Here is a 60,948-nt window from a genome sequence, read left to right as displayed (position 1 = left end):
CTATAGGAACCTGATAAGGTGTGCACGAGGGCGGAGATCCAAGGACCAAGCTCTGAAGGCTCCTGAAAATAAACAATGATAGGAGCACCTCTTCAGGTGAAAAATGTAGTGAGAAACAAGCTATTATTTACCAAATTGAAGACCACACTGAAGAATACTTATAAATCCTTCAACACATAGCCAGTTGGGTAGAGTGAGCAATTCTCTGGCACCGAAGACAATTATTTCTAAAAGATTTTCCTCCCCAAGAGTTTGAAGAAAGCATCTAATTTTCATCTAAAATAAAAGTTCATTTTTATTCGACTCAACAATACCCAGCTCTCCTGCACACTCTTCCATAGCATACAACGTAACATAAGGACCAAGAAAGCACATGGTACAGTCCTGGGAAGGGCATTTTGTTCCGGCATATACAAGAAAACGAACCAATGGAACTGTTATTTCTAGAGAACATGGAAGTTATATTAGACAAGGAGAGTTTAGGGAGCTTATATTTATATTATCCCTATCTATATGACTTGAAGTTTACCACCAATAAACAAATACATTAGCAGATGCTGCTATCATTTTACATTCAATAAACTCCTGCATATGCATTTGTAGATGTTACTCTGTGAAAAAGGCACATTTATTTCTTTACACATGTCTTTGCTAGTGTTCTAAATTTAGGTTCCAGATAATCTAGAAACTGAAGCCCTTCTTCTTCCTGCCGGTCACTGCAGCAGCCTACAGAGCCAGCCATGGACCCCTTTCCTTCATAGTTGTATGAATGAACGTAGTCTTCAGAATGTTTACGCTCCTCATCTTGTCCACACAGATACACTTTCTGTATTAAAAAAGAACACATTTTATTATTTTTTAAAAACACCTAAACATATTAGCATAAAAGTAATATCTTTGATTTACCTTTTACTGTTTAATTTTTTATCAGACTGTGTCCTCTAATGGATTCCTACATATAAAAAATGCACATGATTGGTCTGTATTATAAACATTCTTAAAATATAGCAAATACATAAGTGCTCCCTGTGAAAACATTTATGAAAACTAAAGCTACAAATATATCATACAACCAACTTACTATTTCCCATTTGAAAATGAGATTTGTAGAGTTGAAATGGGTCTCTGTAGCTTCACATGTTTTGGGGGAAACCAATATGGGCTGTGATTCATGATTCTTATTGTACAACACTATTAAATAGCTATAATAATATAATATATTAAACTGGATAATATTAACTTATATTGATTAATCTGAACATAAAACAAAGAACTAAAACCCAAAATAAAAGCTTAACAGTTTATCTAATTGATATTGACAGCCAGGATTTTATAACCACACAAAAGATTTAACATACTAGAAAATGTTTATAATTTATGATCTGTGTATTACTCTCTAACAAATATTTCACTCTAGGTGATTTTCCTTGTAATTTTTAGGGAAGAAGCTATCAGTCTTTTTATACTTCCTAAACATGTCTTCATATGCCACTCCTAGATTAAGTTTTGTAAACCTTATTTTAAACATTGAACTTTACAAAATCATTTTTCCCTTTGGGTTTGGACTTGACATCCATAGCTATAATAATTCAACATTAAGAAAGTGAGAAATTCCAGGTGTATGAGAAATAAAACTTTTGGTCAATCCTGATTTCCCAAAAGTTTAACTTTCATGGAATATGAACTCAAAGACATTGGCACTTACTTCACCAAGCCGAGGCTGGGTAAAGCTGTGCCAGTCGGTGTATGCGTATCTGCCAATATCTGTTACTCCCTGTCCTGCTCCTCTGACAGATTCCATGGTCTGATGTCCACCTCCTTTGCCGGAATCCAAAGCATAGCCTCCTTTGACCAACTCAAAGCTTTGCTGTTTTTGGACTCCCTGGCCACCAAGAGTGCCAACAGCCACGCTCGGGTCACAGATGTTGGATGTCTGTGTGGGAAGTCTAATATTTGCTTCCTAAAAATAAAGTTAGAGTTATAAAAGGAATGAACCAAATTGAAGCTAACCATTTGTTTTTATGTCTTTCTCACCATAGGCAAACCACTTACTTGCTGTGCCTCTCAGTTCCCCATATCTAAAATCAGAATAATAATAGTACCCATATGGTAGGTGTTAGGGATCGAATTGTGTCCCCCACCCCCAAATTTGTGTGCTGAAGTCTTAACTCTTAGTGCCTCAGAATGTGATCCTATTTGAACATAAGGTCGTTATAGATATAATTAATTAAATTAAGATGAGGTCATCAATTAGGGAGGGGCACTAATCCAAAAGATGAAATTTGGACCCAGCCATGCACACAAGGAGAATGCCATTTGAAGACTTGATCTATACTGCCATAAGCTAAGGAACTACCTACCGGGTGCTAGGAGAGACGCCTGAGACAGGCTCTTCTCAAGCACCTTCAGAGGAACATGTCCCTTCCAACACCTTGGTTTAATTTCTAACCCTCAGAACTGTGAGACCATAAACTTCTACTGTTTAAGTCATTCATTTTACGGTATTTTATTATGGCAGCCCTAAGAAATGAATACAATAGAATTATGAATAAAATATTAATTTTAAATTAATTAACACATGCTGGGCACCTTGAGCTCTGCATGTCATAGTGACTGCTCAATAAACAATAGATGTATTATTACTATTATTATGTAATAATCAACTGTCATCATTGCATCACCATACAAGAAGGTGAAATATGATTTACCATTACTTCTTCTCCAGGTCCTTCAGTATTTGATACAATTAAATTTTGCTGGGCTACATCATCTGGAAAACATTTCTTTACTGTTCTCTTAACAGTAACACAGAAACATGTAAACAGAACACCTAAAAAAATAAAATTATTTAGGTAAAGTAAAATTGTTTTTTCATGCTGATACACATTAAATTATTTGAATCACTTGATTGCTTACAAGGTTCTTTACAGAACTTAAAATTTTTTATTTTATATATTGAGATACCCTTGGGTCATATAATTTAAAACAGAATATTAACAAATGCATTAGTATACATCTCTGTCTTCATGAGATTATGTTATTAGACTAAATAAGGAACAAATCAATTTAAAAAAAAAAAGGAGGATGAAGTGATTCTCTTATTTCCTCCACACTGAAATAGTAACTTCATTTGATTGAAATTTAAGCTAGTGTTATTGGTATTTAAAATCCATACAGAGCACATTTAAAGGGCTTAGAACCATAAAACATAGTGCATTAGGCATAAATACAAGCAGAAAAAGCAATTACATAAAATCAGTGACTGATTTTGAAAGTGTCCATCACTAACATAATGCTAAGAGGAATATCCAGTTTAACCTGAAACTCAAATCAATGAATTAGGGAACAGCAAAGACTACGGCAACAGTTTACAAATGCAAATAGGATGTGTGCTGTCAAATAGATTGTTAATAAAGAAAGAAAAGAGGGAGGGATAATGGGAGAAGGGGAGGAAAATGTGGACAATGATTCCCATCACTTTTGCATCTCTAAAAAACAGTTTGCAGAATGAAAAATCTTAGCATTCTTTGCATGTATTACTTTTCTTCAGTGGCTCACCATATGACTATCTTCCATTCACTCCATTCAATGGAGTTTTCTTAACATGTATGCTATATCACTTCATTAATAACATTGAGTATAAACATATAAGTAAATTTTGGAGCTACTCTTTTCACTAATTCTTTTTGTGCATTCAATATTAATATTTTGCATGAGAGGGAAGCTTTATATTAATTTTACCCAACCTCTTCATTTTACATATGGAAAGAAGAGCTTAAGAAGAGGAAGTGATTTACCCAGTGTTTCACAGATAATTATTGGAAGAACTAAGGCTACACCTCTGAAAACTACTTTATTCTGCTCTTAATGATATGCTTCTTCTTCTATGACTCAGAATCCTAAGTCATCTAGTATATGCATGATTTTAAAAAGGGCATGCTGATATAAAGAATTGTCATATGTTTTTTTAAATATTGGAAAAATTTTTAGCTAACATGTTCGAGATAATTATACTTACATAATAACAATGCAGAACCCAACACCATGGCAAGAATTGCCCATTTTCCAAGTATAACTTTTGCTACCTTAACATCACGGTCTGTTTTCATACTCATTCTACAGTCAGATGGAGTTGTACAGTCACATACTCTAACTGACAATATGTGTTTTGCAGCAAGACCATGTTTATCTCTTATTTCAATAGGCACATCATAAAAATTATAATCAAGTTGTTGCTTTGCACGAAGAAATGCAGACTTATCTAGGGGAAAAATAAAAGAGAATATATATTGATATAATCTTTCAATAGCAATTTTATTCTGATATTCTTGGGATGAGAAAGGGAGATAGGAGGTACAGAATTTATCTTAGTAGAAAAATTCTAGTGGTTCATTTTTCTTTCTTAAAAATAATTTTGAATTCTTGATAAATAAGGAAGACTAATTGATATTGCTCTATGGTTATATTAGACTGATCTATACTTAACGTGTTATTCAAATATTATATTAAGGAAAATTTATATGTTTTCTTAAAATATATTCAAAACAAGAATCTAAACTTCATAAATAGATTACTTATTACTTTAACAAAGCAAGGTATTATTCTTATGGGGATCAATAAAATAATTTCCCAAAATGAATACTTATTTATTATAAAGTTAGGTGAAAGTCAAGACCATCAGCCATCTTAAGTTCCTATTGATTACAAGATTTAGTATAATACATACCATCTTTCTTTTCTAAGGTCCAAAGTCTGTTGACAGAATTATCCAGATGGAATTCAAAAGGTGGGCCATTCTCAGGTCCATCTGGATCCATAGGTGTGAGAACAGCAAAATCCTGACTATGCTGACAAATTGTCACATCTTTGTCAACTTGTGGTGGGTGATCATTATAATCTTCCAAAAGAACGACTAATGTGCCAGTGCAAGATCTACCATCTAAGAAAAATTAAAAATAAGACATATCTTCACTTAAAATTTTGTTTCCCACCACTCTATGATACACTTGACTGCTTTCTACTAGCTGTCTAAATTTGAATTTCACATTTTCCAGATCATATTACTACAAGTACAAAACCATGACAGGTGTTCTTTAAAACTAAAAGGTATGAGATTGTGAATAATGTCACTAACAAATAATTAGTTGAAAGTAAAATTGATTTCTTCCATATATCTTTATGAAGAGCTATACTCATGCTCAAAATACAAAGACTTTACATTTGGTCATCAGTCACTTCCTCGACCTCTTCTTCTGGCCTTTTGCTTCCTATACTCGTTGCTCAAACTGTAAAATTTGTCATCAAATCTACTACATGTGGTCCTTCCCAGATCTTTGATACATTCTGTTGCCACTGCTGGGAATGCTTCTCCCTTCCTCCTTGCCTGAAAAAAGTTTATTATCTTTCAAGAATCCACTCAAATATCGCTTCCTCATGAAACTTGCTGTGACTTCTATGGATAATGGTAGCCATGTTTGCCTTTCATTTCTCACAACACTTGGCTTATCATTGGCCCACACATTGAACTATGAACATTGCTTATCCCCAGAGCTCAGTCAGATTCATTTTGAGATCCTAGTGAAATGCCTAGTATGTCTTGGCTAACTTTTAACTTAATACTAACATAATGAACAGAATGCACATACTATTTCTATACTTTGTAAAACAAAAACTTAATCAAATAAACCATAAACACAAGTTTGTACTCTCCACCCTAATTCAATTAATTTGTTCTTGAGAATAGGAACTCTTACACATCACTAGATGACCATTATTGTTGTCCTAATGCATCACACAAATCTCAATAAATATTTTTAAGTAAAATAGTTCCTATTAGTTGTGTGCAGTAGATAATGAAGTTCAGAAAACAAATTCAAATTTTACAATTTCTGATAAGATAATAAGCTACAAGAAATGGTAGACTTTAAAAATTAAAATAAAACAACAATTGATGAAGTTGCTCAGGTTTTTGCTTTAATGCTGGTTTAAATTTTGGAGCTTTTATGTCGAATTTATATGAAGTATACTGCAAATCATATGCATATAAAATCTGTTTTTTTCTTTTTAGTGTGAAATATCACTTAAGCCATATAATGTAGTTTATTTCAGTGATTTTTTTCTGTTGAATAACTACAAAATTAATTTATTAAAAGTGATTTTTAAATGAATTACTTACCAAAGATAACTATTGTATATATCTATTTTAAGACCAATCTATCTAAACAAGTTTTAAAATACCTATATATAAAAGAAAGATAAAGCTCTTGCAAGAATTAATCTACAATAGAATATAAACACTTTAGACTGCCAGAAATTTGTAAATAAATCTGAATACAAGTAACAACTTTAAAATCGGCAAACTAACAAAGTGAGTTATGGGAAAAGAAGCTATTTTTAAAGTAAAAAAGAAATGTAGTTATAGATACTACAACCTAAGTCAACATGTGTGCTATGACTTTATTTTTAAAATTTTAAACAAAGAGCCATTTCTCTTAATAAAAAAATAGAGAGAAACCACACTTTACAAATATAATAAAGTAGGGCAACCACCCAAAAGCAAGTCAAGACTCATTTAATCCTATATTCAACCAACATTTATTACATAAATTATTTTCCATCTCAGTCTCTATTTTAAGTATGTTGTTAAAATGAATACTTGAAAAAATAGAAAGACTCAGACAGAAAGCAGGCTGACAGCCCTGTGAGTGGGGGTGGCAAGAGAGTGGAAGGATCAAGCAAAAAGGGAAAAGGACTCATGGACATGGATTACAATGTGGTGATGGCAGAGTGGGGTATAAAAGGCATAAATAGTAATGAAAAAAATACAATTAAAAAAATAAATAAAAATGCTTGAAATTCTTAAAATGGATAGTAGTCAAAGATAGGGGTGAAATAAAGTCCTAGAAATCTTCTGTAACCTCAAAAGGCTGGTGGTAAGTTTTCAGCTTACTTCTGAAACAATAGAGCCAAAAAGATGTAAATACTGATAATGACTAAAGGTTGTGATTATGTGGGTATATTTGTCTGCTTCTAAACCTTACTTTAAGCATACAAGTAAATGGCAAGTCTCAGGGCTAGAAAGTACATCTTGGGTTAACTAACATCTAGTTTACTATATGTCTACAATAGAGGCTCTGAAAAGCATTGTCTCCTCATTACCACTTAACTATTTTCAGGAACCAAAAGTTCCTTCATATGAATTAGCCTTCTCCATGCACAGAGCTCTTTAATTATTAGACAGTTTTAGGTTCTTTCTTATTGAGCTGCACTATGCTTCCTAATCATTTCCAGTATTTTGTTCCTGTATTTTTAGACTATACACACAAAATGTTTACCTCTTCCACATGACAACCCTTAAATATGTGTTATTTTAAGGAAACTGTTTTTACAGACAGATATAACAAAATATATTGTAAACTCTTAAACTCAATTTTCTATATTAAAGCTAATTGTTGCAAGTGCCAATTATGTACCTAGAATTGCAAAGCTCTTGATACTGAAACTTACAGTCTGGACCTAGAGATTCATGGGACTCACAACAGAAGAATGACAAAGATCAGTATGTCATTAGGCAAATGCTGAAATCTGCACAAGATGCTTGGGAAAAGAATGGCATAGCAAATAAAAGGGGCCCTTATAAAGCATCAACAAAAGGAAAAGAAAACCCACTGTATGGGAGAACATATTTGCCAATGATACATCTGATAGGGGTTTAACTTTCAAAATATATGAAGAACTTAAACAACTCAACACCAGGAAGACAAACAATCCAATTAAAAAATGGACAAGGGACGTGAATACCCAGTTCTCCAAAGAAGACATATAGATGGCCAGTAGACATATGAAAAAATGCTCAATGTCACTAATTAAAACCACAATGGGATACCACCTCACACCTGTCAGAATGGCCATCATCAATAAGTCAACAAACAGCAAGTTCTAGAGAGGCTATGGAGAAAAGGGAACCCTTGTGCACTGTTGGTGGGAATGCAGATTGATGTAGCCACTGTGGAAAGTATGGATACACCTCAAAAAAATTAAAACTGCAACAGCCTTTTGATCCTGTGACCCGACTTCTGGAAATATATCCTAAGAATTTTGAAACACCAGTTCAAAAGAATATATGCACCCTTATGCTCATAGCAGCATTATTTGCAATAGCCAAGATCTGGAAACAGCCCAAGTGGCCATCAGTAAATGAGTGGATAAAAAAGTTACAGTACATTTACACAATGGAATACTACATGGAAGTAAAAAATAAGGAACTTTTTCCTTTTGCTGGACCTGGAGAGAATTATGCTAAATGAAATAAGCCAGTCAGTGAAAGACAAATATCTTATGATCTCACTTATATGTGGAATCTAATGAACAAAAGAAACTGATGAACAGAATAGAAACAGAGGCATAGACTCATGGAACAGACTGACAGCTGTTGGAGGGGGGAGGGGAAGGAGAGACTAGAAGAAAGAAGGTGAAGGGATTAGCCAAAATCATATGTACATAACCCATTGGCACAGTCAATGTGTGGTGATGAACTGAAATGGGGGAACAGGGGCTAGGTGGAGGTGGGGAAAGGAGGAAAAAGTGGGGACAACTATAATAGCATAAACAATAAAAATAAAGAAAAAAAAAAGAAAGAAATTGATCTTATTATCAATCAAGTTAGAGGAACAGAATATCCACCCTTTTATAGAGAAGGCACATCACCTGTGTAACTGTGCAGAAACTTCATTTTTTTAATCTGATCCTTTTTTCCCCTTCTTTACTTTTGATTCAAACTGGCCTCATCCAGCACCCTGACTCACCTGCCTCTTTCTCCCTTGCATGTCCAAAGACCAGGAAATAAAATGTTTTGTTTTTTTTTTTAAAGCTAGAAGGATATTTAGGTCATCATCCTGAAGTGTTTGTGAGCACCAAAACTAAATGTTCATGTGGAAATATAAAAAAATTATTTACATACTTGCCCCTTGGAAATATATATTAATGATTAAAGTTCAAATAAAACTCTTCATGTCACCATATGGTTTTCCATTAAAATTTATAGCATCCTTATTTTTACTTCTTAGCATACCCAGGTTACCCAAAGCTTGGGACATATATTCCTACATTTTAGATTTGGCATTTCATTTCTTTGAGATATGATCACTGTGTTTGCAGATAGTATCTTTTAGCATTAAAGACAAACTTAATATCATATTTCTTTGCTTCATATTTTCCATCTCTCCAAATAGTCCTTCATTCACCAAGCCTCTGTATTTCTGTGAGATCTCCTACTTTTATCCTTTAATCTGGGCAGCTCTTAGCTGATTTCTACTTCTTATGATATTCATACTTTCTTTTATGGGGAAAGTTTTCATACCATAGAAACTTATGAGACTATAATAATCCTTTAATTGATGTCATATGAGATTTTGACTCTGTCTTATGAATTCTAATTTCCATGGTAACTTGCCTAGAAAATCAACATTTGTGGAATAAATGAGTAAATATAAATTATTATTTGACAGCATAATTGTGGTTATGAACCATTCAGATTTTACTCTTATTTATACAGGAGCAGCAAATCACCCAAGATTATAGAGTAATGGTAATATTAATTCTGTTTCTCAGTTAATGTTGTCCCCATTCTTTAGTAGTTTTTTGTTTAACCTATATTGAAAGAAATACATTAAAAGGTCTCAGCCTATTGATGACCAATGTTGTGGCTAGACTGGCTACTTTTCAAAGGAAACTTTGAAAAAACAAGTTTAGAAATTCCAGCCAAGTTGGAGGTTTAGATAAATACTCTGCATCTCCCTCCACAACTAAGAAGAAATACAACTACCTTAAAATTAGAGACAATAGAAGTTCCAGAAAATTGAGCTGCATGGAAGACCAACAAACAAAGATACAAAGAAGAAATATCATCCAGACAGGTAGGAGGGGTGGAGCCGTGCCAGAGAGGATGTGGTGTGGTAGTGGCAGCAGCAGCAGGCTGGCAGAAAGTGCAGTCACATGTTTTAAAAAGTCAGAGGGACACCTGAAGAACACTCCCAGCACCAGGCCAGACAGTGCAGCTCACGGTCCCAGCGCCAGTAAAAATAAAGCCTCATTGCTTCTGACTGTGCAAACCAGTGCGTGTTGGGGTGGTTGAAGAAACTGCTGGTCTCTCAGCAGAGTCCACTTGTTTAAAGGGCCCCCATGGTCCTTGAAAGTCTACATACCCACCCACTCTGGGAATGACAACCAGAGCAACAGCTAGAGAAGCACCAGTCTCATACGAAAGTGGGAGAAGTGCCTGGAAAAGGGGAGAGTGCTGAGCAAGCAGCATTGTTCCCTCTCAGACCTCTCCCCCCCACACAGAGCGCCAAAATGTGGTGAAACAGGTTGCCCCATACTGATGAATACCTAAGGCTCTTCCCCTTACAACATAACAGGTGCAACAGCCCTACCTAAGACACAGAGGCAAACAAACACAGGAGCCTGTCAAGATGAGGAGACAAAGTGGTGTGGCCCAAAAGAGGGAACAGATCAAGGTTCGAGTGGGAGAACTAAGTGACGAGGAGATAGCCAACTTAACAAACAAGGAGACAGCCAACCTAACAGATGCAGAATTCAAAACACTGGTGATAAAAATGCTCACAAACTTGACAGATATGCGTAAGTATGGCAAATGCATAAGGGAAGAAGTGAAGGCTATGCTAAATGAAATGAAGGAAAATCCACACAAAATAAATGGTGAAGAAAAGGAAACCAGGGTTCAAATAAATGATTTGGAACATAAGAAAGAAAAAAACAGTCAACCAGTACACAATGAGGAAACAAGAATTGAAAAAAATGAGGAGAGGCTTGGGAACCTCGGGGACAACTTTAAAAGTGCAACATCCGAATCATAGTGGTGCCGGAAGGAGAAGAGGAAGAGCAAGAAATCGAAAGCTTATGTGAAAAAATAATGAAGGAAAACTTCCCAAATTTAGTTAAGGAAGCAGACATACAAGTTCAGGAAGCACAGAGAGTCCCAAACAAGCTAGACCCAAAGAGGACCACACCAAGACACATCATAATTCAAATACCAGAGGTTCAAGATAAAGAGAGAATCTTAAAAGCAGCAAGAGAAAAGCAGAGAGTTACTTGCAAAGGGGTGCCTATAAGACTCTCAGCTGATTTCTCAAAAGGAACTTGGCAGGCAAGAAGGGACTGGCAAGAAATATTCAATGTGATGAAAAGCAAGGACCTACAACCAAGATTACTCTATCCAGCAAAGCTATCATTTAGAATGGAAGGGCAGACTAAGGGCTTTCCAAAGGTAAAGCTAAAGGAATTCATCATCACCAAGCCATTATTATATGAAATGTAAAAGGGACTTATTTAAGAAAAGGAAGATCAAAACTATGAACACTAAAATAACAACAAACTCACAACTACCAATAACTGAATCTAAAAAATAAAAACAAAGGGAAACTAGGCAAACAACCAGAACAGGAACAGAATCATAGGTGTGGAGATCATCTGGAGATTATTGGCTGGGAGGGGAAAGGGGGAGAAATGGGGAAATGGTGCAGGAACTAAGAGGCATAATTGATTGGTACAAAACAGACAGGGACAAGTTAAGAATAATATAGGAAAGTGTGAAGCCACAAGACTATATTCTCAACCCATGGACTGAACTAAGAGGGGCAGGATTGCTGGAGGGAAGGGGAGTACTGGGTAGAGGGGAGCAAAGGGAAAAGAAATTAGGACAACTGTAACAACATAATCAATAAAATATACCTTTTTAAAAATAAAGAGAAAAAAATAGAAAAAAAATGTTTATTGTCTGTTTTTAAAAAAACAGCATGTTCACAGGTTGGGATGGGTTGGGTTGGGGTTGAGTTGGAGGGAGGAAAGTTCTCTCTTATGGGCCTTGAAGTTAGGATGGGAGAACCTAGGGTTTCACAGACTTGCTCTTTATTGGTGAATTTAAAACATAAGAGCAGGAATTTAAAGAAAAGGTGTGGGGAAAGCAGCCTGGCTCTTTTTCTAGTCCTGTGGCTGGCAACATATTTGTTCAAAGTAGCCACCTTTGAAGTGGATGCCTCAGCAACCATACCTTAAGGCAGGCACTCGCATTACGAAAAGAAAAAACAATGGTCAGTAAATACACTAATTACACAACCATGTTACATGTTCAAAATGGTTAATTGCCTGGAGTGGAGTTCACAAGGGTTTTGAGAGACGGCTTTATGACATTTGAAAAACATTTCTTCACAAGATAGATTCTAGAATTAACCTTGGAAAAGGATTGCAAAGTACAGCAAAAGACTTGTTCAAGAGTCATTGTTGGAGAATTTCTTTAGGAAATAGGATAAAATTTTGTTCCCCATTAAGAGAGGATGAAAACAAGCCTACCTTGAACCCAATTGTTTTAGGCAGTTTGAACCCTTTCAGCCTGTTCAAATCATAGTAATCTAAATCTATATTCCTGAATAAAAGTGGAGATCCTTGAGGATGCCACCATATCTAAGGCAGATATCAAGTAATGAGGATCTTGAAATTTGGACTCCCACTTCTTCGTTTTGTGTTCTTGATGTACCGGGGGCTAAATTGGTGTGGTCTCCAAAACACTAAGAAATCATAATGCAAACATTTTTTGTATAAAATTTTGATCTGGAAATAAACAAATTTCACCCCAAGAATTTCTTTAAAGTATATCGTATATTTATATTTTATTTTTAGAAAATTGCACTCACTTGCATCTGTTGCAACCACTGAAACATTGTATTGGCCGTCTTTAACAAATTTTGATTCTCTGTCTAGTACTTTTATAGTTCTCAAGTCACCAGTTTCTTCATTAATTTCAAACCAGTTGTCTTCATCCCCTAACTTCTTATACCTAATTTTAAGAAATCAATGTAAATGATCAAACCAAAAAGTGGACATAATCTCAAATTTGTCATTTAAAAAAACATAGATCTTTCCTAAATTTGAAATCAATTTACATCACAATTAAAAATAAGGAACTTTTCAAAAAATACATTACCTTAAACCTTCACCACTGCGTGTGTCTGGATCCATTGCTTTGTATCCAAGGAGTTCTTGGCCAGCTGGGAGGCCATCTTTACTCTGAATAACTTTTACTGGTGGCTGGCATTCAGGGCCTTCATCACTGTCTTTAACTCTAACAGTGACAGTTGTAGTGCACATAGTAGGAGGTTGTGTGTTTGGTGCATTAGAGAATTGTGCTTTGTTAACTACACCGATTTTCAAAATAATTTGGCGATTGACTTCATAGTTCAATGGCTGTTAAATAAATACTTTAATTAGTCAATGTGTAACAGTCTGTATAGAATACTTGTAATCATAATTCCAAGTTTTAGCACAAAAGGGAATATCATTTGTATGTATAAAGTGTTACCAAAAGAAGGTGCTAATGTCACCTCAATATATTTTTTAAAAGAAAGAAAAGGGATATCTGTTGATAAACTAGGAAATCTGAAGAGTCTGTGGTTTGCTTAATAGTACTATATACCAATGTTAAATTCTTTGGGCAAGTGTACCATGGTTATGTAAGATGTTAACACTAGAGAGGAAACTGAGCAAATGGTCTATGGGAATTAGCTCTGTACTTTTTTTGTAACTTTTCTGTTAATCTAAAATTATTGCAAAATAAAAGTTTAGTTTAAAAAGCAAAAATGGAAAAAAAAATGAAAAGAAAATTCAATCGATTTTCTTCTCGCTTTTCTTTGAGAGGTTCCCGCCTTCACTTTTCGCATTACTACTTTAAAAATATTAATAAGAATACAGAATTAAGGTTTGACATTCAAATTTAACTAGATTACTATATACTTACCAAACGGTATAACAGTGATAACCAAAACAGCAGAAGCCCCTTCCAAGCTATCATTAGATAGAACCCTAACATACAATATTTGGCTATAATGGAGCAGTTATCTGAGCACATGAGTCAAAAGATATAATGATATAGTTTAGCAGCACCTTTGAAAGCACATTATATTTGGTTTGCTTTGTTTCTAATCAAAATGCTCAGTCCTGAACTGAATAATCAGGAAGAATCCTAAACAATAGTTAGATAATTAAAGACTGAAATCTATCAAGAAAACAAAAGGAGAACAAAAGAAAGAAATCTAGAAGCAAAGGAAAAGTAGGAGAAAGAGAAAGGGGAGGGGAGGAAAAGGAGAGGGGGAGGGGAACTAGAAAGGGTGGGGAGGGGAAGGGAAAGGGAGAAGGAGAAAAAAAGAAAGAATAGGCGATATAATCATTAAAAATCCATTTTCTATAAAACTTATAAGGGAAGCAAAATTTGTACATGAAGTTTCTATGAAAATAGAGTCTATAAAAAATTAATGATGGAAGTATGTAACAGGTTAGTGATGGCTATGGGAGAAGAAGTTAGAACAGAGCCAGGTTCAGTTAAAGTAATCATTTTAGGTGCCAGTAATAGCAAATTGAACTTTTAAAACCCTAAGACACTGGCTACCTAAAAATATAGAGTGGTTAATAGTCATAGCTGCTTAATATTTAGTAAATTGTCTTATAAAATAGACTACAGAAAAGCAAAAGTATAATATGAGCATGACAGGAATCAAAAAGTCAAAGGTTTGATTTCGAATAGTGATTCTTTAATTTTTCTCTATCTTCTGTTCTATAAAATAGGGGTTTTGGCCCTCACCACATATGGCTCAGTTGACCTTTAGGTCTGGCAAACTTAGAGCTCGTGGGTTCAATTCCTGGTCAAAGCACACACCTGGGTTGCATGTGCCAGGTCAGGGCACAAATCAGAGGCAACCTATCAATGTTTCTCTATCTCATCAAGGTTAATCTCTCTCTCTCTCTCCCTCTTTTCCTCTCTCTCTAAAATCAATGATCATGTCCTTGGGTAAGGATAAAAATATAAGTAAATATAAAATGAAATGAAATGAAATGAAATAAAAAAGCGTTTTGGATAAGTGGGTGTCTAAGAATGCCTCTAAAGCTAATACCTGAATACTAATTCAATATTTTCTAAGGCTAATATCTGATTACTAATCAGTTTTTCCCCCGCTTGGTTTCCCACATCAATAGAACAATGAGTTTTGCACCTGTCATGCCTTTCCTCTAAGAGAGAAAATGAAGATAAAATAATAATAACAATAAATCTTTTAAACCATAATCATTTCAGCATTGCATTGTAATTCTTTAGTCATGTACACACAGAAATTTATATGTACATTCATGTACATATATAAATGCCTATGTATCAATTAAGTTAGAAGTTTTAAAGTATTGCTTAATTTCATTGTTGTTGTTGTTACTGTTGCTGTTTACCTTGACAACACACAAAACTGCTTCATTTGTATTTGGGTCTGTGCTAATTTTAAAGTTTCCATTTTCATTTCCTTGTAGGATTGTGTATACAGCCATAGACTGAGGAGTATTTGGCAAATCTAGGTCATGTACAGCCATTCGCAAGACTTCAACATCAATTCTGTTTTCTTCTACTTCTGCAAAATACTTTTAAAAATTGTTTGTCATTATTATAAATTTATAGCTTCAACAATACAACTTTCTCCTCTAAAACCTAAAGTAAAAGAAAACAAAGTAATATAGAAATGTACAATCATATATTTGGAAGAATTTATAAATATAATGCAAAGTTTACTTCTTTCCTCACTTTTTCAAATTTTATCCAGCCTTGAAAAACCAACTTACGTCTTAACTTTGCAACTTCTCTAGGGTGATTTTTCTACTCATTCAAGCCTTCACATTTGTCTCTACTCTGAATCTATAATATTTATAGTCTATCACCCCTTTTTAGACATAGCAAGCACTTATATTAACATATTAATATTCATAGATAATTATAACATGCATTGATTTTTTTATTATTACTGGATGACCTGTTATTATACCAGTTTTTTTAAAATTTACTTTTGATTTTCTAGCAAACACTTTAAAGAAAAAGTTTTTTCTTTTTCTGAGAACTTAAACCATAGTTTCCCCGCATCCCCCCAAAATAAATAAGGTAATGGAAGCATGTGATATTAAAAGAAAAAAAAGTAGTAAATCAAAATCTTCTGGAGATACAAGAAGAATTCACAGAAGGATGGCAGCCTGATAGCCATTGGAGCATAACAGAGCTTGAATCTAATCCCAGTTTTTCCTCTTACATGGTTTATATGTATGGGATCATAAGCAAGTCACTTAACTGACCTTCCATTTTCTCATATAAAATATGGAATAAAACCCATCATTACACATTATAGCAATTACTGTAAAAATTGTATGGCTGGATCTATTACTACCAGTTTTCCCTTCTTTCACTTGTACTATGGTATAGATAAATGAAAAAACTGAAGATTACTTACTAAAAGGTCAAGAAAGAAGAACTAGTTCCTGGAATTTCCTGCTGTCTATAGTTCTTGTATTGTGTAGTTTCCAAGGGAAAATTTGCTTACACACAACACTGGAAGAGCCTGCATATTGATGGCAGTGGGCAACCTGTACTACTGACTCCCCAGCAGAGCTAGTCTTTTTCATCTTAAGATGTTGAAGTATAAATGGCACCAGAGACAGAGCCTCTTCTCTTTCATCCTATCAAAGGCTTTTAAATCCAGGGAATCTGATACCATAACGTGGCATCCAAGAACATACTAAATACCTGAACGTCTTCAAGGGCTACAAAGCTTTTATATAGCCAAGAGAGTGGTTATGTCCCTAGCATCCAGAAATAAGTGTCACTTCAATGATTTTTATAGAAATTATATTATTTTTGTCTATGTTATTTGCAAGTGGTAGTTTTTAAAACCAAAATGTATAATCTCACAGACCTACCAAATTTCAGGTTTGTTTTTAGAAAAAGTAAACGAACTTAGCTAAATGAATAGAGAAATATACTTACAGCAGTTTCTGTAAAATATGGTGCATTGTCATTTTCATCTTCAAGTGAAATAGTAATTGTTCCTGTACTAAACAAACCAAAATGTTGGCCCCCCATGTCTCGTACTTCCATGATTAACTGGTATGTATCACATTTCTGAATAAAAGAAAAAAGGGACATTTGATGAACCCCCCCCCAAAAAAAACATAAATAAAAATAGAGCAAGAGATTGGTCAGTCAGTCAGGACCATGAAAGCTAACATGTCTAATATAACATTTCAAAATTTAAGGCTATTGTTTTCTGTTTGAGCATCCACACATCAAACCAAATTAATGATCTCAAGTGAGACCACATCTAATACCTTGTACCTTCCCAAATTCTCTGTGCAAACAAGCAAGTTTCCAGCCCTACCCAAGCCTATATGGAAGCATTCTTGGAGAGGAGCCCATGAGGATCCTACTGCAATTTCTCTGGAGTTCATTATCAGTTTAAATATAGTTGAGGGACTGGGAAGTTAGTGAATCAATTTATTACTTCTCTATCCAGTAAAAGTGACGTTGTGGTGATGACGCCAGTGTCTGGGTGTATGGAGAAATGCTTTGGATGATCTGGAATTTGTTGTAAGATTTTAAATTTCAGACGAGTATGTAGAGTATCGGGTTCATCGAGGTCTATGGCAGTCACTTTTCCCACTGAAGTTCCTGTTTAAATAAATCCAATATTGTCAACAATTTAAAGTAATCATATTACAAAAAAAAAAAAAAAAAAAAAAAAAAAAAAAAACAAGTAAGGAATTGATGTAGCATATTCTCCTCAAAACCACAGCTCTATTAAGTGGAAGAGTATAAATGCTCTCCAAAACTCTAAGCTTCCCCTCCTTAGAAACTTCAATTAACTGATTCTGTGAATAACATGATTTGTATTCTGTATGTATGAGGACATTCACCACACCCATGGTAACAGTGGTTCTAAAATTCTTCCCCCAACCCACTACCTCAGTTCATGGGCCATTTTTGGGTGGGACCTTCTCTCTATATCTTGTTTCTTTTATAGTTCAACTTGATAAAGATTTTATGTTTTTATATTTTAATAAATGTGCTGAATTATTAACATACACAAGTAATTATTAATAACTGTTAGACACAAACATTATGCATCAGTCTGAGTATCACTGGTCAAGCTTTATGACCCAGAAATCAGTGTATTGAATGTTGCTTTAACAAACCAGTCATTGTGGGAAAACAATAAATATACATGTGTAATGGCAACAGACTAGAGCAGTGGTTCTCAACCTGTGGGTTGTGACCCCTTTGAGGGTCGAATGACCCTTTCACAGGGGTCGCCTAAGACCATCGGAAAACACATATATAATTACACATTGTTTTTGTGATTAATCACTATGCTTTAATTATGTTCAATTTGTAACAATAAAAATGCATCCTGCATATCAGATATTTACATTACGATTTATAACAGTAGTAAAATTACAGTTATGAAGTAGCAACGAAAATAATTTTATGGTTGGGGGGTCACCACAACATGAGGAACTGTATTCAAGGGTCGCAGCATTAGGAAGGTTGAGAACCATTGTACTAAAGGATCAAAGAACTAACATTTCTTGCAGAGTTTCTTAAAAGCTAGGCAGTCTTGTTATGCCCCTGGGTATACCAAGAACACAATTTTGGCTGCCCATGACATCAAACAAGCTTAAATTATTTTTTCAGTTTGTCTGGAAACTATGCCACATAAAGCAACATGTATGTTGTTATAAATCAGATTAGCGTTTTCATGCTGTGATATATTTTTGAGTCCTTAAGAATGTGTTGAGATTTCATACATATTCAGATTACTCATTGCTTTATAAATACATCTGTGACACATGTACAAATGAGAAAATATAAACATCATTTGTCATATATTCATATTCATTGTGGATTAATCTAACAAAGTTCGTAACTTCATGTATTAGCAGCCTTCTATATATGCCTAGCAAAATGAGCGCAAAAAGGTTTACATTTGAAGAGTATATGATCTTATAAAACTACAAAGTTTAATGTATAGTATTCTTGAAAGTCAGCATTTAAACATGTTTAGCATAACTGTGTTTAAAACATTAATGAGTAATTCAACTGAAGCAAAAAATCTAGTGTTTTGTTTGTTTTTTAATGCAAACTTACCAATTCGGCAATTTTCAGGCAAGTTAAAGATAGTCACTTTACTTTCAAAATAGGGGGCATTATCATTATCATCTTCAACTTTGAATAATAAGGGGAGTGGGTACTCTGGTGCATAACCATCTGCTGTTGTTGCATAGGCATATATCTGAAAGGTAAACAAACTCCATCAGCTTGTTTTTAAATAACAAGTTGTACGCAAAATTAAACCTGGGGATTGGGCAAAGACTTAATGTTTAAAAGGCACATATATGTAACTAAGAGCTTATGCAGTGGGTAGACAGCACACTGGCACAGTCTCTGCCTGCCATAGGGCTTCAATCTTCTTCTGGGTGATTCAATTATGTTCTTTTTCTCTATTTACCTTCATTTTCTCATTTTTTACCATAATCGTGCATTTCTCATGTAATAAAAATGCTAATAAATATATATACATATTCCAAATTCCATTTTTAAATGATGTATTTTGGCCACAAATGAAACTACTTAATGTCCTTTCCCTTTAAACACCGTCAAATTATTTCTGCACTCTTCTTATGTGGTTTATACATGGTTAAGTGTTTAATGAATGGCTGTTGAGATAAACAGATTTTCTTCACTGACAGGACCAACTAAACCTGCCCAAAGTAAAATCTGTATTAACTCAATTCTTCACCACACAACTAGCTCTTCCTGATTTCCCTGCTGTAACCATCTTCTAAAATGAACCAGAATTAAAATTTCAGGTATCTAACTCCTCCCTCTCTTTAATTAGCCTTTTTAATCTGTTGCCAAATTCTAGGAATTATGGCATTTTTATGTCTCATCATCTATCTTTTCTCTTCTGTTCCCAATGCCATCATCCTCGTGTGACTCTAGATGTATCTTACCAACTTTCATGTTGTACTCTACCAACTTAACTGCAATTGTTCTAAGTGACCTTCTCCAATCTTTGTGCAACTCAGGAGTCAGCCTCATTTTCACAAAGCACAACTTCAGTTAGAACGTTCTATAATCACACTCCTCAGTGATGCCTACCTTCTACCAAAGTAACAACAAAACCCTCACTATTGTGTTAAAAAGCACTGTTCATGATGACATGGAGAAGGAATTTCCAGTCTAAGCTCTAGGATGGGAAGTTTTGAAATAACCATCCACGTGCTCTCTGTTGCCTTCTTCACTTTTTCCCAAACAACCTCCAGGTGGGCTTTTATGAGTAATAAAATTTATACTTTGATTTCCATCACTCTGATCCCTATATCTTATTTCTTAATAATTTCTGAACTCAGGAGTGTAATATAGGAGTGCATTATCATCACTTCACTGCCTCTACCATCACCACTGTCATCGTCATGATCATCATCATCATCACATTCTACTGATTCAAAATAAACCAAAATTAAAATATTTATTGTAAAGAGGATAATTTAAACTATAAATGTAGCTAAACTTTAAAGCACAGCCTAGCTTCTTCCTAGGAGAATTCCCTGTGTTCATATAATAGATAAACAAAAGATAAATATTTTTTGAAATTTAGTCATGAAAGCAACAGTTTCAAGAAACTTAAAAGTAATGATTTCATAGTTTATTCTTACAAATATAATAGAGAAACAATAAAAATAAAATTTAAATAAATTTAAAAGTAGTATATTCCTATTATTCTATATTAAAAGCAATAATAATACATCTACTTAAATATTGCTATAATAAGTATTAAAAGAATATTATACTTTAGAATGTTGTAGTTTTAGCTGAGTTAGAAGAGTATCGTTTAAATTTCATGTGTGTATTACTATGATATCATTTTCCCCTTGAATTCTTCTGTAGCTTAAAGAACTTCATCTCAGCCCTTTAGCTCTTATCTTTGAAGTTGCTCTCATCTTTGGGAGTATGCAAAAAATTGGTAACAGGAGTTGAGACTTGACTGTCACCTTGTAGAGAGAGGCATTCAGTATCCAGTGTACATTTACAGTTGTAATGCAAGTAAATAATACAGTAATTAATAAACACAGTACAAGAGTAAACCCAGTTTCACATACTCACTGCTGCATTTTATGCCAACTATGCTTTAGTTAAAAAAATTATAAAAAGGAGAGCGTTTGCAGTTGCTTTCTTTCATTGAATGGGTTGAAATTGTTGAAGAACATTTTTTTGGTATACAGCTCCTTTTTTGAAAACTTGAACAAAAGTGGCCTTATATGAATCCCTAAAAGACTGATGAGTTGAGCAGCTTAAGCCATCTCTTGCAATTGCAGAAATGGTGTGACTCATCTAGAAAAATCTTCACAAGACTAACTTAAACAATACAACGTGGGGCAACAGAGAGAACAGGAGTACAGTAATAATATGGATTCAATTAGAACCATGGCTGCTGTTCTCAATAATCAATGAAACCAATTATTTAAAATAACAATAATTATTAATATTTAATATTTAGGTAAGACAAATAAAAGCAAAGGCTTTATAAATCCAATCAAAACCCCAAGTTTTGAGAAAAAAATTCTAGAGCAAGTGCATTATTTGATTTACCATTAAGCTATTTTTAAAGACCTTTACACTTTGCATAGTGATTTTACCAACATTATGGCAGTTAATGATCACAACAGCTCTGAGGTAGGTAAGACAACAATTAGCAGCCCATAAAAGAGAGAAAAAAATAGACTCTTGAAATTGTTACCTGTCCAAGATTAAAAGGTAGGTACTGAAGAACTACTAATTTCCAGAAAAATAAGCTTGTCAGTGTAAAACAATAAGCAAAGTTGATTTGATAGAAAAGATATATGATTTTAATTTTAATCTGTACATAGACAGAGAAGGTTTCTATTCCATATTGCCTCACATAGTTTTATAACTTGCATCATGTTTATATCTGAATGTTATACTTTCCTTTATGAATGTTGCTGCTATCTTATTGTCAATTTAATTTTAACCATGTTATTGGATACTAGAAAAACATAAGTAATTCTGAAAATTATTAAAAACCCCAACTTTGAATATTAATTCCAAACTATTTTATTCCGTTGTCCTTTAAAATAGGTTAAAAATAACAAAGTAGCTGATTTTAATTTTAAACTAATCTCTCCTTGTTCCCCCTTGCAATGATCTCAATAAAAATCAAGTTAGACAACAGGTTGACCAGTGAGAAGCAGCTGAAGACCACAAAATTCATTAACAGAATAATATCCATAAACAGGATGTTATCTCCAAAATAAGAATATGAAGTGCATATCACAACATAGAGAGCAGGCAGATTTTTATTTCTCCACAAGAGTGACTGGTAGTGTTATGTCTTTTTGTGAAGGAGCTATAAAAGCAGCAGAAAACATATACTGACATACATGTGGATATATATATTCACATATATAATGTATGTATCTATCAATTATTTATTTGGCTCCTTGACAGAAGAATCAAAATATCTACAAACCATTTTATTTCATTATAAAATCCCTAAAGCAAAACATTCCTGGTGTTTCAAAGATTTCAGTACTTTATACAGTGCTCTGACATCCTTAGGATAAGGACCTAAGAATGAATTATAAAGTCCTTCATAGACTGTTCTTTTCTTACCATTCTAGTCTCCTATTTCACACTCTTCCTCAGCTTCAAATAACACTCCAGCCAGGATTTGTCGTTGTTCTTGTTCGTTTCTTTTTAACAAGTAGGTCTTTCTATTGCTGATGCTTCTGCTTATAACTGTTAGCTATCACCTTCTTTCCCACCCAATCCTTAAATTCTTTCACAGATGTCTTTATGTAGCCACCAATTCTTACTCATTTTTCAGGTGTCTGCTAAGATTTTACTTTCTGGACTGCCCAAGTATAAGATAAATTTCCCTTTTATGTGCTCCTTTAACAAAGAATTTCTTTACTACACTCTTTACTTCAAAATACCAACTGCTTAAATAGTTTCATCCTCCATCACTTTGAAATTCACTGTGACTTTTTCTTATTTGTCACATTAGACGTCAGAACATTAAGGAGACAGGTGAAGTTGAAACAGAAAAAAAAAGATACAATTTTCAAAAAAGTTACAATTTTTCTTTGGGCAGGATCAGATAGAATAAAATGAACTGGTAAACTTATTCTGGATTACTAAGGAAATAAAATGATACTCAAGGTTCTTGTTGCTGAAGGCACTGAGAGGGAAGGAAAGAAAAGCACAATGCTACTCAAAAGTTGAAGCAGCAGATATCAGCCTTACTTAGGCCACATTTAGAATCATGCTGGATGACTTCAAATTCTTAATCAACCAAATCCTAGCTCAGAACAATTAAATCAGATTTCTGGACATAGACAAGATAGTTAGTTTTTTAAGTTTTTATGTCACTTCCAATGGACAGGCAGGGTTGAAAATAATTGAATTATGTTATCACAGGGAACTTTGAAGTCAATAAAATTCACTAGTTCTACCCAAGGATTCTACAAATCAAAACTTGTCCCTTAAAATTCTGTCATTATATTTTCTATAGTTATCACCCACTTTTCTTCCCTTATGATATCTGTTGTCTTTCTTCATCAATGGCATCAACAGAAGTTGAAGTTTACATTGCATATTAACAATATTTAAAATATGAAATCAAATATATGATTCTTCTAATGCATAAATAAGCAACACTGAAAATATTAAACCAGTAATAAACATAATTCTGAATAAGGAATCCAATAATCTCACCGGAAACTCTTGATATTGCTCACGATCTATGCTTCGTGTACAAAAGATATCCCCAGTGTCTTTTTCTATGAAGAACAAGTTGAGAGGTTCTTTGTCCACTCCTGGTCCACTAATGGAGTAAAAGATGGTATAGTTTTGCGCAGCATCAGATTGGACCTATAATAACAGTAACAGTTTAGAATAAGAAATATCTTGAAACTAACATCTTGTGATAGTTTATTTTTTTATCACTTGCTTTTTTTCTACTTATTTTTTCTTTCCTCTGTTTATCTAAGCGGTATGCCCCATATTTTAGAAATTCTTATTCATAGTGTGAATGTGCAAAGTCTCAAACTCTATCACTTATTTGATCTCACATTTTTTTGTGTTATCTGCATATTTATGGAATACTCATGGAGTTAAATATACTTTTACAATTCTTATTTACTTGTTTTTATTCCTATATAAATTATAGTAAATATTTCAGTAATTTTGAGTTATTTAGAATTGAAAGATTTTTTAATTTTAAAAAAGTAGAAATAATGCAACTTTCCTCCCATAATTAATTCTTGAATAATTGCATAATTTCAAAGCTGGCTTATGTTTATACTACAGCCATGTGGCACTGACACCATCTTTGGTAAACAGAAATATTGGACACTTTTTTGGTGAGGACATGTAATAAATGGAGAGTTGAGTTATGAAAAATCCACAAGTGTGTCCTCTGTACTTAAATGCTAAATTCTGGCAGGGTATTTAGGAAAATCAGAGTATAGACCTAAAAGCATCAGAAACTCAAAATATGAAACTTCTTCTAAGTGCTAGATATGGTTTCTGGAGGAAAGTAACAAATTGTCAGAACATGGAGACATCTAGAATGCACACCTGGACTTTAGTATATGCTAATCAACCTGGCACTGGACTTAGCCATTCCCAAAGGATATGTTGATGGACTGAAATGGTTCCCAGGGGAAATGGTAATGGACCTAGCCTGATATGTTAACTAAGCTGGTGTTGGGGGGCATCAATGAGATGTAAATGACCTACTGAATAGGTTGATAAGCAAACTCACCCTCACCAAAATATGTAGTTGACAAGTATAAAAAGGTGCCTGCAGAAGTGTGGGTGGGACTCCTATGGGTCCACAAGGAGTACCGAGAGTCCCCATTCCCTAGTCCCTGTTCCCCGTTCCCTTGCTCCCCATTCCCGTTGCTCCTACAGGCCCTTGAGGTGGTCCGGGAGCTGCCTCTCCCCTCCTCCCTCCTTCCCCCCTTTTCCCTCAATAAATCCATTGCCTGATCCCACAGTGGTCTCTGGGTGAGTTTTCAGAGCAGGGCTGCCCTGACTCACTTCTATAGGACCCTATTTCTGGTAAATACATGATCCTTGTAAGTACCAAAATATTGTGCGACTCAAATGGAAATTTAAAAGCAAACAAAAAATACCCTCCAACCCATAAGATCAAGCAAGATGAAATATACCTGCTGAACATGTTGTGGAAATGGACCTAACGAGTTCTCCATCAGTGAACATGGAATAGGCGCCCACCGTCTCTTGCTGCGCTGGAGGACTGTGTCTTTACTCTGTCTCCTTTTAGAAACCTGCATTTGTTGAAAGAGGAAGAAATATAGCATTGCTTTTTTAGTTTAAGAACTGTGATTTTTACATATACATCACATGAAAATAAGTAAGGGATGTACACAACAATATCATGAATAACCAACCCCAAACTATTTCTGCTTTTTATAATTTTATTGATAAGATAAACACACACATAAGTAAGAACCAGTTTGACCCAATTCCTGACTTAAGCAGTTAAGCAACTGCCTTTATAAGGCATTGGAAAAAAAGAGGCCATCTTGAGATTAGGTCCCCTAAAAATAGATAAGCCATTAACAGTATTTAATAATCGATTTTATTCCACTAGAAGTGGTACAACCAATTTTTTAAAAAACACTAGCTGCATTTCAAAGCATCTGTATGACTATATAAAGATACAAGTAAGCATTTTATTCACATGATCTGGAAACTCTTCAAAACTTGGACATAAAATGTTTTTAAACTTTAAGCATACTCTAAATTTGATGAGGAAGAGTTCTTGTGATCAAAAGGAATTTAGATGGGAAAGTCTCATAAATTGAATCACTTAATAAATGACTTTATAAGACCAAATTCACGTGCAGAGTTAGCTTAAAGTGAGATTTGTATGAATTCCAGTAACCTTCTCCCTTCCCATTCTTTGATCACCACCACTCCAAAAAGGTGAGTCTAGGGTCAGAACATTCAAACCTGTCCTGTGGAATGGTCATTATTCCATTCTCTTAAGAGAAAGACCCCATGGGATTTTCAGTTAAGATGGAAATAAGCTTTAGACAATCTCTCCCCCTCTTTAAAGAGAGACTCACACCCCTACAGTCACTTGAGAGAGAGCACAGGGTGGAGTGCCACACATCCAGCCTGAATCAACTTCCACTGTTTTAGATTCACCCCTGCCTGTTCTTCAGGTTGGTTGTTCTTTGTGCCACACCTCAAAACTGTCTGAAAGTTTTGATATTCTGACTTTGCTCCTTGGCTGCAGAGTTGTTCATTTTTATACCATTCTGTAAATAGTTCTATCAATCCTTAAAACAGTCTAGTATTTGCATGCATTAATTGTCAGTCAAGTAGACAAGCGACCATTGAAGAAGAATGATTTTAACATGGAAGGAAGTCTATGAAATGAAGGACTCACATAAGTAGATTAATATGGTCAAATCTTTGCCTAATATACCTTCTTTCCTCTTACTTCCAGTACAATTTCTATCTCTTTCTGTTCCTGCTTCTGACTGTCTGAAAGAAGAATGGAAAAACTCTTCCTTCGGGAAGACAAAATGAGGTCACGTGTTGTGTAAACTGAGCCATCGTCAAGAATTCTGAAGTCAGGATCACTTGACAGAATTAGGCTGGCTGACTGGAGACACTCCTTCAGATTCACTGCAGAGAAGAAACATCACAGTAATTTGTAAGATGAAACAGGAATAGGACAAGTTTTACAGGAATAACAACTGCAAGTTAGTGCATGAGAAGCAGAAAGTTACACTTGGAAAGTGTTGAGTACCTGCTATTCTAAAACTGAGAGGTCATGAAAATTAAATAATTAAATTAATGAAGTCACAGTTTCATTCACCACTTTCATCATAAATTAATTTATGAATAAACATAAAATATTTTCTTAGTGTCACTGGATTTATTGTTTCCACTTTAACTTTTACATATGGATTTGTACATATATATAAATTTGTTGTTTTATATTATATGTAGTATAACTATGACATCAATAGATTTTGAACTTGTTTACAATAATCTTTGATAGTTAAATCTTGCAAAAAAAAAAGAAAACTGGCCTGTATTTATATAATATTGCTCAATAATATTGCAAATAATCATTTTATAATGTATTTTAGAGATTTAATAAACTCAATACTTAATATATATTGTTTGTCAAAATTTTTTTATAAATCTATATTTAATATATTTAGCATATTTACTATGTATTGTTAGACTATATACCTTTGAAGTGTGTTAAAAAGATATAAGGGATTATTTTAAAGCACTGGTCCCAGCAATCTCTCTACCTTGGAAAGAGTACCTCTTCTGAATTCAAAGTGTATTATTCTAAATGTAAACTTAAGCCAATGAAAAACTTTGATGGAAGGAATATTATCTTTGGACTCAGAATGACCAGACTATGTTTCAGGTATGGCTGTGATAGTAAAACCAGTTGAAATTTATTTGACTTTCACAAGCTATTCTGTGAAATAGATCACATAAATTCTTGCTGGGTACTGGTTCATTGCATTCAACCTCAAGCACTAATTTTTTCAGAGGCATTTAAGTTTTGACACGTCTGGTTTATATGTAATCGGTTAAAGAATCTTGGCAGCAGATTAGTCAATATGCATTAAAATATGCTTTTGGTTTTGTTGTCTTGCTTTGTTGGAATTAAACTAAGAGAATTCAGCCCTCTGATGTTTACTAATTTTTCTGGCATGAAAAGCATACAATAAACTTGGCACGTGAGTTGTTTCTAACCACTATCACAAAAACAAGGAGTTCATCTTTCATTATGTTGAATTTTAATACCGAGTAGCTACTACATGGCTTTTATCCCAAACTTTACAAGAGTAGCCTGAAGCTAAACATAGCAGTTAAGACTATGAAATTCTTAAAACTGTTTCTCACCTTTTCCTACAAGTGTTTCAGCATGAAGATGAGAAGGGACTTGAAGAGAAATTTTCTGACAAGCATCGCAAAACAATATTAAAACCTCAAAAGAAAAAAAATCAGGATTACATTTGATTGCAACATTTCACATTACAGTTTTGTCTTACTGATAAAAATATTGTCAATTTCAGCAACAAAGACATCTTCTAATCCTTTGATTTTTTTCATATTCATTTTTAAACAAAACAACAAAGAAAGTGTCTTTAGGGGCACCAATGTCATTTAGTATCAATGAAAAAATTAAAATGAACAGTAGTTCTTAGAACCTAAATCATATTGTATAATGTTAAGAAAATGTGTTACAAACTATTGATTTTATATAGAAGTTATCATTGGCAAGGCCATTCGTAAGTGTCATTCTGATTTTTTAGCATCAAGAAAGTACTTAACTCTTGCCCTGGCTGGCGTGGCTCAGTGGATTGAGTGCCACCTTGCAAAAAAAAGGTTGCTGGTTTGATTTCCAGTCAGGGCACATGCCTGGGTTGCAGACCAGGTCCCCAATTGGGGGCGTATGAGAGGCAATCACACATTGATGTTTCTCTCCCTCTCTTTCTCACTTCCTTCCCCTCTCTCTAAAAATAAATAAATAAATAAATCTTAAAAATAGAAAATAAGAAAGTACTTAACTTTGGAATATAATAATCACATATTTGTACACAAATCATCATTTTCACAGACTCCAAAAATTTGAGGGTATAGTTGATTAAGCCTAAAAATATTTGAAAAATTTTTTAACCTTTTACAGAACAATACTCACTCCTTAGATTGGCTTGGCATAAATCTCAAAGTCTAAATAATCTCATTCAAAAAACTAATCTAATATATATATATATATATATATATATATATATATATATATATATATATACACACACACACACACATAGAGCGTGGCCTTCAACAATAGAGATATCTAATTAAATTCAAGAGACAACTATTGTCTTTATTAAAAAAGCTAAGTACTTTGTCCTGGCCAAGTAGCTCAATTGGTTAGAGCATCACCCCAATACCCCAAGGATGTGGGTTCATCCCCTGTCAGAGCACATACCAGAAACAACCAGTGAATGCATAAATAAGTGGGACAGCAAATCGATGTTTCTCTCTCTCTCCCTTCCTCTCTTTCTCCAAAGTCAAGAAATAAAAAAAAAATTTAAGCTAAGTATTTCAAGGAAAGAAAATTTATTTGCACCAGCATCACTACAAACACATGAGTAATGTGTTGTACTGTGATGTTAGGACAGCTACAATGTCACAAGGTGATAGGAATTTTTCAGTTCCACTAGTATCGTATGGGACCACTATTGTATATGTTGTCCCATTGTCGACTTGAACATTGTTACGTGGTGCATAATTGCAGTTTGTAATATAAAAACTCTGTTAGGCAGATACTACCAAAGACTGCAATTTTAAAAATCACATTTATTCATCTTTAGTTTTAATTTAAATAACCACTTTTTATAACAGTAAACATTTTAATTTATTTGGCTTTTTGTATTTTTATTCTTAATGCCAAGGAATGAACTAAATCATATCTAAAAACCTTTCTAAGCATAAAGTATTCTATTACTTGACGATCTAAATATATAACGTAGAAAGAGTATTTTGTAATTAGAAATATATATACATATACAAATATACACATCTGTATACATATATATGCATACACACACACATATATATACATTATTCTCATAAGGTATATCCACATTCCCATCTCTATACCCATCTTCTTTCCTTCCTGCTCAGACCCCCTCTTCGTTGGTTTTGCCTTTGTCAGCAGAGCCATTGGAAGACTCCAGAAGTACTATTACAAGTCTTCAGGTTAAATCAGTGCTTAGTAATTTGGAGGAAAGAGGGGGTCAGACATCCTTTCAGTCATTATGGGGATAAGGGATGGATGGGCAAGGGATGAACCAAAGGATGCTGAACAGAACACAGACCAAGAGCTAAAGAAATCTAGGTGAATCCTTGGAAAGCTTGCACCACCTTTTACCTAACTCCTACTAACTCAAGTAGGTTTCTGAGTTTTATTTCCTCCAGGCAGTTACAAGGCGAGAACAAGACCATCAATCCCACATCATATATTATTTATATGAAGAAAATATTCATCCCCATACAATAAAAGCTTTCAATTCTGAACATATAATTTGAAGTTAAAATATTTTTCTAAAATGTAAAAAGGAGAAAATCCAGTGTTTAAAAATGTCAGCTATGTGGGACCACTCCTCTCTACCCCTTCACACCAAAATAAAATTAGCACCTGAATACACAGTTATAAAGCTATTAAAAACCTAAGTAGAAGTCAGGTTAATGTTATTTGTTTTAAAAACTGTTACATTTTTCTCATCATTATTCTCAAGTAAAACCCCTTGCCTGAACTAAGATCTGCACCCATCTCTTAGCTCCTCTTGTATAAAGTTAAGAAAGCCTTGGATAATTCACATCTTTACCCAGAATCCTTTTCATCTTCTCCAGCTTCATGGAACTAAGCCTGTTAAGTAACTACAGCTTATTTAATGACTGGCAGCAAAAGCAAACCTCAGAACCTTCCGGGCCAAATACCTGAGGATTAAACTCATTCCACTACTCCTTAAAAACACCACAGCAAGATGAACAAGGGATCCTCTTAAAAAACTAACAGTCTGGCTTTGGGCACTTGAAGAGGAAATGAAATGCCTGCCTTCTTGGGTCCTAAGTCTTTCAACTCTTCCTTGGATTTTTCTGAGATCTGTTTTTGTTTTCCCCAGTTTATCTTCTCTGCCTTCCACTCCCACCCTTACTCTCTTTCAAGCCCAGACTGGAGGAAGGAAGCGCCTAGTAACCTGCTGGAGTTCCTTAACCCTTTGGTGGTTACTCACCAGGAGAGAGAAAAGGAGCTGCTTACAGAAGAGGCTCCCTGGGACAGCAGAGGCCACAGCCATCAGACACGGTGCCAACAGTCAGGAACGGTGACTGGATAATAGGGCAGCTGGGGATGCACAGAGCAGATTCTCGGTGGCTGGCACTGTGCAGGGTATTCTGCTGTCACACTGGTGTGGATCACCTTGATTTGGAGAAGCGTCAGGAGTCAGTGATAGGTGACAAGAGGAGAAGCAGCAGGAGGATTGCTTTCCTCCTATTCCTGGGTCAGTCTTTCTCCATCCAGTTCAATTACCTCTGAATGTAAAGAGCTTTTCCTACAGGTAGGGTGGGGTACAAAACAGCCCCAGACCCACTCACTTGCTCCTCCTCACAGCAGCTTTCAAAACTTCTCCTGCCACTTGACACATAAGCAGAAGCAAAAGGGAACACCCTCAATCCTTGGCCCTCCGCCTTTTCCCCCCAGGTTGATGCTCTGAAGTCCTCCCCAGTTATTACCTACTCCTACGTCCTCCCCTCCTTCTTGGAGTTATTAACCTATCTTGCCCCTGGGTACAATTGTGCACAAACTCCATGCAAGGAAGAGATGTATTGCTCAGCTGCATTGACAAATCAGGGGACATATGCAGAGTAATCGCATCATCAGAAGTTATCTCCCCATCTGAGCCTCTGGTGGAGGCTGTCTCTAGCAGCATGGCAGTCCTCAGACAGCTGGCACTCAGCAGCAGCAGTCACTTCAGGGATGCATCGTGTCTACTCCCTTTGCTGTGTGTCCACTGTACTGTGGTCCTCTAGATGTACCAAGGAACCTTCCATAATGTATATAGACCTCATAAAAGAGAATAAAGAAATAGCTGAGATAAGATATTTTTATTGCATCTTTTTTGTTATCTATGAAGCAATTTTTTTTCTTGAATATTTTTACAGTAGTCCCTCTCTATATCGCGGTTCACTTATCGGGGCCTCACTGTATCGCGGGATTTTTTAAAATATTATATTTAATTATTTATCTCGGATTTTTCACTATATCGTGGGATTTTGCAGTACTGTATACGTATGTCGTTAAAGTTACATAGGTTTAAGAGTGCAGAATAAATTTAAGGTTCCTACTTCCCGGGGTGGGGGTGGGGTCTGGAACGTAATACCTGCGATAAGTGAGGGAATACTGTATTTGAAAACACCTATTGTTTGAGACCAACTGTCTTTAAAAATCACTCTAATCATCCTAATTACTTGTATTACTCTGTACATTACATGTAGTTTATATATTTTGTATTTACATTGAAATGTGATTTCTCAATAGAAAATAAAATCACTTTAATTAAATATTTTACCTATGATATTTTGGGGAAAAAGAAAGAATGGGAACATAGAAATCGGAGTAATTACTTAAGTTTATATGTGTATGTCCAAGTAGAATTCTATCTATGTTTAAGCATAATTATCTAAGTGTATATCTAAATGTATATGTCTGTAGCTTAAAGAATTCAAATATTCAAGTTCTCCAGCTCTCCAATCCTGGAAAGTGGGAATACATTTTCCACCTAATGGAGTCATCATTACATCTTCCTATATTATGAAACTGGGAAAGAATGCATTACAAAAAATAAATCGGTGGTACTAAAAAACTTAGCATATATTGGCCTGTTGAAGAGATGCAAGGTACTCTTAAGTTCAAGTGAATCCAGAACATGCTCCAGGGGTCTGAAAAATCGATTCCCCTTCCTTTTGGCTGCGATTGCATGTTTTCTGCTCCTGCTATCTCTCTTGAAAGCAATAAAAAATACTTGTACAAAACCTAATTCCAAGTCACTCGTTTGCAAACGGGTCACATCAGAAATATTTCTTCCATATTTCCTACTTATAAACAATATTTTCCTCATCTAAGCACTTCAAAATAAAATAATTTATTATAATAAAATAGATTACCTTAAAATCAAGTTAAATAAAAACAAAATTAATCTTTGCCAATTTCCTGCCATCAGATTCTTCAGAAAAAGCTCTATTTTTGCTCTGACCAGTATGGCCCAGTTAGTTAAGACATCCCACAAAATGAAGTCACTGGCTGTCAGTAGCAGTTGCGGGTTTGGTCCCAGTTGCGGTGCGGACAAGAGGCAACCAATCAATGTTTCTCTCACACACTGATATGTCTCTTCTTCTCTTTCTTCCTCTCTCCCCCTCTCTCTAAAAATAAAAAATAAAATAAAATCTTTTTTAAAAAAGAGCTCTATTTCATTTCTATGTATATGCTTACTGTATTTTGTTCATTTTAATCTATGTCTAACAACATACCTAAATATTTGATAATGTAGTACAGTGATTAAAAGCTTATATTCTGCAGCTAGACTCCATGAGCTCAGCAGCTGGCTTTGTTACTTATTAGCAATATACTATTAATTAGGCCAGTTACCTAAACCCTCATGCTTCAGTCTCTTCATTTATAAAATGGGAGTAATAATAGCTGATAATTTATAAGTTATTATGAGGATAAATGTGATATTACATAGAAAGCACTATGAACAGTATCTGGCTCATAACAAGCATTAATTATTATACCATATAATTGCCTAGGTGTACAATAAAAACAGTCCTGTGGATTGTTCTGATGGGGAGAGAAGAATGGATATTGATTGCAATGAACAGAAAGGATGTACAGATTCACACCAAGAACTACTAAAGACAGGATATTGGGCCAGGTGAAGAAGTAAATCAACAATAACTTCTGGCGACCTTTTTTTCTTTTCCTTTTTTTTCTTCTGCTTGGACCTGAGAAAATATTGATGCCTTGAATTGTTTTAATTTTTCCCAATATTATAAAATTTCATATATATTATATATTTTAATTTTAAATATATAAAATTTGATTTATATGATATATATTACATAAAGAGGGAGAGAAAAAAAAGAACCAAGGCTAGGAAAAAAAAGAACCAAGGCTAGGAAGAGAATCATAGGAGACAGGAAGCACCTGGGAACAGACAAGAAGCAGGCTGCAACTCCCACTGGTTTATGGGTAGCCTGGCAAACACCTGTTTACCTAATATACTAGAAAATGGATAATAGAAAATGAATATAAGCTTAAGGGTAGAGTTTACTTGTACTGTTTTTACAGTGTAATATGAAGCATTCTACAATTCTAGTCTTTGTTAAATAAAATACCTGCATACATCTCAATGTATCAGAACAAAACCACAATGTTTATGATTTTTAAATTCTACAGCACAAAATTAGACAGTAAAGGATAGCCAAAAATTAACAGAAAATACGGAAGTTGATCAGTTTTAAAATATTATGTTTGATAAAGATATTTAAAATGAATAACTTATATAAACTAGAGGAATGAAAAACAGAGAAGACATGAATGAGAAAAGACAGATGAGGAGAGAAGGATGATTGATTTGACTAATTTATTGAATGCTTATTATGTTCCATGCATAAGATTAGGATCTACTCAAATAAAAGTGAAAAGTGATCTGACTACAATAAGCTCACTCTCTCATGGGAGGACAAAGCAGTGATAATTAACCAACCCAGAGCAGAAGAGGCAGGGAGATCTTTCCAGAAACATGATATTTGAAATGAGTCTTAAGGAAGATATAGGAGTTTAAGGAAAAAAGAAAGTTTTCCCATGTTGGTAGGACAATAAACAATGGTACAAAGTAGAGATAGTGCAGGATTTGCATGATGGAGGCAGCTCTGCATCGCTAGAACAAAAGGAAACATCATAAAAACGTGTTGGTTTATTTCAGAGCTGATTAAGAAAAAAACCGTAAATCAACTTGGATAATACCTATATGCTATGCACCTTACATGTGTCCTGGCCAAACTGGGAATATCTGAATGAATGCAAAATTGCTTTTACCAATAAAAACTAAAAATTTTGCTAAATTGATTTTTCAGGTCCTTGATGCTAAAGACCTTGAACCATGGAGCTCCTAAGTTTATTAGTCATTCAGACTTTTCTTATTTTCTTAAAATTTTAAAATTTAGAATACCTTCTTAAAAGTATTAAAATCCCAAATTACAGTTTACAGAACCCTTTCATGTACATTTTCATTTAATTCTCCATTTTCAAATGAGAAAATTCAGGAGAAAAATGATGTGCCCAAGATTACATCATTAATCTTGGTTAAAGCAAGATTTAGGTATTTCTGTAAGTCCATATATCTGTCTTACTGATTTGAATAGTAAAGTGGTGAAGAAAAAAAAAAAATCAAAGCTGTAAAATTGTGTTTTTTTTTTCATAAGTATAGTTTCTAGAATTAGATGTTAGGTGCTTCCCTTGCTCCTCTTCCCTCCAATCCCCTCCCGCTTTTCCTTTAATAAACCTAGTGTTTAATCCTAGTAGTAGTGCATTTTAGTTAAAAGAAATGTTAAATATTTGCAAAATATTTTTGAAAATCTTTTATATTATCAGTTGTATTATATGAAAAATAGACAAAACATAAAATGAAAAGAAATCTTTTCTTAGACTCTATATTTCTATTTTTATTAATAAAGTATAAAAGAACTTTTGACTTTAGTGTATAAAATAGTTATGGGATGGAGTAAAGGAAGAGACTAACCCATAAATATTTTTAAACTAAACTAATTTAAAAAGACACTTTACATTTGTTAACTGTGATTTCCTTTATGTAATTGGAATAAGAGTGATTAACATTAAACAGAAGAAACTACACCCTTTAAAGCATACTCCCTTTATGAAATAGCCTCAATTAGTCAAATTATCATTGCATTACTGGGCTTCTGCAATCAATTGTTTACAGACATTTCCCCTGCAATGATAATTAAAGGAAAGTAAGTCCAGAAAACTCCGAGTTTAAGAACTTCCTGATTCCATCCTCAGAGTTTGGATTGAGATTGGAATAGGCCTAATATTTTGCCAAGTCCTCCTAGAATGACCACCACACATATTCAAAATCAGAAGCTTTTTAAAATTTTTATTTTATTCTGGAGAGTTGGTTATTAAACAACCAAAAAATATAACATTGATTGCATATTCTATATGATTTGTGTTGTTTTTATACCTGGACAGTCTTATTCTTTGATATTAATAAATCCCAATAAATGTCTAAATAAAAGAATAAAATCAAGTCCCCAGTGAGGTTGCTCCTATCTTCAGAATTTGCAAGTCCAACAAAGTGCAGCACACTGTGCAATTAAAACATGACTAGACCTGGCTGCTGTGGCTCAGTGGATTGAGCGTCGGCCTGCGAGCCAAGTGTCGCTGGTTCAATTCCCAGTCAGAGCACATGACTAGGTTGTACGTTGAGTCCCCAATTGGGGACGCGAGTGAGAGGCAACCACACAGTGATGTTTCTCTACCTCTCTTTCTCCTTCCCCTCTCTCTAAAAATAAATGAATAAATAAATAAATTTAAAAAAATAAAATAAAATAAAACATGACTAGGGTTGAGACTTTCTGCCAAGATGGAGGCCTAGACAGACACTGTATCTCCCTCCACAACTAAGAAGGAATACAACCACCTCAAAACAAGAAACAACCAGAAGTTCCAGAAAATCAAACTATGTGGAAGTCCAGCAAACAAAGATATAAGAAGAAATACTCATCCAGAAAGGTAGAAGGGGCAGAGCCAGGGTGGAGAGGACGCTGTGTGGTGGCAGCGGCAGCAGCAGGTCAACAGAAAGCTCAGTCAAACATATAAAAAAATCAAGAGGGACACCTGGGGAGAACTCCCAGTACCAGACCAGACCCTACAGCTTACAGTTCCAGCACCAGGGACTTAAACAAAGCCTCATTGCTTCTGACTGCAAACCAGTGGGGGTTAAGGTGGAGGCAGAAGCTGCCAGTCTTTCAGCAGAGTCTACTTGTTTAAAGGGCCCCCACAATCCTAGAACATCTGCAGACCCACCCATTCTGGGAATAATGACCAGGGCAACAGCTAGAGAGGCACCAGTCCCATACAGAAGTGGGAGCAGTGCCTGGAAAAGGGGTGAGTTGCAGAGCAAGTGGAATTGTTCCCTCTTAGGCTTCTCCCCCACACATAGCGCCAAAACGTGGTGAAACAGGTTACCCATACCAATGAATACCTAAGGCTCAGCCTCTTACAATATAACAGGAGCAACAGCTCTACCTAAAACACAGGCAAACTAACACAGGAGCCTGTCAAGATGAGGAGACAGAGAAGTATGTCCCCAAAGAGGGACTGGATCAAAGTTTCAGTGGGAGAACTAAGCAACAAGGAGATAGCCAACCTAACAGATTCAGAGTCCAAAACACTGGTGATAAAGATGCTGACAGATTTGACAGATATTCTTGAGTATGGCAAATGCATAAGAGAAGAAATGAAGCCCTAGATGGATTGAGTGCTGGCCCGAGAACTGGAAGGTTGCTGGTTTGATTCCCAGTCAGGGCACATGCCTGGGTTGCAGGCCAGACCCCAGTTGGGGGTGTGTAAGGGGCAGCCAATTGGTGTTTCTCTCGCATATGTTTCTCTCCCTCTATTTCTCCTTCCCTTCCCCTCTCGGTAAAAATAAATAAAAATTCTTAAAAAAAAAAAAAAAGAAATGAAGGCTATACTAAATGAAACAAAAGAAAATCCACACAAAACCAATGGTGAAGAGAAGGAAACCAGGGTTTAAATCAATGATTTGGAATATAAGGAAGAAAAAAATAGTCAACCAGTACAAAATGAGGAAACAAGAGTGAAAAAAAATGTGGAGAGGCTTAGGAACCTCTGAGACAAATTTAAACGTGCCAAGATCCAAATCATAGTAGTGTCAGAAGGAGAAGGGGGAGAGTAAGAAATTGAAAGCTTATGTGAAAAAATTATGAAGGAAAACTTCCCAAATTTAGTTAAGAAAATAGACATACAAGTCTAAGAAGCACAGAGAATCCCAAACAACTTAGATGCAAAGAGGACCACACCAAGACACATCATAATTCAAATGCAAAAGATGAAAGATAAAGAGAGAATCTTAAAAGCAGTAAGAGAGAAGCAGAGAGTTACCTACAAAGGGGTGCTTATAAGACAATCAGCTGATTTCTCAAGAGAAACTGTGCAGGCAAGAAGGGACCAGCAAGATGTATTCAATGTGATGAAAACAAGGACCTGCAACCAAGATTAATCTATCCAGCAAAGCTATCATTTAGAATGAAGGGCAGATAAAGTGCCTTCCATACAAGGTAAAGCTAAAGGAGTTCATCATCACCAGACCATTATTATATAAAATGTTAAAGGGACTTATTTAAGAAAAAGAAGATACATACTATGAACATTAAAGTGACAACAAACTTACAACTATCAACAACTGAATCTAAAATATAAAAACAAAAACAAACAGCAAACAACCAGAAGAGGAACAGAATCATAGGTATGGGGATCATTTGCAGGGTTATCAGCTGGGAGGGGGAAAGGGAAGAAATGGGGAAATGATGCAGGGACTAAGAAGCATAATTGGTTGGTAAAAAATAGAAAGAGGGAAGTTAAGAATAATATAGGAAAGTGTGAAGCCAAAGAACTTACATGCATGACCCATGGACATGAACTAAGGGGGGTGGGATTGCTGGAAGGAAGGGAGGTACAAAAGGGAGAGAAATTGGGACTACTGTAACAGCATAATCAATAAAACGTACTTAAAAACAAAAAACAAAAAAGAACATGACTAGGGTTAATATTGTTGAAGAAAACATTATCTTTTTTTCTCTCATCTCTAAATCTTTTAATTGTGACATTTCAGTCATTTACATTAAGTGATTTTTAAAGTATATTTTATTGATTATGTTGTTACAGTAGTTCCAGTTTTTTCCCCTTTGCTCCCCTCTGCCCAGTACCCCCCTTCCCCCCAGCAGTCCCACCCTCCTTATTTCATGTCCATGAGTCATGCATATAAGTTCTTTGGCTTCACCCTTTCCAATATTATTCTTAACATGCCTTTGTCTATTTTGTACAAACTGATTATGCTTCTTAGTCCCTGCACCATTTCTCCATTTCTCCCTCTCCCCACTCCCAGCTGATAACCCTCCAAATGATCCCCATACCTATGATTCTGTTCCTATTCTGGTTTACTTAATTGGATTTTGTTTCTATTTTTTAGATTCAGTTGTTGATAGTTGTGAGTTTGTTGTCATTTTAGTGTTCATAGTTTTGATCTTCTTTTTCCTGAGTAAGTCCCTTTGACATTTCATATAATAATGGCTTGGTGATGACGAACTCTTTTAGCTTCATCTTGTCTGGGAAGCACTTCATCTGCCCTTTTTTTTCCAAATGATAGCTTTCCTGGATAGAGTAATCTTGGTTGTAGGTTGCCTTTCATCACATTGAATACTGCTTGCCAGTCCCTTCCTGCCTGTAAAGTGTCCTCTGAGAAATCAGTTGATAGTCCTATAGGCACCCCCTTGTAGGCAACTCTATGACTCTCTCTTGCTGCCCCCAAGACTTTGTCTTTATCTTTCACCTTTGGCATCTCAATCATGATGTGTCCTGGTGTGGTCCCCTCTGGGTCCAGCTCGCCTGGGAACCTCCATGCTTCCCGGACCTGTATGTCCATCTCCTTCACAAAATTTGGGAAGTTTTTCCTGTTTTTTTCAATTCTTCCTTCCTCATTCTGCATTGGTTGACTGTTCTTTTCTTCCTTATGTTCCAAATCATTGATTTTAACTCCGGTTTCTTTCCCTTCACCAATAGTTTAGTGTGGATTTTCCTTCGTTTCACTTAGCATAGCCTTCACTTCTTCTCTTATGCATTTGCCATATTCAAGCATATCTGTCAAGCCTGTGAGCACTTTTATCACCAGTGTTTTGAATTCTGCGTCTGTTAGGTTGTCTATCTCCTCATCTGTTAGGTTGGCTATCTCCTTGTCGCTTAGTTCTCCCATTGGAACCTTGATCCATTTCCCCTTTTGGGCCATACTTCTTTGTCTCCTCATTCTGACAGGCTCCTGTGTTTGTTTGCCTCCGCGTCCCAGGTAGAGCTGTCACTCTTGTTATGTTGTAAGGGGCAGAGGCTTAGGGATTCATCAATACAGGGCGACCTGTTTCACCACATTGTGGTGCTATATGTTGGGGAGGGGTTCGAGAGGGAACAATGCCGCCTGCCCAGCACTCGCCCCTTTTCTAGGCACCTCTCCCACTTTTGCACTGGACTGGTGTCCCTCTAGCTGCTGCCCTGGCCATCATTCCCAGAGTGGGTGGGTCTGTTGATGTTCTAAGACCATGGATGCCCTTTAAACAAGGCGACTCTGCTGAGACTGGCAGTTTCTGCCTCCACCCCAACCCCCACTGATCTGCAGTCAGAAGCAATGAGTCTTGATTCTCCCTGGTGCTGGGACCTTGGGCTGCGAGGTCCAGTGTGGAGCTGGGAATGCTCCCCATCTGTCCCTCTTGACTTTTTAAAACGTGTGGCTGCACTTTCTGCTGGCCTACCACTGCTGCTGCTGCAGCGGCCACCTCACTACATCCTCTCCACCCTGGCTCCACCCCTCCTACCTGTCTGGATGAGTATTTCTTCTTTATATCTTTGTTTGCTGGACTTCCATGTAGTTTGATTTTCTGGAACTTTTGGTTGTTTCTAGTTTTGAGGTAGTTGTATTCCTTCTTTGTTGTGGAGGGAGACACAGCGTGTCTGTCTATGCCTCCATCTTGGCTGGAAGTCGAGAAAACATTATCTTTAAAATAATATGTTTTAGATGGATTGATTGTGAATACCTTTGTCACTTATGCAATAAGATAGAAAAGTAATATAGTTATCAACTACAATTTACAAATCTGGCATATTTACCTTCAAATGTTTTCTTCGAATAGACAGGAGAAATAGACTTTGTATTTACTGAATTAGGAATATGTATTTTGCTTTCACATATTTTGTGGTATATTTGAAGTTACAGGCTCTATGAAACAAGCTGTAACATTTTTAATAGGCTTAATTTTTAGAGCAGTTTTAGGTTCACAGTAATGTTGAGAGGAAACTAAAGGTTTTTCATATACCTCCTACCTCTACACATTAACATCTCCCATTACTCAACATCTGCAAGAGTGCTACATTACATTTGTTACATTTGATGACATAGTGACATATTATTATCCAAAGCTCATAGTTTACATAGAATTTACTCTTGCCCTGGCTGGTGTGGCTCAGTGGATTGAGTGTCGGCCTGTGAACCTAAAGGTCCTTGGTTCAATTCCCAGTCAGAGCACATGCCTGGGTTGCGGGCCAGGTCCCCAGTTTGGGGTGCACCAGAGGCAACCACACATTGAGGTTTCTCTCCATCTTTTTCTCCCTCCCTTACCTTCTCTCTAAAAATAAATAAATAAATAATATTTTTAAAAAGAATTTACTCTTGGTGGCATACATTGTGTGTTTGAACAAATGTATGGACATGAGTCCACCATTATGGTGTCATACAAAGTAGTTTCACAGCCCTAATAATTCTCTGTGCTCTGCCCATTCATCCTATCCTTCCTCCTCATCTCTGACAACCACTGATCTCTTAACTATTTCCAGATTTTCAGTTTTGCCTTTTCCAGAATGTGATATAGTTAGAATTAGTTTTCTAGTACTACTGTAACAAAATACGCCAACCTGGGTGACTTAAACAACAGAAATTTATTATCTCACAGTTTACAGGATGTCAGCAGGGCTGGTTCCTTCTGAGGGAAGGATCTGTTCCAGTCCTCGCTCCTTTACTTGCCTTTTCCCTATGCCTCTTCACACTGCCTTTCCTCTATGTGTCTCTGTGCCCAAATTTCCCCTTTTTATCTGGGTAATAGTCATATTGGATTAGGTTCCACCTTGGTGACCTCATCTTTACTAATGACATCTGCAATGTTTTATTTCTAAATAAGGTCACATTCTGAAATACTGGGGGATTAGGACTTCAACATATGAATTTCAGGGGAACACAATTCAACACATAACAATGGTGAAGTCATGTATTTAACTCCTCTATCCAATGAAAAAAGACAATCACACCAGTATATTTTCATGCACTGCTACATGTAAGTCCTATTTATGCCCATGTTTATGCTTAGACATCACATGTAGAGACAACCTTTCCTGGTTTTGTTACCCACACCCAAATTGGTGTTGGTGCTCTTCTCAGATAAAGCCTCTTCACTCTGGTTAGTCATCTTCAGTTGATTTGCAGGTTTTCCTTCCTGGAAGATAAACTCTTAGTGGTTAGGGACTGTGTATTACCAGTGACTAGAATTATCTACCCCATGGAAAGGAACCAAAGAAATATTTGTTAAATGGGAAAAGAAGTTAATTAAATATTAAGAAATTAATTTGTCCACACGAGACCACACACTTCAGTAGTCTTCCCCCCCCCCCTTGATTTCATCACTGCCTGTCCCTCTGGATAGACTGCCTACTCACCAGCCAGCAGATGGCTAGCTCATTTTCATCTACTGTGAATAAGCTTAAGTCATCTTCTCACAGTTTTTCCCCTGCCCACCCAATTTCAATAAGATTCCATGGTCCCCATTATTTTCTTTGCAGCCCCTTCCTTGTTTCCTTCTCAACAGTTATTGCAACCTAATGCTGTATTTTCCTGATTTTTGGTTCTTTGTCTCCTTGTCTCTCTTTCACATTAGAATATGCCCTTCATATTGACAGGCTACATCAGTCTTGTTCATCATTGTAGAATCCAGCACAGTGTCTGGCACACAGATTTTGTTCCTTTTGCTGCTGCTAAGATTTGACTGGGAAATACACATATAATGAATTAATTATTTCTCTCTTCTTCCTTGCTCAAAGTCTGTTACAGTTTGTTTCTTTATTTTTTAAGCATAAAAAAGAGAGAGAGAAATATAAACAGAAAAAAAGGAGGAAGAGGGAAATATTGCCAAGCTCCTGGACTAATGCTTTCACCCAGCGTATTAGGTAACATCAAACAGATCCAAATATAAATGTTAGTTTCACTTCTTATACTTACATACTTTGAGGAAGTTAAAAAACTTCTCTGTAGATCAGCTACTTAATTTGTGAAATGTACTCTCAAGCTGGTTAAATATGAAAATACTTTTTTTCAGGGTAAGTACATATTTTATGAACTTTTAAATATTTGAAATTGAGTCTTCCATTGACTTCACACAAAACAGACCGTTTGTTAGGGTATAATATTCTTGGGTCACAATTTTATTTATTTTTATTTAACATATTTTGTTTTATTTTCTGTTAATTTTTATATTTCTGTCTGCACACTTTTAGAATTCTTTTGACCTGGAGAAAAACATTTAAAAAGCCAATATCACTCTAGGTGTGGCTTTCTCTTTGAATTTTTTTTTTTTTTTTTTTTGCCCTAGAATAAAGGCAGACCCATAAGTATTTATCTATTGTAACTTGTGGTTGTATTGTTTTTCCCTTTTAAATTTATTTTTAATATATAGCAATAAGGCATGTAAATATCAAATACACTAATTAAAAATATATAGCAGTTTGTTGCCTCACTCCTCCTAAATCTTAATTCTTACTTCTTAAAAGCAATGACATTCAACTTTTAAAACTACTTTTTCTGCTATCACATTGCTAAGTGATGTCTTTTTACAGAAATTGTTATTTTTTAAATGTAGACTATTATTTATTGACTTGCTGTTATAGAAAATATAAGTGCTTATCTCTTTTATATCACTCCCATCTGTAATTCTCTACCTCACATGCAACTTCCTTCTCAAACTTGATTAAGTCAATGTTCAGTTTCTACATTATTATGATAGTTGATGAGATCAGACATATCAAGTAGTTGTTCAGTTCCATTTAGACCTCTCAGCCTTGCCCTTCTCTTGTCTCTCCCTGATGTGCGTGGTTCCTGATTGACTTAACACAGAACAAAGAGAGCTTCTTGCCTCCTGCTCACGTAGACAGTCTCTTGCCACTTCCCTTCTATATGCCGGTCACCACATAAATTTGGAGTGACATAAAGTCTTGAATAAATTATTGTTCAAAAAATATTTTAATGTAATAAAGTTTAAAACACACTAACACTGATTAGAAACAAAAACTAAATAAGAATGACTCCACCTTGGCATGGGTGATAATTGGGGACTTATTCCTTATATATCTGTTATATTGTCTTTAGTGACTTCTAACTTACAACAGTGGGAAGTATCTTTGCTAAACAAAATTCTCCCAATAAATCTAGCAGCTACTTTACTGGAATGATTGCATTAAACTCATAAACATACTAAGAATATTGCTTAACTCTATTAATGAGAATCCTTAAGTCATTAAGCTGACACTAGAGTTTAACATTTAATACCCTCAATAAAATAAAAAGCAGTCAAGTGATTTTTATTAATATGTTCTCTTTCTTACAAATAAAGAGTTAAACAAAACAAAAAATCCTGCAACCTGACATCAGGATGCCGCTTGCTATAAAATATACTTACATTTTAAGATCACTTATGAACATTTACTGAAGACATCAAAATGTCTTAACTATTTGACTTGTGTACTAACAATTTTTAAAAATGCAAGACATGTACCTATATTTATGAACTTTGTTTTTAATTTTAGAACCTTGTTTTATGAGATCAACTCAGACTTATGCAAGAATTGTGCAAATTGAACAGATAATTCTCATATATCCTGCACCCAGCTCTCTCTTACAGTAACATTTTACATACCTATAGAAGCATTATAAAAACTAAGAAATTTATCTTGGTAAAATAATATTAGCTAAATTTATAGAATTAGGGAAGCAGGACCCTCCAATTTCTTCCTGAGTATCCTTTCTCTCTCCCAGAATCCAATCTCCGATGCTATTTACATTTCATTGTCCCATCACCTGTTTTCTCTGATCTGTAACAGTTCAAGTCTTTCTTCATCTTTTCTTTCCTCAACGTCTTGAAGAATACTGAGCAATAAAAAGCACAGTGAAGGTCCTGTCCCACCAACAACACTACCAGAGGACATGGACATTGTGCCCTCACAGACTCTCAAAGTCCTTGACACACCCTTAAATATCTTCACTTCTGTCCCTCAGCCTTTGCTTCCCTTGCTCAGGCATCAAGTCCCTGGGAGAGAGGATTTCATCTCCTAGTTCAGGAACCCAGGGGACAGGGAGAGGGGATCTCCCTTTTGCTCTGCCTCCCACTAAGCCTCTCAATGGATGTACCCTCTACATCAAGAAGAAAAATAACAGCTATTTCTTATATAACCCTCATTATATTCTAGGTTCTGTCTGAGCACTTTACAGACATTAATTTATCCTCACAACCACTGTATGCAATAAAGATTATTGTTTTTTATTTTAGTAGAGGTTAAACTGTAAAATCTAGAAACTAATGACTTCCCAAATGTGACACTGTTAGAAAGCAGCAGACTTAAGACTGAAAGCCTAGCAGTCAGCTTCCAGGCTCTTCGGAGGCAGCATCTCACACACTGACTTAGCACATCTGGTGCTAACACAGGGTTTATTGACTTAATGAACCAAGAACAAATTTTAAATTCTTAGATTTAGGCAGTGGTGCAAAATATCTTCTGAGACAGGAGGAAAGGAGGGAGGGAGGATAAGATGCCCCAAGAATGTGTAAACAAGCAAGGAGAGGAGGGTAGTTTTGAGGCAGTCCATGTCAGGATTTCAATTTCCTCTCAGAAGTAAGGACATCATTGCAGGGCAGAAGTAAGATTAGGACAGAAGTCAACTTCAAATGATAAACCTTTGCAATAACCACTGTGTGAAAAACAGTAGAGTTACTCTAGCTAAAGCGAGGGACCTTGAATAGATATAAGCCCTAATCCTTTCTTTTTGGGTAATTATCTAACTCTGCTCCAACAGTCCAATTGAGATGAAGAGACTACAAATTCAGGTTTAAAGTTTACTGGTCAGGACCAGAAGAAACCCAAGGGTCAAAAGGTAAGGGAGTAGCTGAAGTAATGCATTGTAGTTGGTCATATATCATTACCATAATCACCGTCACAGTCATAATAACTATCATCTAGTGACCGGTATCTATGTGTCAGACACTGTGAAATGTTTTACATGCATTATCTCCAGTCATGGTCATAACAACTCTAAAAAGTTGATATTGTTATTATCTCATTTTATAGGCAAGGATACTGAGGTCTGGAGAGTTCAAGTCATTTCCCCCAGGTCAGCACACTAGCAAGTGATGGAGACAGGATTTGAACCTACTTGAAACCAGTAGGGTGTAGTGAATGAAACAAAATGCAGGAATCAAAGATCAGGAGTTGGAAAGCAGGTAAAATGGAAATAAGAAAGTAAGACGATTGAGTTACCCAGATCTATTATGGTCAGAAAATAGAATGTTTGAGTTTATTATTTTACCTCTCAAGTGTTTAGTTCTATGTGACAAGTTTCAAGGTGTGTTATGGAAGTAGTGAGTCCATACGGTGGTGCTCATCCAGGTACAACATGAAGCACAATCTTGAACAATGGAAGGTGCAAGCTGATAGATAAATAATCTCCTTTTCATTCTCTGGCCACATAATTCTAGGAGACATTTCATAAGGCTCCCTGTGCATCAGCCATCTGAGCTGGTGACAGATTTAGTAATGTGTCTAAGTTTTGGCTTTTCCTTCTCCCATGTTTTTCTCTCCTTCACTCCTGCTTCCTGGATCTCTTCCTAAATAAACAACCTGAACTCAAGGCTCTATCTTGCCTCAGGCTTTGCTACTGGAAGAACCCAGGCCAAGACAACAGGAAGTATCCCTAGAAGACCAACCCTCATGTTGAATGCTCTGACTGGAACTGAGCAGCTTCTTTTAAAGGTCAACCCTATCTCTTCTCCCTTCAGGCCTATAATCAAATTTAGGTGTTGTATTTAGTTATACAGAGACTGAGATAACCAAAATACAGGAGTGGATGAAAGTGGGTTTACAATTGTGAGTATGTGAAATACAGAATGTATTCTACCCCTGTATATCCAATAGTGTGTGTGTGAAGAGAGAGCGAGAGAGAGAGATTTATTTTAAAGAATTGATGCATGTGAGATTCAGGTAAGAGTTGATGTCTTGAGTCCAAATTCCACAGAGCAGCAGTCTAGAAATGCAGGCAGGTTTTGCAGTCTTTTTTTTTAAAAAACTCTTTTGTTGCAGCTTTAATTACTTTAGCCTATGAATTAAGGCTAAAATCTTTAACTCCTGATTTCCCCTATCATTCCCCCTGTTAGTTTTTAATTATCTTATTTCTATAGGATTAGTCTACAAACTAAAACAAGATATAAAACTACACAGTTTTGGAAGAATGACAGGCGTCTGCCTCAGAGTTCATGCCCTCTAGAACACCCAAAGAAGAATAACCCTGCCACCCTCTGCCAGGCCAGCCCGATCCTAGACTGCATCCAGAGTTTCTTCTCCCATCCAAAATCCATCCAAAATACCATCCTTTGGGAAACACAAGCAGCTGCAACACAATCATCTGGACATCCTCGAAGAAGAGAACCCAGTTTTGCAGTCTTGAGGAGAATTCCTCTTCTTCAGGGAAACTGTCTTTGCTCTTAAGGCCTTTAATTAATTGGATAAAACCCACTCTGATATGGAAGATAATCTGTTTTACTTGGTCTACTGACCAATCACATCTAAAAAAATACCTTCATAGCAACATCTAGGCTGGTGTTTGACCAGACAGCTAATACCATAGCTTAGCCAAGCTAACACGTAAGATTAAATATCACAAATCTCAACAGTCTCATGGGTAAATACAATCTCTTTTCTGGAGAGAAATAGCTTACACACCACAGGAATTGAAAGTGCTGGCCCATCTGTATTGGCAGAAACTATGAGATCACAGATGGGAGTTGGTGTGGGTCTACAGAAGGTAGAATATGAAACTGGATAGGAAAGAATTTTTTTTATGAGAGCAGTCTTCTGGGACTAAGGATTTGATGTCTTTCAGGAGTACTTGGAACCAGTCCTAATATGCTTCTGAGAATGTTCCTTGAAATTTGGACACGGAAATGGCCTACAGTAGTAAATAAAGTACAGATGTTGAAGGTTGGAGGTTAGAAGGTTGGGGAGGTGGGAATATTTTAATGAATTTATTATGTGAGATTGTAGAACCCATCATCTGATTATGTCCCTTGAGAGGGCCTAGTGAGCACTACTTAAACTCAGGAAATGAGAGTGTGCTGGTGCAGGGATATTGGCACTTTAAGGAAATTGATTGTGTTTGCCCTCGATAGGCTGGCGTTTACTGTGCAAGATGCTGCCACAACTCCCTACTGGCAATGCAGATACTTAAATTCCAGGATGGCTGAGATGAGATGTAAGTTTGACATAGTTATTATGCATAACAAGGCTGGAGTGGCAATTAAGGTGTCTGGACACACTGGTATCTATGGTGATGGATAATAGAGTATGGTCTTCTAAGGTGAGATACTGTAGATGATGAGCCATCGGGATAGTGTTTCATCACAAGGTGTGAGCAAAAGGTTGATGGTCCTGTTAACAGAAAATATATTGTTCCTCATCCAGTTTATAGATGTAAGTGAGCTCACAGACCCAGAGTCCATTGATTGAAGGGTTAATTGGGTCTCCTTGAGGAAGGACCCTGTAATGCATCTGAGCCTTTTCAGCATGTTATGGTTGTTATCAAATCCACCATATGACCTTGGTCTCACTTGTAAAAGCATGAAAAATCATTAGATGATGGATATTATATATTTGGGATTGGACACAAGAAGGCTGAGAAGACACAAGTAAATTATATTGTATTCATGCCTCTTCTCCAGCTAGATCTCATAACTTCATGGGGGTTAATTGTGGTCAACTGATGACACAGGGGAAAAAGAGAAACAAAAAGAAAACCTGCTTCTGGCTCAGAGATGGGTTGGCACAATATGTTGGAACTAATTATAAGGAGACTGATGCTATATATAACAGCTCCTCTCAGAGGTGGCCCAGGTGGTGAAGGCAAATTCTCCCAGTGGGTAAAGCCAAGAGCAGTATACTTGGTTTTTCACATTATATAGAAGAAGACGTGGTCTGAGCTATGGATTTTCTTGAACTCCTAGACAGCAATAATGAATGGCTGGGATGAAGAGTGGTGGTGAGGGTGATAGTAGTAGTAAAAATAAACAATAATATATAGACCTATTTGCTAATAGAAGTTCCATCTTATGAACAGTATCAGTCTATTTGTAATAAATGTTCTGCCTTTCAGCTTCCTTACCATTTTTCTTACTGCCTAAAAGTTGTTTCCAGTTGGGAGTGAGTGTTGTTTATACAAACTTGGAAAGTTGAAGAGGACATATATTTCTGCGGGGTTGTGTTTTCTGACCTAAGAAACATGTTTTGATCTCTTGGCCTCTGCTATAGAACACTGTATTTTCCAAACACTGGAGTAGCCAAAGTCTGTAAGTACTTGCATGGACAGCTTTTCACTTTAGGTACAAAATATAACTCAATTTTTAACTTTATATTTATCAGTAAATTTTTGCAACTTTTAAAATATAGATTATGCATCTATCTTTTCAGGTCAATCCTAATTGTATCATATTTTATTGTAGTCATAGTTTTTGTTGCTAATAAGTTCTCTTTCCAAAAATCTACTGCATATGTTTATTTGGGTTGTGCCCTGAATAAATGTACCTAGGGAAGGGTGAACAGGAGATGAACTTCAGCCATGGACCTCTGGCACGAGCTGTGTGCCCGGGCATTAAGCTGTGTCTGCCAGAACAAAGCTTCTTTGCTATTTCACATAAAGATTCCTGGTGGACCCTGTGTTGTGTGTTTATGTATGTGTGTTTTGAGGAGGGGAGGTTAATCTGGTAATATTTATACCTTAATATGCTAATTTTTATATATTTTTTATCCACTTTCAAAAACAATATATTTAAATTTTTAAATTTTTTTCCCATTGAAACCTAATATACTTGCACAAAACAAAGGACCAGCAGCACAGAAATACTGGTTGGTGCTGCTTAGCTTCTGGGCATCAGTATTTTGACTTATCAAGACCTTCTATTTATAGTTAATACCTTGTTTTTTGGAAGGAAGATGGCGGAGGAGTGAGGGGAGGCTGCGCTTTCAGGCTCCCGAGACCCGTCTGCAGTTTGGGCTAATTGCAGACAGAACATCTCAGTGAGCAGCTGGACACTGGCAGGAGTCGAGCCAAGGCACTGCTGGATTAGAGAAAATCCATCTGGGAACAACCTGTTTAGTGAGGATAGCGGAGGAAAGGGGGACGAAACGGTATTCCTGACTGGGGCAGCTGCCCGAGCTGCGGCAGGAAGCACACAAAGGCTTTTTGGCGACCACAGGCTGCCCTGGAGAGGAGTCGGGAGGAGAGCGGATCTCTGCCCACTGGCAAAGACGGGACTCGACCAAGTGGCATTGGCGCTGAAGGACAGGAGACAGCGTGCTCATGGGCAAGTGAGAACCTAATTCTCCTTATATTTTTCTCTAGTGGACGGTGGAGAGGGGAGGAAAGTTTGGGGGTGGTGGGCAGTTCTTGAGGAGTGCAGGCGCAGAGGCGCGCTCATCCACTCCCCATCCCTACCCTTGGGTCGCCGGGGCGCACACAGGGAAGTGCTCTCATTCACTGGCCCTGGTGCATGGGGCAGTGAGTCCAGGCATCCCTCGGACATAAGATCAGTGCCCCAACGGGCACAGGGAAGGCCCACTGAACACGCAGAGGACCATGCGCAGACACCCCTAGCCAGCTCCCGTGGGCACCGGGCCCCAGGCCGGAAAGCAGACCACTAGCTCAGGCTCTGTTCATGCCCACCCAGACGGGTGAGGGAAGGCAGGCAGCTGCGGCGCCAGAACAGCGGGCAGCAGCGACTCACAGATGCCCACTTCCACTGAGCACAAGTGTCCAGGGCCCTGCCCTAAGAGGCGAGAGACCAACTCCCAGAGCTCAGCTCAGCGGGACTAAGGGCACGGGCACGTGAGCGCGAAAACACCTCAGCCCAGCGACAATAGGTGCCAATCGCAGGGCAAGCTCTCCTGCCGCCCACGCAAGGACACCTCAGCTGGCGCCAGCGGGTGGCAAGGGAGCATGCTGTGCCGGCCACCACGGGCGCACACCATTGCTGCAAGAAACAAGAACCTCTGAACCGCCACACTAGACCAGCTGCGGACACAGAAAAAGAAGACGACACATCAAAGCTGAACTGAGTAAAAACATCCTTTTTTTTTTTCACTCTTTTTTTCTCTCTTTCTTCTTTCTTTGTTTCTTCTTTCTTTTCTTCCTTTCTTTCTTTCTTCTTTTTTCTTGTTCTTTTTTTTCTGTTTTTTTCTTTTCTTCTTTTTTCTTTCTTTTGTCTTTCTCTCTTTTCTCTCTTTCTTTCTTTCTTCTTTTTTCTTGCTGTGTATTTTTTTCTTCTTCCAAAAAGAAAAACAAACTATATCTCTAATGTGTTGCATATAACCTCTCCTTCTCATCCTTTCTCTTTAATCATTGTTTATTTGTTTGTGTGTCTAGTTTAGCCCCCCTATCACTCTAAATAATGGAATATAATTACTATATGAACCTAATACAATACAATCCCACTTTCTTACTATATTATGCATTTTTCCATCCTTTTCTTCTATTTTTATTAACATACAATGTAAATATTACCTACTGGCTTGCATAGTCTCAACTATTATTAATATATCACCCCCTCTATCAAAAATTATATTTTTCCTCCCTAAAAACAACTCTTATCTATTCTTCTTATAGTATAAAAGCTCTAATCTCTTTACATTTATATTAATACGGGCTTGTTGGCTGATGATAGTGGGATAGAGGGTGGGGGATATTTTTTGAGGGTGTGGGTCTCCTGCCTGGGCTGTGTGTTTATGTTTTTAACAGTATCTCCACAAAAGAACTCAAGACAAAGTGGAGAGAGTTACTCTCAATCAACTAGCCAGAAGGAAGATCCTACCAAAGAACATCTGAAATATAACCAGACAGCATAAACAAACAACATAAAGGGTAACTCAAGAACATCAGGCTCAGGATATCAAAGAGACTGCACCACTGAAACCTCCAGATCTCCCATAAAGAATCTAACACCACAAAGGAGGGAAGTCAAAGCAGACCACCACCACCAACCCCCAAAAACAAACAAACAAATAAATAAATAAATAAAAACAAGAAGAATCCAACATGGTAAGATGCAAAAATAACACCTCAATGAAAAGAAAAGAGGAATCCTCAGAAAGAGAGATAGATGAAATAGACATAGCCCAAATGTCAGACATGGCATTCAAAACAATGGTGGTAAAGAAGCTCAATATACTCGACATCCTTAAAAACAACTATGACAACCTCCAAGGAAGTTACCAGCAGCTCCAAGAAAATTACAGGGAACTTGCAGAGAACTACACCAACATAAAAAAAGACATAGAAACTATTAACAAGAACCAGGAAGAATTGAAGAATTCAATCTCTGAACTGAAAAACAGTAGAATCAGTCAAAAGCAGACTAAACGAAGCAGAGGATCAGATTAGTGAGTTAGAAGATAATGTAGAGAAAAACTCCCAGACAAGACAGCAAAATGAAAAAAGATTGAAAAAATATGAACAAGATGTAAGGGAATTACAGGATAGTATGAGAAGAAATAATATCAGGATCATCAGAATTAGAGAGGGAGAAGAAAAGGACCATGGAATTGAAAAACTGATAGGAGAAATAGTGACAGAAAATTTTCCAAACCTGATGAGAGAAAAAGTTATACAAGTTCAGGAAGCACAGAGAGTTCCAATCAAGAGGAACCCCCAAAACCCACTCCAAGGCACATCATAATTAAAATGGCAACATTCCAAGACAAAGAGAGAATCCTAAAAGCAGCAAGAGAAAAACAGCAAATAACATACAAGGGAGCTCTGATAAGGCTATCAACTGATTTCTCAACAGAAACATTACAAGCCAGAAGGGAATGGTCAAAAATATTTCAAGCAATGAAAAACAAAGGCCTACAACCAAGAATACTCTACCTAGCAAGGCTCTCGTTCAAAATAGAAGGTGAAATAAGGAGTTTCTCAGACAAAGGAAGACTGAAAGAATACATCTCCACCAAACCAGCATTGTGAGAGATGCTAAAGGGAGTGTTCTAAGAAAAAAGAAGAAAAAAAAAAAAAAAAAAAGAGAGGAGGGGAACAGAGATACAAAGGGCAATGAATAAATACACGTCAATAATAACCTTAAATGTAAATGGATTAAATGCTCCAATTAAAAGACATAGGGTAATGGAATGGATAAGAAAACAGAACCCACATATTTGCTGTCTATAAGAAACACACCTCAAAAAAAAGATTTACACAGACTGAAGGTAAAGCGATATAAAAAAATATTCCAAGCAAACGGACCGGAAAAAAAAGCCAGGGTAGCAGTCCTCATATCAGACAAAACGGATTTCAAAGCAAGGGCAATAAAAAGAGACAAAGAAGGACATTTCATAATACTTAAAGGAACAATCCATTAAGAAGATATGACTTTGATAAACATATATGCACCCAACATAGGAGCACCCAAATACATAAAGCAAATACTAGAAGACCACAAAAAGGATATCAACAACAACACACTCGTAGTAGGGGACTTCAACACTCCATTATCAAAAATAGACAGATCATCAAAGCAAAGAAACACCAAGGATATACAGGCATTGAACAACACACTAAACCACATGGACCTAACTGATATATATAGAACTTTCCACCCCAAAGAAGCAAAATATACATTCTTTTCAAGTGCACATGGGACATTTTCAAAGATAGACCACATGATAGGACACAAAACAAGCTTCAATAAATTCAAGAAAATTGAAATCATATCAAGCATCTTTTCAGACCACAATGCCTTGAAACTAGAAATCAACCTCAGAGAAAAAAATCAAAGACACCCAAACTCATGGAGATCGAATAACATGCTATTAAATAATGAATGGATTAACAATGACATCAAAAAAGAAATCAAGAAATTTCTAGAAACTAACGATAATGAGCACACAACAGCCCAAAACCTGTGGGACACAGCAAAAGCAGTCCTGAGAGGGAAGCTCATAACAATACAGGCATACCTGAAAAGGATATAAGAATCTCAAATAAAAAACCTAACCATAAAGCTACAAGAACTAGAACAACAACAACAAACAAAGCCTAGGGCAAGAAGAAGGAATGAAATCATCAAGATCAGAGCAGAACTAAATGACATAGAGACTAAACAAACAATCCAAAAGATCAACAAAACTAGGAGCTGGTTCTTCGAAAAAATAAACAAAATCGACAAGCCTCTAGCCAAGCTCATCAAGAAAAAAAGAGAGAAGACCCAAATAAACAAAATCAGAAATGAAAGAGGAGAAATCACGACTGATACCTCAGAAATACAAATGATAGTTAGAAATTACTACAGACAACTGTATGGCAAGAAATTTGACAATCTAGAACAAATAAACAAGTTTCTAGAAACACACAACCTTCCAAAACTGAATCAAGAGGAAGTGGAAAGTCTCAACAGACCAATAACAAAGAAGGAAATTGAAACAGTAATCCAAAATCTCCCTGCACACAAAAGCCCTGGACTGATGGCTTCACAGGCGAATTCTACAAAACATTCAGGGAAGAACTAACTCCTATGCTCCTCAAACTGTTCCGAAAAATCTAAGAAGAGGGGAAAATTCCAAACTCTTTCTATGAAGCCAGTATTATCCTAATTCCCAAACCAGGTCAAGACACAACAAAGAAAGAAAACTACAGAGCAATATCACTGATGAACATAGATGCTAAAATCCTCAATAAAATATTAGCAAATAGGATTCAGCAATACATCAAAAAGATCATACACCATGATCAAGTGGGCTTCATTCCAGGGATGCAAGGATGGTTTAATATTCACAAATCAATAAATATAATACATCACCTAAACAAAATGAAAGACAAAAATCACATGATCATATCAATAGATGCAGAAAAAGCATTTGATAAAGTACAACACCCATATATGATGAAAACACTCAGCAAAATGGGAATAGAGGGAGAATACCTTAACATAATTAAGGCTATATATGAGAAGCCTGAGGCCAACATCATACTCAATGGACAAAAACTAAAAGCATTCCCCCTGAATTCAGGAACTAGACAAGGTTGTCCACTCTCTCCACTCCTATTCAACATAGTATTGGAAGTCCTAGCCACAGCAATCAGACAAGAAAAAGAAATAAAAGGCATCCAAATTGGGAAAGAGGAAGTAAAACTTTCATTAGATGCAGATGACATGATAGTATACCTAGAAAACCCTATAAACTCCACTAAAAGACTACTCGATATAATAAGTGAATTTGGCAAAATAGCAGGGTATAAAATAAATATACAGAAATCTAAGGCATTTCTGTACACCAACAATAAAATAGCAGAGACAGAGACAAAAAAGAAAATACCATTTACTATAGCAACAAGAAAAATAAAGTACCTAGGAATAAACTTAACCAAAGAGATAAAAGGCCTGTACTCTGAAAATTACATAACATTGAAGAAAGAAATTAAGGAAGATACAAATAAATGGAAGCAAATACCATGTTCTTGGATGGGAAGAATCAACATCATCAAAATGGTCATACTACCCAAAGCAATTTACAGATTCATTGCAATCCCTATTAAAATACCAATGACATATTTCACAGACCTAGAACAAATACTCCATAAATTCATATGGAACCAAAAAAGACCCCGAATAGCAAAAGCAATCTTGAAACAGAAGAACACAGCAGGAGGAATCACAACACCAGGTATCAAACAATACTACAAAGCCACTGTAATCAAAACAGTCTGGTACTGGCATAAGAACAGACATATAGATCAGTGGAACAGAATAGAGAGTCCAGAAATAAACCCAGGCCTCTATGGTCAACTAATATTTGATAAAGGAGGAAGGAACATAAAATGGAGTGAGAAGAGCCTCTTTAACAAATGGTGCTGGGAGAACTGGATACGGACCTGCAAAAAAATTAAACTAGACCACCAACATACACCACACACAAGAATACACTCAAGATGGATCAAAGACTTAAATGTAAGCCGTGACACCATAAAAGTCCTAGAGGAAAACATAGGCAAGAAAATATCAGATATCTCACGTAACGATTTCTTCACGGATACATTTCCTAAAGCAAGAGAAATAAAGGAAAAAATAAATAAATGGAATTACATCAAACTAAAGAGTTTCTGCTCAGCAAAAGAAAACATCAGCAAGATGAAAAGGAAACCAACCATATGGGAAAACATATTTGCCAATGACATCACAGACAAGGGACTGATTTCCAAAATATATAAAGAGCTGATACGACTCAACATCAAGAAAACAAACAACCCAATTAAAAAATGGGCAAAGGACCTGAACAAACAGTTTTCCAAAGAGGACATACAGAAGGTCCATAGACACATGAAAAAATGCTCAACATCATTAGCCATCAGGGAGATGCAAATAAAAACCACAATGAGATACCACCTTACACCTGTCAGAATGGCCATCATCAACAAATCAACAAACAACAAGTGCTGGCGAGGATGTGGAGAAACGGGAACCCTACTGCACTGTTGGTGGGAATGCAGACTGGTGCAGCCACTATGGAAAACAGTATGGAATTACCTCAAAAAATTAAAAATGGAACTGTCTTTTGAACCAGCAACTCCACTACTAGGATTATACCCGAAGAATCTTGAAACAACAATTCGAAAGAACTTATGCACCCCTATGTTCATTGCAGCACTGTTTACAATAGCTAAGTGCTGGAAACAACCGAAGTGCCCATCTATAGATGAGTGGATCAAAAAACTGTGGTACTTTTACACAATGGAATACTATGTAGCAGAAAGAAATAAGGAACTCCTGCCATTTGCGACAACATGGATGGAACTAGAGAGAATTATGCTTAGTGAAATAAGCCAGGCAAAGAAAGAAAAATACCATATGATATCACCTAATACAGGAAACTAAAGAACAACACAAACAAAGGAACTAAATAGAACAAAGAGCAGAATAGCAGTCAATATGGGGGAGGGGAGAGGGAGAGAAGATGGATAAGTAAGGGAAGGGTTTAGTCAAAGAACCCGTATAAATGACTCATGGACATGGACAACGGGGAGGGATATGATTGCAGGGGAGGGGGTGGGTTGGGTGGGGGAGAGAAATTGGGGGAAAAGGGGACAACTGTAATTGAAAAACCAAAAAAAAAAAAAAATTGAATGTAAGCTGATCTTAAGTAAAATATTTTCGTTAAAAAAAAAACAAAAACCTCAAGGGTTAAACTTAAAACCTTATTTAGAAAAAGGCAAAATAATTTATAAGAATGACCAAATCTACATTTTCTAATCAGGACTGTAGTCAGTTTACTATAAATATTTCTATAAAATAACTTATAAAAAGGGGTTTCACAGAGTTTCCTGTGAACAACTGTTTATTAATTGTTTACTAATTTCATACCCAGTAATGTGTGATTGAGATTAAACTGTTATATGTGAACAACAACAATTTTCCTGTACTCGTCTAATCTTTTCCAAGTTTCTATCTCTTTTTTTGGTGTTGTTGTCATAGGTCTTATTATACTTAGAATAATGTTAAGTAAGCGTGATATGAAGAATTTTTCTTTCTAAATTTAATGGGAGCAGCCATAATTCACCTTTAAAGATTTTCTACTCTTTCATGCTTTAAATAGAGCCGGTTTTCAAACACACCATGCCACAGTGAGCTACGAAATCCTAGCTAGGACAGGACCTCTGTCTCTGGCACTCGCAGACTGTTGCCTGGTCTGTTTACAACCATCACACAACTCTAAGCACCCAGCTCTGGTCCTCCTGTTTATACCTAATATTTAGGTTCCCATTCTCAGGTCATCCCATTGAAATTTTGACTTTGCTGCTCTTATGCATTACCCTGACCACTATCATCCTTCCATATCCAAAGTCGACCAAGATATTACAAAGTTGCAGTGAAGAGTGATATGTGCTCTAGATCTGGCTGCCTTTCTTTACATCCTGGTTCTGCCAGTGGCTAGCTCCGTATGATCTTGGTCAAGTGAATTAGCCTGTCTGTACCTCAGTTTTCTGGTTTATATCAAAAGCATAATAGTCTCTACCTGATAGGTTCTTGGGAGGCTTAAGTGATAATGCATATGTACATAGTGCATAATTAGTGTATGGCATGTAACATGTTCAATATATGTACATATTATTTGCTAAACAGGGAAGGGAGAGGTGGTCCTGCCCACTCCTGAGTCAGGGCAACCCTGCAGCTTCTTTTCTAACCACCCTCCATTTTGACATAGCTTGTCTTTTGCTTTCTTGCGTGGAATTCCTGGACCACTCTTTCTATGTCAGCGTCTAGTCAGCCACATTTCCTTTATAGACTCAGCCCTTTATTCACAACACCGTCCCACAGAAATACATGTGTACACCAGGCTGCCCTGGAGACTTAGAGGGATGAGAGAGTGGACAGTGGAAACAAGGAAATGAACACAACAAAGCAAAACAATGTTGTAACATTAGAAATGCTTTTTCTTAAGAGCTTGTAATTTATCACGTGACAGGAATTTCTTAATGGCTCTGTCATTCTTAAGCTGTGGCGCACACTATTCTGCTTTAATTCCCCATTTTTTCTGTTTTTCCCTCTCTGCTCATCTCTCTTATCTTTTTTCCTCTAAATTCATGTTTATTTTCTAATGTAAAGTTGTTTATCCATTTCTTTGTTTCCTTATTTCCTTAGAGTCCTTGCTTCCAATCCTTCCTGTCACCAACAAGTATATCAAGGTATTTCCCTAACCAATAACATTTTCTTCTCAAGCACAGCTCCCAACTGTCAACCACCTGGGCTCATTCCAGACAGAGTAATCTGTCCTGAGATGGATGAAGGGAAGAGATCAAGGAAAATAGACATTTAGCAAAACCCACAGGTAGTATTTCTGTACCCTAAAGTTTGGAAACTACTGCTTTACAGCTCTTCTGCATGTATCTTTTTTACATTGGCCTTTGATACTAAAATAACTGCAAAGTAATCTCTTCACCTAGATTCCACAGTTCTGGAACAAGAGCACAAAATATAATGAGCAGGTTTACCTCAGAGCTCGATTTTTCCTTGGATGTGGCCAACGGGTGAAAACAAACACATTTTTTCCTGTGAAAAAGATCCAAAATTATACCTCAAAGAAACTGGTATAACCAAATTAACCTGAATAAATTTATAGGCAGAAAACTTTACAAAATCAAAAATCCATTAGTCTGCTCTTAAAATATCTTCTGTTGGCATTTGTAGGTGTTCTAAAGTATCTTTATTCATTTATGTAAGAAATGTTTATACAAGTATCTCACTGTACTTCCTCACAATCAAGTATTTTGTTTTGCAAGTAGGCTTTGTGATTTAAAATGTATTTTCAAATGACAAGCTATAAAAATATTTATAAGCATAAATATCTGGTGCTAAGTTCAATAACATTACAGCAGTGGGCAAAGTAGATTTACAGTTGTGAGTATAGAAAACAGAGTTTATTCTTTTATTATTTATTAATTACTGTATTTATTTGTATTACAACCATAAACCTAATTTTCCCCACCCATGTATAGTGATTGTACCACTTATCAAAGTATCAGGACACATCGGATCATCCAAAATATAATTGAGCCAAAATAATAATGTCTTAAATTTGTAAGTTGATGGGAATTAAGATAAACTGAAATCATTTTTTACATTGAATTTTATAATTTTATATATTTTAATTACATAAAAATTTAATAGAATATAGTTAGCATCAAGTTCCTAGTTCTTTAGTTTAACATAAAATGGCAGCATTGTTTCTAAAACTTGCAAGTTTTAAGATAGTAAAGTAAAACTAGACAAGATTCTGTTAATTTGGCTTGTCCAATCTTGAATCATTTTGGATAGTGCTGACAAATTTAGTCTTCTTTTGTTTGGTAGTTGGCTCTTTCAAGGCAATTTGAACAAGTTTCCACCTGTAGTATTAGTGCTTATCCTAACTCAAAATATGAATCAGTCTGTTTGTACATGTACAACAAGTTTTAGTTTCTTGTTAAGTAGCAATCACACAGAGCACTTCTCACTATGGATTGACTAAACGTTTGCTGATCCAAATTCATGAAAGTCATTAGAAGACACTACCAAGTGGATTTTTGAAGTTCATCTCTTTGGTGGTATTCACATTGGGAGAGCATCCCAGGGTCTGTTTATTTTAATATCTTCTACTGTCAAACCATCTTTCATTAAGGATCCTACAAATACTAATTTCACCTTTTCCTGAGATAAGCAGGGACAACCATCACACAGGATTGAGCAAAGAGTTGGAGAACAGCTCCAACCTGTTCAACCCTCAAGACACTGAGTAGATGGGAAGCCAAAAGTGAGCTGTCTGACCAGTAGTTGGCAAAAGGCCATGCAGGACTGAACTTCACCTCAACTATTGTGCTGAAGGAATTAAAGACATTCTCTTTTGATTGGAATTTTTTCAGGAACTCGGGTGAATTTACATAAAAAACATATTCTTTATGAAAACAAGAAAAAAACTTCTTGAGTACATTTTGATATAAGAAGTTGATATATTCTTTCCAATTCTATGCACAGAGACAGGAGCCATGACAGTTCAAAACAAAAGATGCAATTACTGTAGTCAAGTCCTTAAGTTACAGTGCTCCTGCTAGGACCTCCCAGTGGCTTAAGAGTGATCTTAAGTTATGGGGAACAGAGGTGCAGATTAGCCCAAATTGTCTCAATTTATACCTTTGTTGGGACATAATTTTAACTTTAATCCTCAAAGTCATCTGGATTGGGTGAAATATATGTGATCACTAAGATCACCTTAATTTAAGTGCATTGTTCTATATCTAAAGCCTCTCTTTAAAAGAGAACAGAGGTTGAAAGCCATAGTGGATAAAGAGAAATTGCTTAACCCTTAATGCTAATCCTTCCAAATATTCAGTTTCTCATAAGGAATACAGAAAATTACACCTATTCCACAATGTTGTTATGAGGATTAAATGCAATAAAGTAAGTAAACACACATCCCATTGAAGGACCTGGAACACAGTAAGCTCTCAAGGAGTTCAAATCTCAGCCCATTCATTTCCCTTTTCCCTTTATTACACCAAAAGAAAAGCCTAAGATAGATTCCATTGTTCCAAAGAGATGGCAGAGAGTAAAGGCATCTTCTTCACTATATAGAGTCTTCAGGGACACAGAAATTTTCATACAATTCCAGGAAGCTTCAAGGTCCCTAACACTCCTTGTTTGGAAGAATGTAAATGAGAAGGTAGGAGCTCAGTTCCTCCTGAGAA

At 36.0% G+C, this 60,948-nt stretch overlaps 1 protein-coding gene across 2 annotated transcripts; it reads right to left on the bottom strand.

Moving 5' to 3' along the window:
* Positions 1-269: 269 nt before the first annotated feature.
* Positions 270-31,151, bottom strand: DSC1 (desmocollin 1). Of its 2 annotated transcripts, XM_090285682.1 has the most exons (17): positions 30,763-31,151; positions 27,863-27,947; positions 26,412-26,614; positions 25,123-25,242; positions 23,663-23,818; positions 19,013-19,157; positions 17,370-17,536; positions 16,856-16,990; positions 15,283-15,468; positions 12,998-13,257; positions 12,708-12,850; positions 4,727-4,939; positions 4,019-4,261; positions 2,709-2,830; positions 1,706-1,960; positions 907-952; positions 764-826 (listed from the first exon to the last, which is right to left on the bottom strand). In XM_090285682.1, the coding sequence occupies exons 1-16, from the start codon at positions 30,823-30,825 to the stop codon at positions 917-919; spliced, it is 2,532 nt and encodes an 843-aa protein (XP_090141808.1). In that variant the 5' UTR covers positions 30,826-31,151; the 3' UTR covers positions 764-826; positions 907-916. The 2 variants fall into 2 exon arrangements, with proteins under 2 accessions (XP_090141807.1, XP_090141808.1); XM_090285681.1 differs by lacking the exon at positions 907-952 and having other exon boundaries at positions 270-826; positions 30,763-31,150.
* Between the last annotated feature and the right edge of the window lie 29,797 nt (positions 31,152-60,948).

Source organism: Furipterus horrens, unplaced genomic scaffold (genome assembly GCF_987537825.1).
Source record: "Furipterus horrens unplaced genomic scaffold, mFurHor1.1.pri manual_scaffold_8, whole genome shotgun sequence".
NCBI lineage: Eukaryota > Metazoa > Chordata > Mammalia > Chiroptera > Furipteridae > Furipterus > Furipterus horrens.
The sequence above is the reverse complement of the archived record's forward strand: the minus strand, read 5'-3'. Positions and strand labels throughout refer to the sequence as shown.

Excerpts from the sequence above, each read along its gene's own strand:
- DSC1 (XM_090285681.1), bottom strand. The coding sequence starts at position 30,825 with ATGGCTGTGGCCTCTGCTGTCCCAGGGAGCCTCTTCTGTAAGCAGCTC. Across the intron at positions 27,948-30,762 it reads AGCTCCTTTTCTCTCTCCTG|GTTTTAATATTGTTTTGCGA; the intron begins GTGAGTAACCAC and ends TTTTCTTTTGAG. Across the intron at positions 25,243-26,411 it reads TGGAAGTAAGAGGAAAGAAG|GTTTCTAAAAGGAGACAGAG; the intron begins GTATATTAGGCA and ends CAACAAATGCAG.